Source organism: Gossypium raimondii, chromosome 6 (assembly GCF_025698545.1).
Source record: "Gossypium raimondii isolate GPD5lz chromosome 6, ASM2569854v1, whole genome shotgun sequence".
In the NCBI taxonomy this organism is placed as follows: domain Eukaryota; kingdom Viridiplantae; phylum Streptophyta; class Magnoliopsida; order Malvales; family Malvaceae; genus Gossypium; species Gossypium raimondii.
This window is the reverse complement of record NC_068570.1, coordinates 50,021,429-50,093,517: the sequence shown is the minus strand read 5'-3', so window position 1 is coordinate 50,093,517 and position 72,089 is coordinate 50,021,429. Positions and strand designations below refer to the sequence as shown.

General features: G+C 33.1%; 4 protein-coding genes across 6 annotated transcripts; 3 read left to right on the top strand and 1 right to left on the bottom strand.

The window, feature by feature from the left end:
* The first annotated feature begins 5,974 nt into the window (after positions 1 to 5,974).
* On the top strand, positions 5,975 to 10,171 carry LOC105773889 (flap endonuclease 1). 2 transcript variants are annotated; one of them, XM_012596077.2, is made up of 7 exons: positions 5,975 to 6,208; positions 7,342 to 7,395; positions 8,605 to 8,726; positions 9,283 to 9,341; positions 9,497 to 9,556; positions 9,667 to 9,720; positions 9,835 to 10,171. In XM_012596077.2, the coding sequence occupies exons 4-7, from the start codon at positions 9,298 to 9,300 to the stop codon at positions 9,983 to 9,985; spliced, it is 309 nt and encodes a 102-aa protein (XP_012451531.1). In that variant the 5' UTR covers positions 5,975 to 6,208; positions 7,342 to 7,395; positions 8,605 to 8,726; positions 9,283 to 9,297; the 3' UTR covers positions 9,986 to 10,171. The 2 variants fall into 2 exon arrangements, with proteins under 2 accessions (XP_012451531.1, XP_012451532.1); XM_012596078.2 differs by having other exon boundaries at positions 7,342 to 7,432.
* A 15,119-nt stretch (positions 10,172 to 25,290) lies between these two features.
* LOC105773887 (probable UDP-3-O-acylglucosamine N-acyltransferase 2, mitochondrial) lies at positions 25,291 to 28,319 on the bottom strand. 2 transcript variants are annotated; one of them, XM_012596073.2, is made up of 10 exons: positions 28,044 to 28,316; positions 27,718 to 27,928; positions 27,535 to 27,611; positions 27,303 to 27,352; positions 26,873 to 26,937; positions 26,717 to 26,768; positions 26,572 to 26,642; positions 26,360 to 26,426; positions 25,961 to 26,032; positions 25,291 to 25,819 (listed from the first exon to the last, which is right to left on the bottom strand). In XM_012596073.2, the coding sequence occupies exons 1-10, from the start codon at positions 28,192 to 28,194 to the stop codon at positions 25,751 to 25,753; spliced, it is 885 nt and encodes a 294-aa protein (XP_012451527.1). In that variant the 5' UTR covers positions 28,195 to 28,316; the 3' UTR covers positions 25,291 to 25,750. The 2 variants fall into 2 exon arrangements, with proteins under 2 accessions (XP_012451527.1, XP_012451528.1); XM_012596074.2 differs by lacking the exon at positions 26,873 to 26,937 and having other exon boundaries at positions 26,717 to 26,810; positions 27,530 to 27,611; positions 28,044 to 28,319.
* Positions 28,320 to 46,665: 18,346 nt separating this feature from the next.
* On the top strand, positions 46,666 to 49,432 carry LOC105773932 (cysteine-rich receptor-like protein kinase 10). Its single transcript, XM_012596152.2, has 6 exons — positions 46,666 to 47,707; positions 47,800 to 47,999; positions 48,084 to 48,294; positions 48,386 to 48,623; positions 48,750 to 48,900; positions 48,980 to 49,432. The coding sequence occupies exons 1-6, from the start codon at positions 46,792 to 46,794 to the stop codon at positions 49,274 to 49,276; spliced, it is 2,013 nt and encodes a 670-aa protein (XP_012451606.1). The 5' UTR covers positions 46,666 to 46,791; the 3' UTR covers positions 49,277 to 49,432.
* A 208-nt stretch (positions 49,433 to 49,640) lies between these two features.
* LOC105773933 (thiamine thiazole synthase 2, chloroplastic) lies at positions 49,641 to 51,087 on the top strand. The gene is made up of 2 exons (XM_012596153.1): positions 49,641 to 50,644; positions 50,735 to 51,087. The coding sequence occupies exons 1-2, from the start codon at positions 49,742 to 49,744 to the stop codon at positions 50,900 to 50,902; spliced, it is 1,071 nt and encodes a 356-aa protein (XP_012451607.1). The 5' UTR covers positions 49,641 to 49,741; the 3' UTR covers positions 50,903 to 51,087.
* Positions 51,088 to 72,089: the final 21,002 nt, after the last annotated feature.

Genomic DNA, 72,089 nt, shown 5'->3' with positions numbered 1-72,089 from the left:
CATTTCATTTCATGTTTATATATTGTTTTTTTTAATCTTGCTTATTTGTAAAAAAAATGATAATAATAATAATAATAATAATAATAATAATAATAATAATAGTTGTTGTAGTGATGATAATAATAAATTGGGTATTTGACAAGACAAAAAAGGGAAGAAGAAGGAAAAAAGAAAAGTAAAACAAAGGTCTCAAATCCAAAATTGGGTGGGCTTCGAATGGCCCAGAGAGAACAAAAATTTAAACGGGCCCCCAATCGGCCTTGGACAAAAACGGGTGTCTACAGTCTTGGGAATGCTATGGTAACCAAGAGCCAACTCCCTGCTTTACCTAGTATCAAAACCCCCACTAAGACCCTCTCTCAGTCTGAAATGGGTGATAGAAGGAAAAAAAAGACTCTGTTTTTGGAGTGCTTCGAAGTATACTCCAGGACACAACTGTGTCAAATCCCAATTATACCAATTGGTGATCGAGGCATCAAGTGAACCATCCATTGAGTTAATCAGTCCTTTTTCAGAGGATTTCCAAGACTGCCCTAAAAAATTGGTCACCTTAAAAGGTGAAGTTGACTCTACGGCACTAGTAGTATCCTTACATGCTCTTAACGGATCTCAGGGTCCTAACATTATGCGTTTGGCAGCTCATATTCGACAAATGGAAGTTATTATTCTTGTTGACTCGGGGAGCATGCACAATTTTATCGATTCTCGAATGGTCAAGAGGTTGCCTCTTCTAGTGGAACCTTCTTAAAAACTCAAAGTCATGGTTGCTAATGGGATCTATTTAGCAACTCAAGGTATCTGACGATCTGTGGTTTGGGAGGCACAAGGGTCTACATTTTTCACTGACTTCATAGTTTTACCTATTAGAGGGTGTGATTTAGTTCTTAGAATTCACTGGCTTTTATCTTGGGATCGATTGTATAGAATTTCTCGTCTCCAACAATGCAATTTGAGCATTCAAAATAGACATGTGTTCTTCAAGGAATTCTTCCTGGCCAGCTTCACTTGATATCGGGTGCTCAATTTTCCAAGTGTTTCAGTTTGCTAGGCCAAGGCCCTAGATGTTACTTGCTACTACTACTCAAGCTACATTGTCCTTACCATCTCAGTCTTTGCACCAGGACATTGTGTTGATTTTAGCTGAATTTGATAATGTTTTTCAAGTTCTTAAGGGACTTCCTCCTGTTTGAATTCAAGGCCACAGAATTCCCTTGCATGATGAGTCTTAGGTGATCAAGGTTAAACCTTATAGGTACCCTGTAATTAAAAAAAATGAGATTGAAAGACATTTCCAAAAAATGTTGCAAGCTGGAATCATGAGGGATAGCAACAGTCCATTTGCTTCACCTATTGTTATGGTAAAAAAATGAAAGTTGGCGTTTATGTGTGGATTACAGACAGTTTAATTTGCTAATTGTTAAGGACAAATTTCCAATTCCTATTATTGAGGAGTTACTTGATGAATTGGGGCAAGCTACATATTTTTCAAAATTGGATTTGCATTCGGGCAATCACCAAATTTGCATGTAGGAGGGTGACACTCATAAGAATATGTTTCACACTCACGAGGGTTACTATGAATTCTAGGTCATGCCATTTGGTTTTACCAACGCACCCTCTAGCTTTTAGTCCCTAATAAACAATGTTTTTAAGCCCTTATTGAGGAAGTTAATCTTAGTTTTTTTTATGAAATTTTGGTTTATTCAACCAATTGGACTGAGCATTTGTGGTATTTGAAGGAAGTTTTGAGCATCCTGAGGCAACAGCTGTTTGCTAAGAAAAGGAAATGTTCCTTTGGTGCTAATTGGGTGGAATACTTGGGACATATCATTTCTGCAGGAGCAATTTAAATGGGTCTTACAAAAATTGAAGGAGTTCTTCAATGGCCTTCTCCAACTTCAATCAAGGATCCACGAGGTTTTTTGGGTCTATCAGGAAATTATAGGAAATTTATAAGACATTATGGAGTCATAGCCAAACCGTTAACATCTTTGCTAAAGAAGGAGGTACCTTGGCAGTGGTCTGACAGTGCTCAAACATCTTTTGATTAGCTCAAGGCAGCAATCACCCAAGCACCGGTTTTGATCTTCCCAAATTTTGATGAAGAATTCTATGTTGAAACAGATGTCTGTGGTCAAGGGATAGGGGTTTTCTTACAACAAAAGAGTCATCCTATTGCCTATTTCAATAAAGGGTTAGGCATTAGGCAACAAGCCTTGTCTATTTATGACAATGAGGTGTTGGAAATCTTGCTAGCTTGCAAAAAGTGGCATCCTTATTTGATATGGAGGCATTTTCACATTAAAATCGATCACTAGAGCTTGAGGTTTCACTCGGACAGGCAGGTCATAACCCTTTATCAGCAAAAGTGGGTGGCCAAAATGCTTGACTATGGCTACACCATATCTTATAGACAAGAAGGATAGAACGTGGTAGCTGATGCACTTCCACGACGCGACCATTCCCATGAAGGTCAAATGTTCCAATGCATTGGAAGTGTTTCCTGGTCTGAGATTTGGGGTCAAATTTTGGATGCTTGTTTCACTAACACTCAGTTGCAACAAATTTGTTTAAACTTATAGTAGGCCCATCAACTCCAATTCAAACAGTCATGGGATGGGAAAATTTTGCGAAGGAAGCGCAAAGTAGTGGTAGGGAACAATTTGGAACTCAAAAAGAAGATATTTAATATGTTCCATAGTGAATTTGTTGGAGGACACTTTGGGGTCAATGCCACCAAACATAGAATTTCAAGTCTGTTATATTGGAAGGGCCTTTCAAATGATGTAAAGTAGTGGGTACGAAAATGTGGGGTTTGTCAGAGATATAAGTATGATTCCTTAGCATATCTAGGTTTGCTTCAGCCTCTCCCTATTCATGATCAAGCATGGGCTGCAGTCAATTTAGATTTTGTTGAAGGACTGCCTGTATCTAAGGGAAAAAATACTATCCTTGTTGTGATTGATAGACTCACCAAATATGGACATTTTCTAGCAACGTCTCACCCTTTTACTGCTATTATTGTGGCTCAATTATATTTAAACCAAGTATACAAGTTTCATGAAGTCCCTGAATCTCTCATATATGATCGTGATAAAATTTTTCATTAGCTCATTCTGGCAAGCCTTATTCAAACACCTAGGGGTTAAGCTACACATGTCCACTGCTTATCACCCCCAGACCAATATTCAAACTGAGGTGTTAAATCGGTACTTGGAAAGGTACTTGAGGCATATGTCAGGGGAATAACCCTCCGAATGGGTTTTATGGCTATCATTAGCAGAATTGTGGTATAATACTACTTTTTACACGACCATCCGACTCACCCCTTATGAGGCTTTTTATGGCCAGGAACCCCCCATCACATGTCTTATTTAGCTGGTTCTTCTTCGGTGATTACTGTTAATCAGGGGTTGCAACATCGTGAGGCAGCTAGACACATGATGTGGTTTCATTTGTAAGTCACCCACCTGAAACTCCCATTTTCTAATTGAATGTTGACCGTAAGTGCATCACCTTCCACTCTTACATCCCGAAAGCCTAGTTTCTGTAACACCCCTAACCCATATCCATTGCCGAATTAGGGTCACGAGGCATTACTAAACAAAAAAACACAGTTTCGAACATTCTTATATTCACACAAATCATAATCGTATATATAAAGCATATAGCTAATTAAATATTAAACACACATTATTAATCATATTGCAAACACGAATCGTACCTCAAGATTCAACCGAATTCATACCATCGTATAATCAAATTTTTCATACCAATAACATGCCACAAAGCCATAGAATATAAGCTTTATAAACATATAACATGAATCATATGCTCAACTCTCTAATGGTATTCGAATACCTAATAAGATTAAACATTTTACTTCATAATTCTATACATGCACATATTAAACTAAATAAATCGTATCACAAGGCTTTTTTGGCTATTAGCAAATGCGACATTAAGTAACTTACCACATGGTCAATTATGCTTTTAATACCATCTATATATATACACGCATAGTCACCATATCAAAATGAACCATTTTCGAACACCATTAATAAAAACATATCATACCTAGTTCATATGCTAAAATCATGTCTAGACCTCGTCTTTTCAAACATCCAATGAGCCATTAAGAAACTGAACCTAAACAACTAATTATTCAAGCATGAAACATGTGCATACTTATCAAATGGTCAAATATTAACATTTTGTTCATTACAAATTCATATGCATTTCTCTATAATATTATTAACCATATTCGGTCACAAATAGACAAATCATATTACACCCAATTCACATGCTCCAAACCAATCCAAATTTCATATACTTAACCATTCATCTCATCATCTATTCGGCTAGCAAATTCACTTATAAAATTGTTACCCGTTTCATCATAATAATATTTATAAATTAAACACAATTGACGATTCAAGCATACTTATCTCGTACGCAAATTATCATCTTTAAACCTCATATGCCAACCATTTAAACAACCACCTATTCGGTCATCCATACAACATCCAAAAATTTATACTATTTCCATATTTCAAATCTTAATCTTAACATACACTACACCAAAATAGGCTTTTAGCAGCACATTTAGTGGCGTTTGGACAAAAAACGCCGGTAAAAATTGAGCATTAGTGGCGCTTTACGGAAATCGCCGCTAAAGATCGAGCATTAGGAGCGTTTATTGGGAAAGCGCCGCTAATGCTCGGGGCTTTAGCGGCATTTTTGGAAAAGCGCTGTTAATGCTCGGGGATTTAGCGGCGTTTTTGGAAAAGCGCCACTAATGCTCGGGGCTTTAGCGTCGTTTTTGGAAAAGCGTTGCAAAAAATATTTTATCTTAATTGGTTTATTATTTATATTAATTAAATAAAATTCAATTTATTTCTAATTGAATATTTAAAATCTTCAGAAAAAATAATGATACGTAGTAATAATTTGAAATAAAACACATGGAAAAATTAAAATACTATTATTTAAAATAATTTTAAAGTTTTTTGGATACATGATTACCGATTGTTTTTAATTTATATATTAAAAACTTCTTATATAATCGTAAAATAGATGGTATTAATTTTAAAATATTGAATTAATTATCACTATAGTTTAGGATTTTTGGTTTAGGGTATATGATTAATAATTTAAGATTTAATGCCGGTTTAGGAGTTACTATTTTAAGGTTAATTTAGGGAGTATATATGGATTTAGGGATTATGATTTAAGGGCTGAGATTTAATGTTTAGGGGTTAGGGGTTAGATATTAGGGGTTAAGAGTTAGGGATTTAAGGTTTAGAGAATCAAAGGTCGGGTTAGGGTTTTGGGTTTAGATTAATTAGTTTTTTAATTTACATTTTAAATATATTCTTATATAATTTTAAAAGAGATAATAATAAATTTGTTTAGGGTTTTTGATTTAGGGTATATGATTAATTTAAGATTTAAAGCCAATTTAGGAGGCACTATTTTAAGGTTTAGGGGGTATAGATTTAGGTATTATGGATTAGGGATTATGGTTTAAGGGTTAGGATTTAAAGCTTAGGGGTTAGGGGTTAAACGTTATGGGTTAAGAGTTAAGGATTTAGGGTTTAAGATTTTAAGAGTCGAGTTAGGGTTTTGGGTTTAGATTAATTAGTTTTTTAATTTATATTTTAAATATGTTCTTATATAATTATAAAACAGATAATAATAAATTCGTTTTGACCAAAAAAGCCATAAAAATGTATTAAAAGATGTATTATGAGTTGTATAAACGGTGCCGTTTTGTGTTTTTTTTAGTGGCACAGTGATTAAATCGCGGCAAATATGGGTTAGGATTTCCTAAGGTACATTTTATTAGTGGCGTTTTAGCCATACACGCCACAAGTTTTAGTTATGTTGTTGGGAAACGGGTGCGTTTGGACTCATATTAGTGGCGCTTATTTATAAACGCCACAAATAGGTTCATATTCATACGGTAACTGCGTCGTTTTTTTTCACCACATTTGACCGAAACTTAAACCCCAAATATCGTGAGTTATCCCCAAACTCCCATTCTCCCCCAAATCCCTAAAATTCCCCATTTCCCCAAACTCGACCGGTCGGTCTCCTCTGCTGTATCACGTCTCCGTCGGTCTCCTCTGGCGTTGCTTCTTCTTCTTCCTGTCTTGTTCTGGTTGAGAAGCAGGTGTTCTCCTTGTTTGTCGTTTACGAATATAAGGTACGGCTGAGATTAAAATGAAACCGAACCATTTGTTTTTCATTTCCCATTCTTTGAGTTGGGTGCATGCCTTTATAATTGTTATATAAGTAATGGGTATTTAACAATTTTGATGAAATTAAGATAGTATTACTGCTGGACATTGGAAATTCCTCCCATTGATGTAAGCTTGATATATTCAATTCTGTTTGGCGTTTTTAATGATGGGTTTGCCGGTATCTTACATTCTTTTAGCTTCTTCTTTTTCGGATTGGAAACGCATGGGCCAAAAAATTGTTCTAGCAGGAAGATCTTTTGTTTTGGTGATTTACTGTTTTCTAACTCGGGAAATGTCGAGAAAGAGAGAGTTGAGAAGAAATCTATGACATGTCTGCAAGAAGAGCATTTAAGTTAGGTGTAATGTAATTGGTTCTGTCTTTCTCCTAGGACCAGACACCAATAAACACAAAACATCAAACTTAAAACATATCTATGCATGAATGAAGATTGGATGAATAACCATATAACAGAACCCAACTACAACCATTGACTAAACTCTAATGAACTTAAGCCAATCCCTTAGTTTAGGATCACTACAAACAATATTGAACTTAAGTATTACTATTCATATTTTTCTTATCTAAAAGAAAGGTTGATATTAAGATTCACATTTTAAGTTTATAATTTTTTTTTTAAAGATTTGTTAGATTTTGTACCTACAAATCAATTGAGTTACATTTTAATTTAAAATTTTTATGATGGATTAACAAGTCAACTCATCCCAATCTTGGCTGTTCCATTTATGATGTAAATATGGAGATTTTGGACGCTACAAGTGTGAAAATTACATTGTACTTATCATGAACAAATGCCCTGTTTTAAGATACCTAGTCTGTTGAGCTGGAAATATCTCTATTTTATGTTTTTCTGTTAAAAATGGTAGCTTTTGCTTAATATGCAGCTTAGGGTTTTAAGTCTAACATTACCTTGTTGAATATAAATTTTGCATGTACGACAGAAGGCTTAGTTATCAAAAGGTTTATGTTGGTACTGTTTTGAGGTTATCTAAAACCATTTTTGATTTGACAGTTTTTACTTCTGTGATTTTGTTGTAAGGACTCTTTGGAATCTTATTTTTCCACTCAATCTTATAGGTTCATTTGAAGATCAGACATCATCCATGTCGATGACTCTGTGGATCTTGTAAGGTATTTAGAGACTATTAGTGCAGAGTTAAGGTTAAAGGTGTGTTCTTGAATTCTTATGTTCTTGCAATAGGTATTTGGAACTCTGATTTCTATAATACAATTCAAATAGTCTGCTTTTTCATTTGGAGTTGGAAGATTAAGTAACACATTTAATAAGCTTGAAAATGAAATTTAAATCAAAAAGATTAATACATCTAGACATGTATGTTCGTGCACTTGTTGTCTGCACGTGGCTTTGTTTGGATTTTTTTGTATTCCTAATATTTATCATCTCCTTATTCATTATATTTATGGTGGTTTTAATATTTAAAGAAATTTAGCTATATACATATTTGAAATTTAAATTGTGGCACCATCTAAAAGATTTCACTTGGTATACTATTTTCAGCTTGTTACGCTTGTAATCCTGCTGTTGATTCATTATGAATTTCCTTTTCGCTTTGATAATATTTTTATTCTACTTTTTACTTCAACATTGAAGAACCTCTTTGTTTTTTATAGTTTAATATTTTTTATTCCTTATCTCTATCTCTTTGATTATCTTGAGACATGTTAAGGTTTTAATATTTTACTCTCTCTTTGTTTGTCTTGAAACATTTTAAGATTTTAAATAATTTACTATCTCTTTATCAGTCTTGAAACATTTTAAGGTTTTCTTGAAATATTTTGAGGTTTTTTATAATTTACTAAGTCTTTGTCTCTGTTTTAATAATTTACTATATCTTTGGTTGTCTTGAAATAATTTACTATCTCTTTGTTTGTTTTGAAATATTTTGAGGTTTTAAATAATTTACTATATCTTTGTCTGTCTTGAAACATTTTAAGGTTTTCTTGAAATATTTTGAGGTTTTAAATAATTTATTATCTCTTTATCTTTCTTGAAACATTTTTAGGTTTTATGGTCTTCGATATTGATATAAATTAAACACCTAAGACTGATTTAAAATCATTAGTTCAAATCCTGAAGACCATGACTTTGGTGATGGTCAAATGTCACTGTTAAAGACAAGCAGTCACCATATATAAGTGTCTATGTTTATCTAATTTATATTTTTTATTGTAATTTTTAAGGACTAGTTTAGCATAGTTAAGGATTCATTTAATCAGATTATCAGGTTTTTTCTTTATGAGCTTATGCTATTGAGCTAAATTTGTTTATGGGGTGGGCTATACAAATGCCAAAAAGTGATGTTGCTTGTTATATTACAGGTTAAGGCATGGCTTGCAGATGAAAAAGATGTTCGCCCCATGATTGCTAATGAATACGTCTCTAATTCCATCAACCTGTGTGTTCTCCCCGTTGTACTTTGGTTGTTATATCCCAATATAAGGTATAATCTCATGTAAGCCATTCTGCTCAGAGGATATAACCAGGCATTTCTATTTGCTACATGCAATTTGAATCATGTACCATCTGCTGTATGACATTGCAAACGTTTTTGAGTTGTTTGAGTTAAATAAATTGGACGATTTATGATTATGGATGGTACTGTTTCTCATCTTTTGCATGTTTCTAATTAATTGAAATTGATGTCGTACTTTCATGAATCATGATATCCTAGTTGAATTGTTTAGCAGTGGACTGAAATTGTCTGTCCAGTGGAATTATTAGACGATTGATATGTATAGGGTTAAGCTGTGAAATTCCCATCCCTCATTTTTGGTGCTTAAGGTTTTTAAACGTAATTTTAATATGTTAGCAAATTATTTATTTTGATTATTATGTGAGGTTAGGCAACAAGGTGAATAATTTCTGGGGTTCTCAAATCGTTCGTATATTGTTCCCTCGAAAAGAAAAAAAAAAGAAAGTTTTCTCTTTTATATCCATTTGAGAGCTAAGACTAACTAATAATGTTTTTTTTTTTTTAAATTTTGGGTTGACTGTAGATTGTGGTGGGTCGTATGGGGACTGAAATGCTCACCAATGAAGCCAGTGAAGTTACCAGGTTTTTAATATATTTTTCTCTTCATTCATTAATTCTTTTTTATCTTACAAAACTATCGTTAGCTGATTCTTATTTTATTTTTTTACCTTTTCAATTACATTTTCATTATTTGGTTCATAAAATGTTTACATGGGTTCTGCTGGCGTAATCCTTAGTCATTTGCAAGGCATGTTTACTCGGACAATTCGGCTTCTTGAAGCTGGGCTTAAACCTGTGTAATGTTTCATTTTCATTTTAACACAGATATTTTCTGCCTTACGCTGCCTATACGGTACCACATCCCAAAGGCCTTTTATTTGCTAATGCTTGTGGTATTTCCTTTCAGCTATGTTTTTGATGGGCAGCCTCCAGATTTGAAAAAACAAGAGCTTGCTAAGCGGTACTTTATTGCAAATTATTCAAATTGTTTTTTGCTGGTTTCCTTCAATATGACCGGAGCTTGATGAGTAGAATGTTGCTTTTTCATAATTTTTATACTAAATTTGTCATGTAGTTACTCAAAGAAGGCAGATGCTGCTGAGGATTTGCAAGAAGCCATGGAGGTATTTTTCTTTGGTCACACATGGAGTGATAAGATTTCTTTTGTTGTTTCACCACTACGGAAAATTAAGGTGCTGTTGTTTTTATTATTAGACTGGAAATAAGGACGACATTGAAAAATTAAATATGTAGCCAAAATTTTGTCACCTGTCAGTAGTAGATACTGCTAGAGTTCAATTAATTCAAAGCTACAAGAAAACGAAAGCGTATGTATAATAACCGTATTTGTAGTACTAATTTTTGTTATATAATAATGAAAAGAATATATGTTCTTTTCCTGTGTAATGAAATTTATTTATTTATTTTTGTTAGGAAATTTAACTGTTTATGTTAATATTATATGCTGTATACATTATTTTATATACTTATGATCTATAATTAATTAAATAATATAATCAATTTAAAATAAGATTAAATTGTAAATTTGTTGCCATATTATAGGTGAATGTTGAAATTTATTACTATAAATTATTTTACTTTTATTGTTAATGAAAAGTAATACATTCAGAATAAAATTTGGCCTTTCTATTTGTTATTATAAAAATTCATTTAATAAAAATATTTTTAATAGGATCATATCTTTTATTATAGTACAGGAAGGGTTGTATATGGATGGAAATTGAATCTGCCAAAGTTAATGGCGTTTTTTATAAATGCCACTAAAGAACGGTACTTTTAGTGGCGTTTATTATAAAAGCGCCGCTAAAGATCATGTTTTATAGTGGCATTTGTGATAAAAGCGCCGTTAAAAATCATGTTCTACAGAGACATTTGTGATAAAAGTGTCATTAAAGACTATGATCTTTAGCGGCGTTTGTGGGAGAAGCGCCGCTAAAGATCATGTTCTATAGCGGCGTTTGTGGGAAAAGCACTGCTAAAAGTCAGGATCTATAGCGGCGTTTGTGGGAGAAGCGCCGCTAAAGGTCATGACCTTTAGCGATGTTTATTTCTAAAAGCGCCGCAAAAGTTAGCGACGTTATAAATAGCGGCATTTTTTTGAGGCACTAGTGAAAGTGCTGCAAATACTTTTAGAGGCCCAAAAAAAAGCCTCTAAATGCCTGTTTTGGTGTAGTGATACTATCTCAAAATTATAATATCAAAACGACTGTCACTTATAGCTATTCAAATGACCATCTAACTTACTCAACATATAATCATTATTTTCCATCATGAACCGTACCTAAAAACCAACCATTCACTCATAATATATGTGTATATTTTACCATTACAAATCGAATCAACATAACCAATACACAATCAAATATATATATTCATCATCTTACCTTATTACCAAGCCAAATTATACCACATTTCATACTTCCAAAATGAGCTAACTATAAAGCCAATTATACTTCTTACTACCTTTCCTCATTGTCGAATCATATAACCAACGTTAGCATCATGATCAATCCACGACCAAAACACATCCATATATAAAGATTACCAAACACATATATCATGACCAAAATTACTTAAATATTTGAACCTTAGCTTTAAGAACAAGCCATTTTCGCATGGCTAAATATATACAAATTTCAAGACCAACCAAAACAAATGCTACCCTATACATGCCATATATTCAAAGTTTCAAGCTTTTAAAGTATCGAAATAGAGATCAATAGTGTGACAGACTTCCTAGACGATCCCCGAGCTCGTAACTAGCTTTTCAAAAATCTATAAAACAACGAACAAACACACACACAGTAAGCTTAATTTGCCTAGTAAGTCATAAGAAAATAAATTATCAAATTAATATTAATATAATTATCTCAATATGGCCGAACATGAACAATCTCATGTACATAATAATCACACCTTTAACATGTATAATTCATATCATCATCTCAAGTATTATACTTACCTATTTTCATGAACATTTAATTTCGCACGTACCCGAGCCATTTAAATCGATTTCACATTCGATCTAAACTTAACACTGCCCGCTAAACCATTCAGAATCAATAAGGATACTCGGATAACTCAAAAAGCTCGTACAATGCCTACGTCCCAGATGAGGTCTTACATGTAATCAAATATCGAGGCCACTGTCCCAAACAGGGTCTTACACGTAAATCCCAATTCGATGCCAACATCCCATACGTGGTCTTACACGAAATCACATATCGAAATCCTATGTCATGACATATGTATCCTAACTAGTCCTATTGTTCGTACGGGGCTTTCGGACGTCGTAATTCGATCGATTCAAGCTCGTAGCTATTTCTCCCGTACTTATATCAATTCGGCATACACATATAAAGTTACTAAAATTCAATTCGGCACAATTAAATACATTTTCATATGAATTTAACAATAATTATTTACTTATGAACTTACCTCGTACGGACACGAATGGATCGGAACAACTATTCGACAACCTTCGATTTTCCTCGATCCAAATCTGATTTCCTCTTTTCTTGATCTAAATAAATTCAAATTTGGCTATTTAATAACACATCTCATTTAATTCAATCCATAAACACCTAATTAGGGAATTTACACTTTAGCCCCCAAATTTTACATTTTTGACATTTTAGTCCTTAATACAAAAATACACCAAATACACAAAATTCATCAAAACCATGCCTTAGCCGAATCTTCCTATGGTCCCTAGCAGCCCATATATTTCATTTATTTCACATTTAAGCCCCTAAATTTTCAAATTCCACAAATAAATCCCTAATTTGGATTTTTATCAAAAATTACTTAATTAAACATGATAATCAAACATCAAACATTTATTTTTCATCATCAAACAACAAATTCATCACATTATCAACAATGGCAAATCTCAAATTCATCACCAGTTCTGAAAATTAAAGCATGAGCTAGGTAATATACAAAGCAACGATCTCAAAAACGTAAAAATTATCGAAAACCAAACAAAATCCATACCTGAATTTGAGCTTCAAAGTGCCGAATCTTTAAACTTTCAAATGGTTCTTTTTCTCTTCAATATTCGGCCAAAAGATGAACATGCATGGCCATTTCCTATTTTGTTTTATTTTAATTACATTTTATTATCCATTTACCAATATAACCTTAATGATTTAATAATAAAACCATATAATGCATGCCATTACCGTCCATTCATGTATTCAATGGCTAAATTTCATTTTAAGGACTCCATAATTAATTAATCAAAGTAATTAAGCACTTTAACAATTAGAATGTCACTTTTACAATTTACGCGATTAACTCCTTTTTATAAAATCGAGCATACAAACGATAAAATTTTCACACAAAATTTTCACACGTGTAAATTATCATGCTGTAGACACCAAAAATAATATTAAAAATATTTTTTTGACTCGGATTTGTAGCTCTGAAACCACTGTCCGACTAGGGTCTAAACCGAGCTATTACAGTTCCTCTGCAAAAACAACGACCTGAAGGCAGGCCCAAGCTTCAGCAGTGTTAAGATCCCAGACATTCTCCCATGGATAAGTACAAGCTCCTATTACTAACCCCTCAATATTGCTTATAATAATTCACCAAATGGCCTTTTTTAGTTGTTGCTGAAAAGATGCATCAAAATTGGCTTTGACTAGTTCGCCTTATAGGGGAACCCATTTCTCCTTTTCTTTCATGTGATTAAACTCTGTCATTTCTTCCATCTGCATTTTCTGTTAAATAAGCCTTGATGAATCCCACTATATTCTGTGTCGTGTCTTTTACCCCTTTGTGTACAAACTTGTTTCTGCTAAACCATACTACCCAGAATGTTATAGCAATGTTTATACAATCTTCAATTCTTTTGTAAGAAAATTCTGTTACTAACCAATATTTCCAAATTTGCTCTGTGTTTGTGCTCTAGAAAACCACCCGTCTCTTGAAGGACTTGTTTTGTCAGCTTGCAATCTCGAAAACGATGAACCACTATTTCTTCTTCTTCATTTCCGATTGGATAGACTGCTTTATCTCTTAGTCTTTTGTACTTTAGATTACTTAGGGTAGGTAAGAAATTGTTAGTTAATTTTCAGAGATTTATACGTATTTTGCTGGGTATCTTAAGGTTTCATATGGTTGTAAAGTAATTTTCGCATTTACATTCTAAATTATGTCACTATTGCCTAGAAAATTCTGTTCTTCTATAATTAGCCATTTATACCCACTTTTAACTGTATAAGTTCCCAAAATGTCACCTCTCCACACTACCTCGTCTGGCTGATTTATAGGCTTGTAAAACCATATTCTAATAGGAGTGAAACACCTTATTCTAATCAATATCAAATAGATGGAGTTTAATAAGATTTAAAAAACTTTATTCTAAAATAAAATAAAGGAAGTATAATTCTATAGGGATTTTACTTTTATTTTATTTTACCACATTATTTTATTTAAATAAGGATTCGGGTCACTTAATTCTAACAATCTCCACCTTGACACGAATTCTTAATGAACAAATTCTTCATTGCGAACTCTCAACGAACAAGTTCTCCACCTCTTCCATAAAACCCCTTAAGGGTTTATCTTCAACAATGAACACCAACCAAGTCTAAGCAATGCTCAAACTTGGTTATAAGAAGTGACTTAATCATCATATCTGCAGGATTTTCATGAGTACTTATTTTGTTCACAACAATATCACCACAAGCAATAATATCACGAACAAAATGATACCAAACATCCATGTATTTTGTTCTCTCATGAAACATTTGATCTTTTGTAAGGAAGATGACACTCTGACTGTCACAAAATATTGTATTGATTTGAAGGTCTTTATTGAGTTCACTAAAGAGTCCCTTCAACCAAATAGCTTCTTTACAAGCCTAGTAATCGTCATGTACTCAACTTCAGTGGTAGACAAAGCGACTGTAGTTTGCAAAGTGGCTTTCCAACTGATTGCACAACCTCCGATTGTAAAGACATAACCTGTAAGAGATCTTCTTCTATCGATGTCTCCAGCAAAATCAGCATCAACATACCCAATGATTCCATCTCTAGTTTTTTCAAACTGTAAGCAAACATCGGTAGTACCTCGTAAGTATCTTAAAACCCACTAAACTGCTTTTCAATGTTCTTTACTGAGATTTGCCATGTATCTGCTAACTGCACTAACTGCATATGATAAATTTGGACGTGAACAAACCATGGCATACATGAGAGATCCCACTACGCTAGAGTATGGAACATGTGACATGTACTCAATCTCATTATCTGATTGTGGAGACAAAGCCGATGAAAGTCTAAAATGGGCTGCTAAAGGAGTATTAACAGGCTTAGCATTCTGCATATTGAATCTGCAAAGAACTTTCTCAATGTACCCCTTCTAACTTAGGTACAATTTACTTGCTTTCTATCTCTGAAAATCTCCATACCAAGTATCTTCTTTGATGGTCTCAAATCTTTCATCTCAAATTCTTCACTTAGTTGGGCTTTGACCTTTCTTATCTCTCATTTATCTTTAGCTACTATCAATATGTCATCAACATAAAGGAGTAGATACACAAAAGAACCATTACTATTTTTCTTAAAGTAAACACAACTGTCAAAGCTACTTCTTTTAAAATCATGAGAAGTCATAAAGGAATCAAACCTCTTATACCACTGTCTTGGTGACTGTTTCAAATCGTAAAGGGACTTTTTCAGCAAGCAAACATAGTCCTCTTTTTTTAAGACTGTAAAACCCTCTGGCTGTTGTATGTAAATATCCTCCTCAAGTTTTTCATGCAAAAATACAGTTTTTACATCTAACTGCTCAAGCTCCAAATCATGTATGGCCACAATGCTAAGCAAAGCTCGAATCGAACTATACTTCACAATTGGAAAGAACACATCTGTGAAGTCCACTCCTGGAATTTGATTGTAACCCTTTGCAACAAGCCTTGCTTTATATCTGGGTTCTTTAACTCTTGGAGTCCCCTCTTTCTTCTTAAACACCCATTTACAACGAACAACTTTTTTACCTTTAGGAAGTTTTACAAGATCCCATGTTTTATTTTTGTATAGTGATTCCATTTCCTCTTGCATAACAAACATCCACTTTTCTGAGTCTTCACAACAAACTGCCTCAGAATAATTAGATGGCTCTTGGTTTGCATCTATATCTTCAGCCAGATTTAAAGCGTAAGCAACAGATCAGCCTCGGCATATTTCTTTAGAGGTTTAATTTCTCTTTAGTTCAGTTTTTGGCGATAGAGTATTGTGGTGAAGAAGCAACTCTATTTTGAATTTTTGTACTGGCTTCAGTAGTTGACTCTGTTGTAGATTCTGTATTAATCTGATGCTCTACTTGCTTTTGATTTTCTTTATTGGGAGAGTCTTTAAGAGATAACTTAGGTAGCATAACAGTTTCATCAAAAACCACATCTCTGGTAATCACAACTTTTCTATTTTCAGGACACCATAACTTATACCCTTTTACACCAGCTTTATAACCAAGAAAAACACATTTAATGGATCTCGGTTCCAATTTTCCATTATCACCATGAGCATACGTAGGACAACCAAAGATATTTAAATTAGAATAGTCAGCAGGATTACTAGACCATACCTCTTGTGGAGTTTTTTCTCAATGGCAATGGATGAAGATCGGTTGATCAAAAAAATGCAGTAGAGGCTGCTTCGGCCCAAAATGACTTTGGTAAGTTGGCATTTGAATACATACATCGAACCTTCTCCATGATCGTTCTATTCATTCGTTTTGCAACGTCGTTTTGCTATGGAGTATGACGAACTGTCAAGTGTCTCACGATCCTTTTTAACTTGCACAGTTCATTAAACTCATCAGAACAGAACTCTAAGCCATTGTCTGTGTGGAGATATTTTATTTGCTTTCTCGCCTATTTTTCAATCATGGTTTTCCAAGACTTAAATGCGAAAAACGCATCCCTTTTCTGCTTCAGGAAGAACGCCCACACTTTTTTGGAAAAATCATTAATAAAAGTTAGCATATAATTAGCTCCACCTCTCGAAGGCACTCTGGATGGCCCCCACAGATCAAAATGAATATACTCCAATGTTCCTTTCGTGTTATGGATGCCTCTGGTGAATCGAACTCTCTTTTGCTTCCTAAAAATGTAGTGCTCACAGAACTTCAGTTTGCAAATTCCTTACCCATCAAGAAGTCCTCTTTTGCTCAATTCTGCCATGCTATTCTCACTCATATACCCTAGGCGCATATGCCAAATTTTAGTAATATCATCATTTGAAAAGGAAGAGGATATGATAGCTACATCATCAGTAACAGTAAAACCCTACAAAACATATAACTTAGCAGTCTTTCTTTGCCCTTTCATCGCAACGAGGGAACCTTTGGAAATCTTCAAAACCCCACTTTCAGCTGTGTATTTGTACCCTTTTGAATCAAGAGTACTCAACGAAATTAAATTTCTCTTTAATTTTGGAACATGTCATACGTCACTAAGTGTTCTAACAACTCCATCAAACATCTTAACTTTAATTGTTCCAACACTTGTAATTTTACATGAAACATTATTTCCCATCAAAACAATACCTTTAGACACTGTTTCATAAGTTTTAAACCAATCCCGATTGGGACTCATGTAGAAGGTGCAGCCCGAATCAAGGATCAACTTCTCGCTCACTTTAAAATTGTTGACAAAAGCGACTAGAAGTTCACCATTGTTGTAGTCTTCTACAACATCAGCCTTACCAAAATTTTTTGGTTGTTTTCCATTTTGATTCGCAGCCTCCCTTTTGATCTTGTTCTGTAGCTTATAGCACTCAGATTTAATGTGTCATTTCTTCTTGTAAAAGTTACAAGTTTTACCTTTATTTGAAGACTTCTATCTACCCTTAGATTTATCGCGAGGATTCCATTCTTGTGTCCTTCCACGATCATCATCAGCATTCTGATCTTATCTCTCACGAACAATGAGACATTCTCCTTGAGAGTCGGTTTTAACCACAAGATGCTTCATCCTATCATATGAGGTTAAAGAATCATAAACCTCAGCAACTGTGAGAGATTCACGGCTATATAAAATTGTATCTTTAAAGGTTGAATAAGACGGGGGCAACGAAAAAAGTAGAATCAACCCTAGATCTTCCTTATCATACTAAACCTCCATGACCTCCAAATTTGAGAGAATTTCTTTAAACACTGTCAAGTGTTCGAGCATAGACGCACCTTCCTCCAAACGATGAGCATAAAGACGTTGCTTCATATGCAACTTACTAGTTAGAGTTTTTGACATACATATTTATTCCAACCTCTTCCATAATCCAGCGGCGGTCTTCTCCTTCATCACATCCTACAAAATTTTGTTAGACAAATGCAAATGTAATTGTGTTAACGCCTTTCGATCCTTATGCTTCTTATTTTCCTCTGTCAATGTTGAAGGCATCTTATCTACCCCTAGCAGGGCTTCCTCTAAATCTATCTGTGTAAGAATTGTCTGCATCTTTATCTGCCACAACGCGAATCTGGTGTTGCGATCTAACAGCGGAATTTCATACTTCAAAGACGCTATTACCGTGATTGAGATGAACAACCCGGATGCTCGGATACCAAGTTGTAAAAATAGAATATCGGTAATGACAATATATCACAAAGAAAATAGAAATAGAAATAAAAATAAAGAACAGACAGATTTTACATGGAAACCCTTTCGGGAAAAAACCATGGACAGAGGAGAAGAAAATTCACTATGTTGAATTTGAATTAATTACAAGAGGCGTAGACTATGTCTATTTATAGGCTTGTAGAACCATATTCTAATAAGAGTGACACACCTTATTCTAATCAATATCAAATAGATAGAGTTTAATAAGGTTTAAAAAACCTTATTCTAAAATAAAATAAAAGAAGCATAATTCTATAGGGATTTTACTTTTATTTTATTTTACCACAGTATTTTATTTAAATAAGGATTCGGGTGACTTAATTCTAACAAAGGATGTAGAGGTTGGTTCAAAAAGAAATGAGTATCGTCACAATGAAGGCGCTAATGTTAGATTTCCTTAGCCAACCTGATCAAGTCCCATTCATAAGAAGCTAACTTTAAATGACATTTTGACAAATTTTAGCTGAAAAAGACAACCAAGTGACTTTATTGTTAAAGGACAAGTCCAATTTCACCTCTCAAAACATCTCAATCTATCACAAGTTTCTCTTTAAAATTTGACATTTGTATCTTTAAAGCAACATTTAAAGCCTTTTTTGGAGCCTTAAATGTAACAACACCTTGTATTTGTCCATTAAAAAGCATTTTGTTTGATCATACTAGTCACTAGAGTTGCAACTTGGCCATAATTCATGATGAATTTTCAATAATACCTAACCAAATAAGAAAACCATGTAATGATGTAATTTACTAGGTTGGGGTCAGGTGGAAATAGCCAAAAATTTTGTAGGATCGATAGATGCAATGATAGTTAAAATGATATGGCCCAAATATGCAACTTGAGTTTCACTACAAGAGTGTTTAGATATTTTTTTTTAAAAAAATAATGCATTCATTGAAAATCAAACATAATTTTTAGGTGTAGCAAATGTTCCATATTTTTTTAGTACAAAGAGGATAAAAAAGAATTACAAATGAAGTTCACCTCTACCATAAGCATCAATTTATAGTAATGGGGTAATGCTTAACAGCGAAGAATCTAATAAGACTAGACCAACACTATTGTTCTGCACCATATTTACGAGATGATCTATACATTTGTTGCCTTCTTTAAAGGTATGTTTGACTTCGATAACCCAACCCTCGTTGATTAAGTTCCAACAATCCACGACCAAAGTGCTTAGTGGGTGAGCATTAAAAACAATGTGACATAAGTGCTGCTAAAATATCTCATTCATTAATGCTTGAAACGTAAAGGGCATTGGTAAGCCCAAACGACATGACTAGAAATTCAAAATGGTCATGTTGTATGCGAAGGGCAATCTTTTTAATCCATAAACTTTAGGAAAAATCTAGAACAAAGGTCCAATTTAATGAAAAATTAAGCTTCATAAAGTTCATCCAATGATTGTCTACCATGATCATAAAAAAATTGTATTTGCTGGTCAAACATCTAGAACAAAGGTCCAATTTAATGAAAAATTAAGCTTCATAAAATTCATCCAATGATTGTCTACCACGATAATAAAAAAAATTGTATTTGATGGTCCTCGCATTGAGATCTCTATAATCAAAACAAAATTGTCATATGCATCATACTTTTGGACCAATAAAACTAGAGACGAGAAAATGAGATTAGAATGAGTAAGCAATTCCTTATTGCAGCATATATTCAAATTAGCTTTCAATTTCATCCGTTTTGTAAATAAGGATACCAATAAGGTTACTATTCGTCTTGTTTTATGTTGTAAGCGTATGCAGTGATCACAACTTTGCAATAGTGTCAACCCTTCTGGTTTATGAAATAAATCAATGAATTTTCTCATTAATTAGTCTAATTCCTTCAATAAAGTGAAGGCCTAAAGCCAATGGCATCGTAATTGGTTAAATGAAAGCTACCCATAAAGCATTATGAAAGAGTTGTCCATGTTAAAATGTATAGCTTAGGTTTAAAATCTCATATGATTAGCCCCAACGTTTGTAGTCATTTGATACTTAAAACAATATAAAAACCATCGAATATAATCACAAAGAAGTCATCAAGAAATGGATGGTTAATAATGAAATTTTGCGTAACCAAACATGAGTTGACACTAAAAACTTTCTCTCTTTTAGCCATTGAAATCGATAGATTAGATTGAGGGATGGATGTTGAATCCCAATATGGTAGAAGTAATAGAGCTAATGAAATTGTGGTGCTTCCAAAATCAACCAAACTTAGTAAGGCATGATTATTATCATAGCCTACAATTTCATTGTATTAAACCCTTGTTTCCTTATTATTGTATGTAAAGAGGTGGTTGGTTCTATAAGTTTTCCTTGAATAGGTTGGTCTAGTTTGCATTCAATTTCTATTGAAAATAGCTTCTTACATTGATGCCTTTGAACAAATACTTCTTCATAATTATAGCATAATCTCTTGAATTGCGTTTTTGTCATTTCTACCCTTATTAATTTCATAATAAATGGAGAAGAAACACTCAAGAATTAGTTGAAACTGTGTTTCCTTAGTGACAAATTTTGGAGATGAAGTTGTTGAGTTATTAGATTCGATGACCATCCTGGATGCTGTTTTGAAATTGCAAAGTGAACTCGCAAGAATCTATTGCCTTTTTTTTCTCAAAATCCTTGGCCAAGCTTATGGCTTGCACAAGGTTTGTCAACAGCTACACCTCTACATCCAAATGAATGGAGTCAACTAGTCTAGTAGTGAATAAAATACTTGTTAGTCAATTCAAAAAAAAGTCATTAATACTCCTACGCATAACTTGTTTGCCTTAAATTAACAGGTCCTTAAAAATGTTACCTCATACTAGAAGGCCAAAATGTAATGTTTAAAACTAAGTAAATTTGTATAAATTGATATCTAACTTTTATTGCTTGATTTTATAATACCATAATTGGGCTTCCCCCAACAAGTGGAAAACTACTAGACTAACTTGATTTGTTATAAATGTTGTTGGTTGGTAAAATAATTTTAACATTGGAGAAAACATATCAAAGGTTCCTCAAACTTATCATAAATTGGGAAATCTAACTTGGTGAAGTGTGGTATTGTTCTTCCACTATTGTTGCCACTTCCAAGTTCATTATTTGTCATCAAGAATTTTTGTTTGCCTTCAACATGACTAGTTGACCAACACAATATTTATCAATTCCTGTCTTATTATTTGTTACACAATAAATTTGAAAGTTGAAAGAGAACTTTCAGTTGGTGTTAGTTGGTGCTTCCTAACTTCCATCCTGACTTCAGATTCCAAGATAGTTGTTTGGATTGAAGCCTCCAAATTCTCACATGTTCTTTTATCACCCATGGTGTTTGGATCTAACGTCAAATTATTAGATTCCCAAGAATAATGATCAAGTCATTAATGATGCACAATTATATCTTGATTGAATTAGGGATTAGCTCTTTATTCTTGTTTTTAGAGAAACTTAATAATAAAATTCAACTCATCAAAAGAAATTGATACCTTAGACCTTGTTAGAAGAGCTCCATTCTTACTTAATCTTATTAATAAGAAAATTACCTCTGTTAATTAGAGGTTTATAATGTTTCAATTAGAAAATCATGAAAATTGTAATTCATCCCAATATAAGGAGAAAATAAATTTGAAATTTTTATCCATCTATCTTTACATTATCACAAAGGAAAAAATAGAAGACTAAATAATATAAAAAAATATCTTGATCAAATAATATCTAATCAAATCCCTCACTCATGCATTTTAGCACTACATTTCAAGTTGAGGAAAAGATGTCTTCAATTCCCAACTTTGATATAAGCTCATGGAAACTTGAATTGTTCATCCCTTTCGTTAAGACATTTGCTAATTGAAATTTTGATTAAGCAAATAACATGCATATTATCCCATCATCTAATTTTTCTTTGAAGAAATGTTTATCAATTTCAATATGTTTTGTCCTATCATGTTGTATAGGATTATTTGCAATATTGATAGTTGGTTTATTGTCATTATAGAGCTTCATAAGACCTTTTAATTTGACTCCTGGATCATCTAGAATAATATGTAGCCATAGTAGTTTAAATGAGAATAACCCTAAATTTTGATTTCTCATATGACCTTAACACAATATTTTGTTTCTTGCTCCTTCATGTTACTAGATTACCTCCAAGAAAAGTATAATACCCTAAAATTTCTCTTTTATAGACTGGGGAACTCGTATAGTCAACACCGGTGTAACCTTCAAGATTAAGAGTATCACTTTTTTAGAACAAGATTCGTTTCCCCAAATCCCACTTCAAGTAATGCAACACTCTATAAGCAGCTTGACGATGAGGTTCTTTTGAATCATGCATGAATTGACTTATTACACTCATTGAGTAAGATACGTTTAGTCAAGCATGAGAAAGATATATAAGCTTACCAACTAACATTTGATACATCCTTTTATCAACAATTAATTATTCTTTAGCACCTCCCAACTTAAGATTTGGAACTATTAGGGGTAGAGATTGGATTACACCCAACAATTTCCCATGTTTTATTCTTTCTAAAGCACTTATCTCATCTCTCATAGCATCCATCCATTCTCTTTTTGACAATGGCTTAGAAACAATGAACATCTTGTAGGCTTGTGATAGGTGCTTAAAGGAGACATAATAAGATAAAGGATACAGTGGACGTTTAGTGCACTCTTTGCTACCTTTTCTAACAACAATAGGGAGGTTAAGGTCATCTGTTGGTTCAATAGATTTTTCAACAGTTTATGTGTGTAAAGGGGGAGGGGTTAAATCTTACCATGATTTCATCCCAGATCTTGAGTTGGATTCTTAAACTTGTGTCAGTTCTAAAATGATATTTCTCCTTAAATACACATAAGAATTGTGAAAGATTATGAGCAACGCTAGTTGGTAGGGAAGATGACACAAGTTTAGAGGCAAGATTAGTTGACTCCGAAGTGATAGGTTTAGAGGACTCAAGTTCACAACACGAGAATCAAGTGGCTCATAATTGGTAACTTTAGAGGACCTGGGTTCAAAAGCATGAGATTTAGGTGACTTGAAAATGATAGGTTTAGAGGACTCGGGTTTAACAACACAAGTTGAAGGAAGATCGAGGGTTTAAAATTATTCAAAAAACTCAAAAGTGCTATCTTCCATCAGTGAAATCTTCCCTCGAAGATAGGACTTAGAGGAAAAAAAAGGTTCATTTTCTACAAAGGTGACATCAACAAAGATGTAAACATTTTTTTATGAAGGATTATATCACTTGTATCTTTTTAAGGCGGGTGAGTAACCCAGGAAGATAGATTTGATAGCTTAAGGATCTAGTTTTTATCTATGTTGGTTTTGGAAATGAACAAAGGTAATACACCCAAATACTCAAAGTGAAAGACCATTTGAGGTTCAAAAGCAACTGAAAACTATTGAGTTCTACGGGACTTTTTTTAGGGGTTTAATACACATTAAACAAGTTTATTTATCATGTACGTGGCATTAAGAACAACTTACCCCCAAAAGGACTTGGGAACATTCACTTGAAAGGGTAAAATACGAGCAATGTTGTGTAATTTCTTCTTTCAGCTAACCCATCTTGTTGTGATATGATGACACAAGATAAATCATGTTTAATGTCCTATGATTGAAAGTATAGTGGAAAATTTTGGTTGAAGTAATCTTTAACATTGTCTGTACTAAAGCTTTTTATTCTAACCCCCAAATTTTTTTTGAACCATTGAGTGGTAATTAGGAATAATAATGCTGAAGTCAGATTTTTGTTTAAGGAAGAAGAGCCATGTACCTCGAGAATAATCACCAATTAAAAATACAAACCAACAAGACCCAAAAGCATTTGGTATGGTAGAAGGATCCCTTATGTCACTATGTATTAATGAAAAAGGCTAAGAACTTCTTGTGTTGCTAATAGGAAGATAGACACAAATGTGTTTTGCCAATTCACAAATATCACAATCAAACTCACCAATATCTAATCCTTGGAAAAAAAAGAGAGAGGAAATATGACCTTTAAAACCCTAAAAGATGGATGACCTAGGCGTAGGTGATACGGCCAAATGGTAACTTTATTTGAAGAACTAAGAAAGGATAGAGATAAGTTATTTCTAATTTTCTAAGATGATTCAAGGTGATAAAGACCACACCTCCCCTTAGCAAGCCCAATCGTCTTCCCCATGCCTAGGTCTTGAAAGGCACAATAAGAAGGGAAAAAACTAGCATGACTTTTGAGATCATAAGCTTTTGAATGAAGATAAGATTGGCCAACAATATTGGTGCATAGAAGACACTTTTAAGGACAAAAATAGGTGCGATATGTATGTCTTTGAATCCTGCAACAGTAGTTAAAAAGATATTGATAATTACAATTTTTTTTTGTTGCTCCCGCATGGGGTATAGGAATGGAAAAATTGAGATGTTGGGGACATATGGTATGTGGTTCCGAAGTCTATCATCCAAGAGTTACCATAAAGTTTTTCTGAGGCATTCATGGAAAAAGTAAATGAATGTTTACTTGAAAAGGATAAAGAACAAGATGTTCCAAAAGGTTTCTCAAGAGACCCTAACGAGCTTCTCAATTTCTTTATTATTTAACCTACTCATTATCGAGGTTTCCTCATATTTAGATTGCTCATGGGCGAATTGAATTCTTCAGATTTCAATTTTGTACCAATTAGTTGATGAAGTGAAGGAATGGAAAATGGAGAGAAGAAAAGGGAAAAATTACACAACAATGACAATGATGAAGGTTGAAATAGGTTGATAAGGGAATGGGAAAAATTATGCAAAAGTGGCAGGGATGAAGGCTAAAATAGTATTGTAATGGCAACAATGAAGGTTGCGCAAACAAGAACAATAAATTCCAAAAATAATTCCCTAAAGCTCTAATACCATATTAAAGGAGAAAATGATTCTGAAATTCTTATATCCACCTTCACAATACATGATATCATATAGGGGATTACTGAGGGGAAAATAGGAAACTAAATCATAATCAAACAAAATATCCTAATCAAATCCCTCAATTTAAGGGATTTCAAACTAATCTTCCTAACCTAGTTGCAGCTCATATATGCTTTAACAACTAAATCATAAGAATTTGTAAAGAAGAATCCTTATGTAACTAATATTCCATTTAGGTAAGTTCCAGCTAATTGCTTCACTAAGTCTTGCCAACAAAAGAGTCCATAACATAGGACTCATCTACTTATCGTTTAAGCCAAAAGTATAATATATTGACAGAATGAAAGTTAGCATACTATCCCCTCCCTCCAAATTAATTTCAAAAAAGTAAACGTAGTAAGTACTACTAGAAAGACAAGTATCATATGTAATTCTATGACCTAAGCTTTTAATAAACCTTAGGATTTCCCTTTTTTTGAACTCCGGCATTGAATAGCAATTTGTCTTCGCCAAACATGAATAGGAACCTGCAAAGCAGTAACACAAATATGTTTAGGGCCCTTTTTGTGTCAGCTTTGCAAGAAAAAGAATTTGGCAGATGAGTTTTTACTCGATAGTTCTACATTGATAACAGATCAAAGTTATTGAGAATGTAAATGTATCCTTACAGCAGGGAAGCCACCATAGTCCCCAGGCTCTCTGATGTCCTTAGTGACACAGCTATTAGCAGCTAGTCGCACCTACATGACTACCTTCATTTAGAAACATACCCTTCATGGAAGCATTTAAACCTTTAACTCCCTTAGCTATTACAATGGGATATAATCAAATCAATGACAAAGGAAAAACATACAGTAAGCAAGACAGCTTTGAGCAAGTATACAATCTGAAAAGTTTAGCAATAGGTCCTTTTTCTTGCCAGGCATTTGCTAATATATGTTAAATAACTAAACATGCAAATTGATTGTCATACTGATCTCTTAATTGTGTCACTAAATAAAATTTTAAAGGACCCTCAACAACTCAAAGCAAGAATTAACTTTTTCTTCTCAATATCAAGTAAATACCTTTGATATGATAGAGACATGATCACGCACTGCTACTCTTCCCCCTAGGACTACATAGTCTCCTATTCTGTGGCAGGACAGAAACCAAATATGATCACAACTCCCAGAAATTTTGAAAATTTTATCAAGTTCACATACTTGAGCACACTCAGAGACATAAGAAACTAGAAGGGAAAACTGGAGAAAAGAACTAAAGGATACTAATAACATACATCACTGAACCGGCTATGCCGACCTGTCCACAAAGCATGCAACTTTTCCCAATAACTACATTATGTCCAATCTGCATGGCCAGCATTTGGGTAAGGGCATTACCATAAAGTATGGCTATCAACAAGGTCAGACAGAAAACACCACCTGAACTAAGTTATCTATCTTTGTATGGTCTCCTATTACTGTGTCTCTCCAACTGCACAACCAAATAGGTGATATACTTTCATTCAACATTGGTCTGCTCAGGAATGCAGAAACAAGTTAGAAGTGGAAAACATTCAGAGTTAATAGATAACTAGCCTGCCCCGATCAATGCATGTATTAGCTCCAATATCCACGTGGTTCCCTATCCTAACATTTAAAATCTGAGGAAAAACATCACAGAAAAAAATAATAAATGAATTTACTTGTTCAACAAATCTGAAATACCCAAGCAGCAATTCTTTACCTTTTTTCTTTTTTAAATCAACAAGAATAAATTCAATGATAATAGAAATGTTAATCATAAAACAATTCCTAAGTTATGCCTTGTAGTGCTCGAAACACAAGCAAGTTTTAAAGAAGTTCCTATGTAGCATAAGAGACAATTTCAACTATTCTAACAGTTAATAGATTGTATATATATGTTTCAAGTTATGGCCAATCATTCAGGCTGTTAAGAAATATGATCATGTTAGGATATTTTTCTAGTTGTGAATGTTGTAATTCTTAAAATCCAATAAACACCAACTTGAGGCTTCTTGACCATGTTGCCATCCTCATCGACAAAAAATCCAAATCCTGCAATGAATAAAATTAGATAAACAAATTCAACTTCAGTACAAAATTACACTTCAATAGTCCAATAACACAGGTAAGGAAGTAAAGGAGACATATGTAGACATTTTGATAGCGGATTAACTACCAAATGAATAAATCCGATGTCTTTTATAACTTTCAAGCTCAGAAGAAGCTGACCTTACCATCTTGACCGATGCAAACTCCATTATGGATTACACATGAATCACCTACAGTGCAGTTACTAAGTGCAGCATTATACCTGAACAAAGTTTAATAAATCAATCAGGAAACAAAGAGGCCATAAACATAAAATTAAAGCAAAACATCAAAGTTCACAACATGGGATGTCATATTGAAAGATTTACCCAATCTTTGTGAACTGGCCGATTTTAACACAAGGGCCAATAGCAGTCCCTGAACCAACATGAACATTTGCACCCAAAACGGATTTCGGATGAACTATCGCACCAATCTCGATAACCACAGTTGGATCAATACAAGCTGACTTATGAAAATGGCCACCACCATTTTTCCATTTTAAAAACTCCTGGCCATCATCAACGTCAGCTCCAGTTTCTGTCTTGACAGAAAAAAGAATATGAAGAAAGAGCAAAGTTAACCGGTAAGTATTTGAGCAATACATATCCATTAAGACATTTTAGCAAACAGCTGAGATGCTATAGAAACTGACCGGAGTTAACCATGCTATTTGGGAATGCGGGTTGGTCAGTTGAGGACACAGAGAAATTATAGAGAGAGCCAAAACATGAAGGAGTAGAAAGAGGAAAGTTCCTGAAAATTAAAGGAGGAATTGAGGATAATCTTTTCAGAGTAACTGCCATAACGACAATGGGATCGTTTCAGTTACTGTGACGGTTCACTGAAGAGTTGGAGAAAGAGATGAAAATGGTAAAGTTTCTTTTCCGTTGGGTTTAAGGTTTGGGCAAAAGCATGAATGGATGGGCCTTAAACCATGTTTGGGCACAAATTTAGATTAATGTACCAAAACATAAATTTTAGGGTAAAATCTGAATTGGGTAAACTACACCCATTATCACTTTTGTTTACTTTAGGTTACGTTTTAGTCACTTATGTTTGAAATGTTACGTTTTAGTCATTTACGTTATCATGTTGTAACATTTTAGTCACTGAGCCATTTATCGTCGTTAATGTTGTAATGGTAAGCTGACGTGGCACGTTAAATCATAATTTCAAACAAAATTTTAGGTTAAATTATACAATTGATCCCCATATTTTTTTCGTTTTAAGTAATTTAATTTTTTTCTTTTATGTTCTTTAAACTTTCCTCTTTTTTCCATTTTTTTGTTTCTCCTCGATTTCATACCTTTCCCATTTCTTTTAACATATTAGGAAGTCGAATTGGCAATTAAAAAAGAAGTAGGAAGTCGACTGTCATCATTTGCCTATAACCAAAACCCATAAACCCATACCACGCTTCTTTCTTCACTACCAATTCGACTTTCTCGGTATGTTAAAAGAAATAAAGAAGGTAGAAAAAGAGGAGAAGCGAAGAGAATGGAAAAGGAAAAAAGAAAAAAAAGAAAGAAAGTTAAAAGAACATAAAAGAAATAATTTGCTCAAAACGAAAAATTATGGGGACCAATTGTATAATTTAACCTAAAGTTTTTGTTTGAAATGATGATTTAATGTGCCACGTCAGCTTACTATTACACCATTCACGACAATTAACGGCTCAGTGACTAAAATGTTACAACACGATAACATAAGTGACTAAAACGTAACATTTCAAACATAAGTGACTGAAATGTAACCTAAGGTAAACAAAAGTGACCATGGGTGTAGTTTACCCATCTGAATTTGGTAATTTTTTTTCATATTAGGATCTGAATTTTTTTTATCTAAGTTAATCCTTCAAATCTTAAAGTTTAAGGTTTAATATGGAAACAACTGTTAAATTCAAAAACTAATTTGGACAAAAAAAATTTAAGTCTCAATGTTGGAAGCCTAGTGTGAAAACAATTACCAAATTTAAATTCTAATTTATATAAAAGAAATTTAGGCCCTAATATAAAAAAATCCAAATCCAAATCCAAATCCATATTAATCTTAATCTTAATTTATTTATTTATTGTGGAATTCATGCCTCATTTAAGCCTAAATTTAGTTAATCTATTTATTGTGAACTTTGATACCATGACCTAGTATTTGACTTCATGAATACATTATACATCATTATTTAGTTTGGATAAAACTAAAACCAACTACTAGTGCTTGTATTTATTAGTTTATTTAATTAAATAGCCTTGGATAGATACGTTTTGCAAGAAATCAAAGCTAAGTTTTTACCAATTGACAATTTTATAATAGCAATGCAGTAAACTTATTTTTATGTTTATATATTTTATTTTTTAAAGAATTAAATCAAAATTTAATATTTTTAAACACTGTATTAAACAAGGAAAGATTAAATTATTGAACCATTAATTAACTCAGTCGTTATGAATGACATTTAACTAAAACAAAATGAAAAGGGATCATTAGGGAGTAATTGATTAGTCTTGAGTTATCTAAACTACTGAATTTCCTTCCAGCTTCAATACAATGGAAGTTTCGCTCTGATTTTCCTTAGTTTTAACGTCAAACCATATCTACATTTTGTGACCACAAGCAGCCATTAAACACTTTTCTAATTAACTCAACTTCCATATTTACAATTTTTAAGCTTACCAAAAACAAATGAATGTAACTGTTGCAAATAAAAATTGAGTTCAACGTCCAAAATTCCTTTCTTTTATTTTATTTTTTGCCAATCACTGTTGCTAAACCATATGCTAGTGTCACAAGTCATAGGCTTTGCAACAATAGTGTCCCATGGAGATCTACATATTAAATGGGGCTCATTTAACAAGTGACGAAGCCCATCCACGTACAGTCTTGGTGACCCAACGAAGCAATTATGAAAAATTAGGACTACCTTGGTAAATAGGGAAAGTAAGTTTAGAAGATTTGATTTTGTAATCTTGAAGACTGTGTAAATCATTTAATTCTAGATAGACTTCGATCTCGTTCGTTGATGTAACTCAATCTATACCGTCGATTTTGGGGAGCTCAACTATAAATAGAGAGTCTCCCCCTCATTTGTAATCGTCTATTGTATGCATTGTATTCTATTTTTTGCGTTAAAGAATATATTGAGAGCATTTACTCAAATATCTTGTGTGCATTGCTTTTTTGTGGCTATTATGCTATTTTGAGCTTCTTTTGGTGTCTTAGAGAAATTCTGCGAGAATCTTCATTTTGCGAAAGTTAGGCTGACTTAGGCGCATTTGAAGCAAAGGAATCTCCTAATGCCACACAGATTGTGAGACGAAAAGTCTAGCCCCATAACAGTTGGTGTCAGAACTAAGGTTACGAAGATACTATTCGAGATGTCGAAAGAAGTTGCCAATCATATAGAGCCAATAGAGACTCATAGGAGGGCTAGGAAAGCAAGCCGATCGAGGGACATGCTGTCGACTTTGAAAGGATAAGTGATCAATCTTGAGGAGCCCATGAGGGACATGAGGGAGACACTCGAGGTGGTCGAGAGATGCATCGATGAGTTGGACTCGGTGAAGGAGTAGCTTAAAGATTTTGTGTTGGAGTCTCTCAACTCCAATGTGGAAAAGATGCAAAGGGTGCTCAATTCCATTGTGGGTAGGCTCACGGAAAGAAACGGTGCTTTCAAGGCCATTGTGATGGCTTTAAGAGAGGAAAAAATAGCCACGACAAAGGCTTTGAACACGAGAATTGAGGAGCTCGAGAGAGAGTCTGTTATGTGTCGAGCCGCCGTGAGTAGAGGAGTGTTGGTGCAACACTCAATCGTGAGATAAATGTCTTGAAACCAAAAGAGTTTACGGGGACAAGGTTTGCAAGCGATGTGGGCAACTTCTTGTGGGGAATGAAGCAATATTTCTGTGCCAAAAGCATCATGGACAATGCTACTAAGGTAAACATTGTTGTTATGTATTTCACTGATGTTGTTTTGTTATGGTGGCATCATAGGTTCACAAATGAGAGATGTGGTGGAACCGTAATTGAGACTTGGATGGAGTTTCAAAAGAAATTCAAGGCATAGTTTTACCCGGAGTATGTTGAAGACGAGACTCAAGAAAAGTTACGTCGACTTACGCAATGAGGCACAATTAGGGAGTGTGTGCAGTAGTTTAGTGAACTCATACTCCAGATTTATGATTTAAGCAAGAAAGAGACGTTTTTCTCTTTTATGGATGGGTTGAAGCCATGGGCTAATATGAGTTGCAACCCTGTGGAGTCTAGGAACTTACAAAAGCCATGACGGTAGTGAAGTCCTTAATTGAACTTGGTCTGAGGAAAGGCAAGTTCGAGTCTTCCAAGTCCAATAGGAAAGGCAATAGTAGGGAAGATGAAGGACATGATGAGTATGACAACAGTAATAGTGGCAAAAATGACAATGGGAAACCATAAATGAGAAGTGGAAAACCAACAACAACCAAAATGAGAAAGGGAACAAAATAAAATTACTTCCTTTGCGACGATCTGTATATGTTAAGGAACTACCCGAAGAGATCTGTGTTTTCGGCTATCAAAGGGGATGATGAACCAAAAGAAGAGGACATGAGGCTTGGTTTAATAGTGAGGGTTGTCGAAGCCAAGAAAGCTAAGGAGAGTGAGAAGAAGCCAGTGAAGTGCTTCTTATGTTGTGGGCCGCATAGGTTGTAGGACTGTCTAGATCGATCTAAACTATCCACGACCAGTAAATGAGAGAAAACATAGTTTGAAGAGAGTAAAACTTCAAAACTTGGGTCAATGATACTTATTCCTACAAAGAAGAATAACAAGAAGGTAGGATTGATGTTTATGGACATTAATATCGTAGGCTAGAGAAAGAGTGCTCTTCTTGATACTGGAGTATTAGACTTATGCATATAGGAGAAAGTCGCGATCAAACTTGATCTCTCGATTAGAAAATCGAATAAGAAGATCAAGATGATAAATTTTAAAGAGGTCTCTACCATAGGAGTAGCACGAGGAGTCGAGCTACAAATTGACGAGTGGAAGGGCAATGAAGATTTTGAGGTAATCCACTTAGATGATTACGACTTTGTTCTTGGCTTGAACTTTTTGACCATATTATGACTTGTCTTTTTCCTTTTGCCAATTGTATTCATATCTTTGATGATTCGCAACCACGATGTGTTGTGCTGATAAATTAAGACATGAGGGTTGGGACCAAGGTATCGTCAACAATCTAACTAGTCGAAGATGTTTCGTATGGGAGGAATATTGACTCGGTAGATCGGACTACTAAGGAAGCCCCTTTGGAAATGCTGGTGGGGCATGAAACTGATATAAAGCCTGTTGAGTTATTAGTGGAGCTACCACCTATGAGAGATGTGGGTTGTGCATCAGACTTTAGTGATAAAGTGGTGATGCAAACTGGACAGTTGATACGAGTAAATGCTGCCAATAAGGTACATCTCAAACACTTTGGTAGTGTTTTTCATTCTAACTTGTTGGCTTGGCAAGGATACAAGAACCCTTTCAAAGTTCTTAAGCGAAGAAGCCAAGGTGCTTACAAACCAGATTTGGCGGGAAAACTCAAGGTTAACCCAATGTTTAACGTAAGTGTGTCAAAGCCTAGTTGTGCGGATCAAGGGGATCCCAATCAAGGCAAGTTACAATGTGGGAGAGTAAGAGCAGCGGGCTCTTGCAAACAAGATGTACCAACGAGTGAAATGGTTTGAGTTAGGGAATGATGGAAGTCGAGGCAAAGGTTTCGAGGGGCGAGACTACCTGATAGTGAGACTAGTCGAGAAAGTTCCGAGTCAAATCAAACTAGTACCATTCTGAGGACGCAATGAGGGCGTTGCAAGAAAGGGTGCAGGAGAATGTCGGGGGCCACAATTTAAGGCCCATAACAATTGCAACAAAAGTGTCCCATAGAGGTCTACATATTAAATGGGGCTCATCTGACCCACTTGAATTGGCCTGATTCGAAGAACAAGTGACGAAGCCAATCCACTTAAAGCCTTGGTGGCCCAGCGAAGCAATTATGTGAAATTAAAGCTACCGTAGTAAATAGGGAAAGTAATTTTAGAATATTTGTAATCTGATAAGATTTGATTTTATGATTTTAGAGATTGTGTAAATCTCTTAGTTGTAGATAAGCTTCGATCTCGTCCGTCAATGTAACTTAATTTATACCGTCAAGTTTAGGAAAGCTCAACTATAAATAGAGAGTCTCTCCCTCATTTGTAATTGTCCATTGTATCCATTGTATTCTATTCTTTGAGTTAAAAAATATATTAAGAGTATTTACTCAAACACATTGTGTGCATTGTTTTTCTGTGGCTATTCTGCTCTTTCGACCTTTTTTTGTCTTTGAGATTGTTTCCGCTATATTTTGGTACTTTAGAGGAATTCTGTGAGATCTCATTTTGCAAGAGTTAAGCTGACTTAGGCACATTTTAAACGAAGAAATTATTTAAGACTACACAAATTACGAGACGAAAGGTCTAACCCTGTAACATTAATGTCTTATTTTTAAGAAATAAGTTAATTTTTTTAATTCATATATATTTATTTGATCATGATAAAAGCAATTGTTTTATTATTATTCGTCATGGTTCTTTTTTCAATAATTATTAGTCATGGTTAATTTAGTAGTACTGGTAGATTTAAGTTTTCATGTTGTTGGTTATGATTAATTTAAAGGAAATTGATGCTAGTTTTAACTTTTTTTCGATTTCTTCCTGAGCTTCATCTCCACCCCAAGGGAGATAAGGGGTGGCAATGGAAGCACCAAGCGAACAAGTGAATGATTTCAGATTTTCCGTTTATTAATTTGATGGAAGTGTATAAAATGATTTAAATTACAATTTATTTTATTTGGAGTGTTTAAAATAAAAATGTTTAATTAATTGGGTGATCACCTGTATAGTTTATTCTAATATCATACTTAAATCTAATTCAAACCTGACCAAACTCATGAGCATTTCTACCACAAAACAATAATTAATTACTCAAAAACATAATTTATTCAGATTTTCAAATAACAAAACTATACAAAATTTCACAAACTGAATATTCATTAATTTTCCGCACCATACTAAAGTCACCCTAACTCTAGTGACAAATGTAAAAAATCACTAGTCGAAAACTATAATTACCTCTACTGATAACGAGTCAAAATCATTTAAATCTAGTATATCATAATTTCGAGAATTTTGTAGCTTAAATATGATTTCGATTTGGGACATGAAAACTTTACTGCAAGATTGAACATCGATTGAAAGCAAGGACAATTTGGAATCTGCAGCTCTTAATGCTAACTTCTAGTTTTAATGTATCCTTTCAATTTATTTTCATCCTTGTTCTTGTTATTTTTTAGCTGTTGCAGTACTCGTGTTCATAAAAAGCCACAACAACACAAACCAAACGTGACATGTTATAAAATATTAGATTCTTCTTCCATTATCACTTAAAGTTTTGGCTTGATCTTCAAGTCTCCACAGTCCACATTCATTTCAGGGGTTTTTTTATACAAATAGTATAGAAAAAAAATACTGAAATAGGATGTCAGAAAAAAAATTTATCAAAATAGGTTACTTTTTCATTGGAGCCTATTAGGTAGGCGCCAATGAATAAAAAAATAATAAACTTTTTTTTGAATAAAATATTTTTTTATATTTTTTAATAATTTTTTAAAAAAAATACGAGTCAAAATACGGTCAACGGGTCGGGTCGGGTCGGGTGGCGCCTATCAGGTATGCGCCAATGAAGGTGTCTCACAGAGAGGCGCCAATGAAGGTGCCTCATAGAGAGGCACCAATGAATATTGTAATTTTGTATTAATATTGTAATTATTTTATAATTAAATTTGTATTTATATTTTTGGATTAGTATTTTGTATGAATATTGTAATTTTTTATATGAATATTGTAATTTTGTGTTTGTAATTTTGTAATCAAAAAAATGAATTCAGTTAATTTGTTTCAAAAATCAATAAATACTGTTAAATAAATACAAAATCAAATAAAATTTAATTATATAAAAGTTACATTATATAAAAATTAAATTAGTTAACAACAACTACATGATTAAAAAGTCATTATAATTAAACTTTTAATAAAATGATTTTTAATTTTTTATAATTAAACTTTTAATAAGATGATTTTAATTTTTTATAAACTTTATATGTAAACTCACCAAATATTAAACTAAACACAACAACTTATAGCTTAATCCTAAATTACTAATAAATTAAATTTTAAATAATTACAAACACAAAAATTTATAACATAATCCTAAATTACTAACAAATTATTTATAAAATAATTACAATATTCATACAAAAATTACAATATTACAATATATCCCGACGTTACAATATTCATACAAAATTACAATATTACAATTGTCGAAACCGTTTTTTGAAAAACAAAAATTTTAGGTTGTCGACTTAAAAAAGGAAAATTGGGAGTCGCCACCAATCTTTTAGTAATGTGTGACTGGATCACCTAAAACGGCTTTGGTCAACGAATTCTTTTTTAAAAAAAACGGGTCCGGAAGTCGGTTACGTATGAGGAAGGATTAGCACCCCCATTACGCCCAAAAATTGGTACCTAGTTAATTAATTAATGTCTTAAGGTCGAAAATTTTAAAATAATCTTTTAAAAAACTAAAACGTTGCATATTAATACCCTTTTCAATTCAGAGAAGCAAAAATGCCACACCCAATACGTTAGGGCACAACATTCTAATTTTCCCCAAAATGAATTAGGTCAGAATAAAAGAACATCCACTCATCCAAGATTTAAGAAATCACACCCAACACGTTAGGGCACGATCCCTTTAGAATCCCAAACTCAGAATATTTCCTTTACTATTTTTAAAAAATCTTCATTTCGAGAAACCAATGTGTCACATCCAATACGTTAGGACACAACGTGTTGAATTCCCAATAATGAGTTATTATTTTTGATTAAAGAAAAATGCTCGATCGTTGGATTTAACGAAGAAAATCGGAACCCAATACGTTAGGGCTCAATTTCCTTGAAAATCCTTAATACGAGTATTATCTCAATCTTAGAAATTTTCTAATTTTAAATTTGAGTAAAAGATGATGTAACGCTATATTATACATACAAATGCTATAATAATAAATACAACGATAATAAATACATTAATGGCATAAAATAATATAAACAAATAAATAAACGAAATAAAAAATAATAATTCATGACATGCAAAACATTAAATATAAACACAATTATACCTCGAATGAGGAAAGCAAACAAAATAAATAAAAATCGAAGACATATAATACACACATGGAAATTATGAAGATATAGACTATAAGATTCATACAAAATATAATGCATTTATAAAAGAAATATATAAATATATATTATAAAATTTGTGTAAAAAAATAAATAAGTAGTTAAACATTTTAAAAATAAATAAATAAAAATAGATATATACGTATATATATAAATATAAAAGAACATTCATTAGAAAAAATAATAAGTATACATGTACATATAAAATATCTATAGATTAAAAATAATTAAATAATATCTACATTATCAAAATTGAATAAAATAAATAAATATGTGTATATATATAAATATGAGAAAATATTAATTGAAAAAAATATAATATGTACATATATATATAAAATAATTATATACATATATAGATTATAAAAACGATAATTACATATATACAAAAAATGATAATAATTAAATTAATTAATTTAAAAATATTAAAAACTATGAAGAAAACATGTACAAGTATACGTGTACATATTTACAAAAGTAAAAACAAGTTTTGAAATTAAAAATATAAAAGTATATATATTATAAAAATGTTTGTATGTACATAAAATAATAATTAAATAATAATAATAGTAATAATGATGAGGAAGATGAGAAAATAAAATTAAAAAACGAATTGCAAAAAAAATAGTTAAAAAAACTAAAATAACAAGAAATAAATGAAATTTAAGCAAAATAATGGGCGAAATCGCAACACGCGAATTACATGGAGGGCCAAATCGGAAATAATCCGCCTCCCCAAAGCGGTGTCGTTTCGCTAGCATGATTTAAAACAGTTTTTTTGAAAAAACATTGTTTGCAGAGATAGAAAAAAAAGAAAACAAAAAAAAAAAACAAAGGCTCTCTACTAGGGTTTTAACCCCACTGACGCCACCGTTCACTCTTGCCGATGCTCTGATTGCAACGGAGACGGTACAAATCCGGCGATTCCAACTTGAGGAGTAAGCCCTTTCCTCCTTTCTTTATATTTTAAGCAAAAATAAATAAAGAGATAAAGAAACTAAAATATATATACATCTATGTATAAATGAAAAATAAAAGAACGATAATCCTCAAGGTAATATAGAGAAAAAAACCTTTGTATTCAAAAAGAAAATTTTCCTTCTCTCTTTTTCAGTCTCCTCCTTTTACAATGTTTCAATGGCTTTATATAGCCATAATAATAAAGAATATAGAAATAAAATCTTGTTTACATTGATTTTATTCTCAATCTTTTGATTTCTTTCCATTACATTGATTTGATTCTCAATCCTTTGATTCCTTTCCATTATTGTTTTGCTTCCTTTTTTTGTGCTGATTTGCTATGCAGGTGAAGATTCAGCTGAAATTCGGAGGGCAAGGCTAGGTGGCTGCGGCGCAAGACTCATCCCAGAAACCCTAGGGTTTCTGATATTGTGTTGGGCCATTGCTTTGGGCCTCTGCTTATTTCGGGTTTTGGGCTACATAGGCCCATTGTAATTTGGGCCCTTTAGACCCGGGCCAAAAATAGGGTATTACAGCTGCCCCTCTTTGCCCGTTATCATGTAACGAGAACGGAGCAAAGACTTTAAAAATACCCAATTTTGCCCGGTCTTGCTGGAACATGAAACTCTTCTTCTTCAAGTAGCCTCATTCCTTCCTACTGCATCTTCAGAAGTATAGGGGCTAGTGCTTCAATCTATTCTACTGCAACTTCAGGGAGATAAGATTTATAGCTTACTTCAACCTATTCCACTGCTGACCAGGGAAGTAGAATTACTGGCTTCAATCTACTCCACTATAACCACAGGGAGGTAAAATCCGCCATCTTCGATCTGCTCCACTATTGCTTAGGGAGATAAGATCTGAAATCTTCAATCTATTCCACTGTTGTCCAGGGAAGTAGAATTACTAGCTTCAATGTACTCCACTATAACCACGGGGAGGTAAAATCCGCCATCTTCGATCTGCTCCATTACTGCTTAGGGAGATAAGATCTGAAATCTTCAATCTATTCCACTGTTGTCCAGGGAAGTAGAATTACTGGCTTCAATGTACTCCACTGTAACCACAGGGAGGTAAAATCTGCCATCTTCAATCTGCTCCACTACTGCTTAGGGAGATAATATCTGAAATCTTCAATCTATTCCACTGTTGCCCAGGGAAGTAGAATTACTAGCTTCAATGTACTCCACTATAACCACAGGGAAGTAAAATCTGCCATCTTCGATCTGCTTCGTTGTCAATGCAGGAAGGCAAGATTTGCTATCTTTAACTTGCTCCACTACAACCGAGGAAGGCAATACTTTATTTTCGATCTGCTTCACCGTCAATGCAGGAAGGCAAGATCTACTCTTTCACTGATCTGTTCTCTGTGGAACATGACCTGTATAATGAACCTAGTTATGCCTAATGATTAGGATGGCATGATCAAAATGCATCAAATGCTCCTAACTAGACATGTGTGAATGGTGTTTGCATGAATGCAAAATTTATTTTTTCGAGAATGATCCCACTTAGGTTGTCATCACTCGAAGTTTATTAAGGCTTTGTGACTGACGTGATACAACGCCTTCTTGCTTGACTGGCTTTTCTGAAGAATCATTTAGCCAGGCTGCCCCCCACTGTGAACCTCCAAGTTTAATCCATTGGGGTGCAAAAATTCATACCATTGTTCTCCCACTGTAACCCAAGAGTATATGGCTTTTCTTCAATCCTCTCCTATCACAATTTCAAGGATACAGGATCTAAATCTTTCTAGTCTCTTATACCATTCCCAGGGTGTCGTACCAAAAGCTCATACACAAATGAAGGCTCTCTTCCCCGAGGTAACCTCTTTCTATTGCCTGGTGATCATTACTTGCTTGTTGATTTAGGCTTTGTCATCAACACAACATCCAATGTTTTTGACAACAAAATCCAAAGAGAAAGTCCTAGTTTAGACTCTTCCTTTTCAGATTTCCAACTTTTAAAAACTTGGTGCGTTCTAAACAATAGTCCTGTTTCAGGCTCCTGTATTTATTTAGAAACTTCTAGAGTAATATGCAAAACTTCCTTCGTGAAAGTTTTATTAGTCCATTAATCATTATTCTAATGCAACATGCTTGCAAAAAGGGCATAACAATGGATGAGAGTACAATTGGTTCTGAGCATAGCTCGAAAGGAATAGATTATCAAAAATAGTAAACAAGGATAGCAAAGAAATTGATTGGGAACATGTATCTTGGAAAAGAATGAAGTATTCCAAGAATAAAAAATTCAGTATGAATATTGGGTGCCCCAGATATTGCAGCTTGAACTTCTTTGTACAAACTTTTTAAAGATCCTTTTGAGTTTGACATGTGTTTAGGAGATCCACAGTACTCTGCCAATGCCCCAAGATGTTGCCTACCTTTTCCTGATAATTCAGGTATAACAAGATCACCACATGCCCCAATCTGGTTAAACTTTAAGTTGCTCTAATCACTTCGTGCCCCATTCTGATCAATATTTGAGCCGCCCTTTTCGGGTTTTCAACTCAAATCCCCTTTGGTCTCAAAGTGCCCTTTGCGGGTTTTCACTTTGGCCTCTCCATTTTTCCTTTTTTTTTTGTTTTTTGTTTTGTTTTTTTGTTTTGTTTTTTGTTTTGTTTTTTTGTTTTTGTTTTTTTTTGAATCTGAACTCATAGGATTAGACAAGTCTTCGTTATCCCTTTCGATCAAAACCAATGCAAGATCTTCTTTGTGATCAAATTTCTTTCATAGAGTTTTTTTTTTGGGGGCAAAATTTAACTATGACGAAAACTTTGGATCTTCCTCTTCAATTAGGATGAAATCCAACAACAGAGAAATGGCAACTTGACTTCGACGGGCTAAACCCTGATGAGCCAAAGAAGAAGGCATTGCCCCGGTAAAGAATTTTAAATGCATCGTTCATGATGTTAATCTTGAACATACTGTAAATTCTTGATATCGTATTGTTGTTCCGATTACAATATCGGTGCTTACTCAAGCATATCCTGATATGAACCTATGAAGACATCTTTAAACTCTTTGAAGTAACTCAACAAGGTCATGCTTCATTTCTTCGGTTATGCATGCTATCTTAAGGTCACAATCTTCATTGTCCCCTCATGAAGTAAGATTTCATTCCTGTTCTACCATCCTCAACAAGTCTGAAAATAGGCTACAATCTATGTCATCTTTAAAGTTATGAGATCCCTCTAAACACAGATCTCACTCAAAAGAAACTTCTGAGTCCGTATCAGCATCACTCATGTCATTGATATCTGGGGACCCATAGTAGGTACCAAAGAATATACAAAAGAATGTATAAATAATCATTTGTAAAATTATGAATGAATAGAATAATATGGAAGAAGATCCGAAAGAATGAAAGTATAATTATTCGAAAAAGAATGAAAGAATATTGGCTTTAAAAAATGACTGCAAAGATGTATTTTATTAGAATAACAACGTTCAGACATGAGCCTATTTCATAAAGAAATTCTTATTGCCTCTAGGCTGAAGGCAACAAGTGTGTTTTAAACATTACTCTGAGTAATCTCTAAATACTACAGGGGCTTCTTCTGCAGTCTAATTATTTAAAACACTCCCAAGTCTATAAGGGCAAAAATCTGACAAGGTCTCTTCTTCAGTTGTTTCATCGTGAACACTTCTCAACACCCCTTCATATTCAATCATGACTGGGTACTAGATGAACCATCTATCTTGACAATACCCATGTTGATGAATTTTTCAACTAGCTTTTTGAAGGTAATGCAATTTTCTATAGAATGCCCCGTAATGCCTGCATGATAATCACATTGTGCACTTGCATCATACCATTTGGGATACGGGGGCTGTGGAGGCTTCACATGTAAAGGAGCAACAACATGCGCATTGAATAAGCTTTAATACAGCTCATTGTACGACATTGGAATTGGTGTGAACTGGAGCTTTTCAGTACCTGGCTTCACACCTAATTCTTGTCTTAATGAACCATGTTGATTAGCAATCGATTTACCGTACGTATTCACGCTGTGCACCTAATTTCCCTTTTCTTTTGAGGCTTGCCTTCTGCTATTTCCTCCAGCATCAATCTTTCCGCTCCTTATGGCGCTTTCAATCATTTCACCATTCATGATTATGTCAGAAAAGCTTTTTGTTGCACTCCCTAACATATGTGTGATGAATGGTGCCTTCAATGTGTTGATGAAAAACATCGTCATCTCTCTTTCTAGCAGAGATGGCTAAACTTGGACAGCAACCTCCCTCCATCTCTGTGCGTACTGCCTGAAACTTTCACTAGGCTTCTTCTCCATGTTTTGCATAGTAATTCTATCAGGTACCATGTCACCACATGATCTGATCTTTTTTTAAACGCTCGTGCCAAATCTCTCCATGAGTTAATATGGGTGCAGTTCAATCGATTGTACCACTTGGATGTCGCCCTCATGAGGCTATCCTGGAAGCAATGAATCAAGAGTTGGTCATTATTGACATAACCGGTCATTCGTCTGCAGAACATGGTAATATGAGCTTCGGGGCTACTGGTTCCATTATATTTCTCAAACTCTGGCATTTTGAATTTGTAAGGGAGCACTAAATCCGGAACCAAGCTCAATTCTTTAGCGTCAATTCCATGGTAGCCCTCAGTACTTTCCATCGCTCTAAGTTTTTCCTCCAGCCACTTGTACTTTTCCTCTAGCTGTTTTGGCAATTCATCATTCATTTTCTCTTTTTCGGCCGTCTCATCGAAATCAGGGATAGCAGGATTAACAAAGTTGGCTTCGGGGTTAGAGCCTGATCCCGCCTGGAAATTCATTTGCGTTGCAACGTCACTTGGAGGATTAATGGTAACAGAGGACCTACGCGGGTATATCTCAACTTGTTGGGGTGTAAAGTCTGGAGGATAGACAAGTCCCTCATTGTCACCTTCTTCATTGTTGAGCACCAATCCCTTTCCTTTGTCAACTCCTCCAGCCAATAACTGAGTCAGCTTAGCCATCATACTCCCTTGAGATTCCATTATCTTTTCCACCATCTTTTGTTGAATCTTTTCTAATTGCTCATTCATTTGCTCTTGCATTTCTTTCTGGAACTGTTCTAGCCTTTGGTCCATGTCTCTAGTTTTGGATCGAGTTCCGTAGCAGTGTTTGATAGCTTGATTGGTTTCCAGATTAACTGATGAGTAATTTAGATTAATTAGAATCCCTTAATATATTTATTAATGCATATGAAACAATGCAATGCATGAAATGAAATGCCATGTCATGCAAATAAAACACCAAAAGTCAGTATAACATAGAAGCACAAGATATAATCAAGAAATAGTAAAGATCCCTAATTGGATATCTACTAAGGTTTAGTATAATTCTACCTAGTGTGGATTCCTAAGGTTCATTATATGAAGTTTGGCTTCTAGAGTAAAGGTACCCGAACCAGCGGATTCCTCAATCCTCACCCATTATAGGCTCATATGGACCAAGTTCAGTTCAGGGTATACATTTCCCTATGGCTGCACGGAGATGAAAAATCTCACGAAGACATAGGTACGGATGTATCCCGAAAGCAATCCACTACCCTACGCGGAGGTAAAAACCTTACGAAGGCATAGTTTCTCACTCCCACTTAAAAGGGTAATGCAAAAGGATGTCATGAGTTTTTTAAAAAAAATATTTTCTCGACCATAAGATAAAAATTAATCAACTTTGTGGCTCGACTCTCTTTTTAAAAAAAAATTGTCCCCAGCGGAGTCGCCAAGCTGTCGAAACCGTTTTTTGAAAAACAAAAATTTTAGGTTGTCGACTTAAAAAAGGAAAATTGGGAGTCGCCACCAATCTTTTAGTAAGGTGTGATTGGATCACCTAAAACGGCTTTGTCTACAAATTCTTTTTAAAAAAAAAAACGGGTCCTGAAGTCGGTTACGTATGAGGAAGGATTAGCACCCCCATTACGCCCAAAAATTGGTACCTAGTTAATTAATTAATGTCTTAAGGTCGAAAATTTTAAAATAATCTTTTAAAAAACTAAAACGTTGCATATTAATACCCTTTTCAATTCAGAGAAGCAAAAATGCCACACCCAATACGTTAGGGCACAACATTCTAATTTTCCCCAAAATGAATTAGGTCAGAATAAAAGAACATCCACTCATCCAAGATTTAAGAAATCACACCCAATACATTAGGGCACGATCCCTTTAGAATCCCAAACTCGGAATATTTCCTTTACTATTTTAAAAAATCTTCATTTCGAGAAACCAATGCGTCACATCCAATACGTTAGGACACAACGTGTTGAATTCCCAATAATGAGTTATTATTTTTGATTAAAGAAAAATGCTCGATCGTTGGATTTAACGAAGAAAATCGGAACCCAATACGTTAGGGCTCAATTTCCTTGAAAATCCTTAATACGAGCATTATCTCAATCTTAGAAATTTTCTAATTTTAAATTTGAGTAAAAGATGATGTAACGCTATATTATACATACAAATGCTATAATAATAAATACAACAATAATAAATACATTAATGGCATAAAATAATATAAAAATAAATAAACGAAATAAAAAAATAATCCATGACATGCAAAACATTAAATGTAAACACAATTATACCTCGAATGAGGAAAGCAAACAAAATAAATAAAAATCAAAGACATATAATACACACATGGAAATTATGAAGATATAGACTATAAGATTCATACAAAATATAATGCATTTATTAAAAGAAATATATAAATATATATTATAAAATTTGTGTAAAAAAATAAATAAGTAGTTAAACATTTTCAAAATAAATAAATAAAAATAGATATATACGTGTATATATATAAATATAAAAGAACATTCATTAGAAAAAATAATAAGTATACATGTACATATAAAATATCTATAGATTAAAAATAATTAAATAATATCTACATTATCAAAATTGAATAAAATAAATAAATATGTGTATATATATAAATATGAGAAAATATTAATTGAAAAAATATAATATGTACATATATATAAAAAATAATTATATACATATATAGATTATAAAACGATAATTACATATATACAAAAAATGATAATAATTAAATTAATTAATTTAAAAATATTAAAAAACTATGAAGAAAACATGTACAAGTATCGTGTACATATTTACAAAAGTAAAACAAGTTTTGAAATTAAAAATATAAAAGTATATATATTATAAAAATGTTTGTATGTACATAAAATAATAATTAAATAATAATAATAGTAATAATGATGAGGAAGATGAGAAAATAAAATTAAAAAAACGAATTGCAAAAAAACAAATAGTTAAAAAAACTAAAATAACAAGAAATAAATGAAATTTAAGCAAAATAATGGGCGAAATCGGCGACACGCGAATTACATGGAGGGCTAAATCGGAAATAATCCGCCTCCCCAAAGCGGTGTCGTTTCGCTAGCATGATTTAAAACAGTTTTTTTTTTGAAAAAAAACAAAGGCTCTCTACTAGGGTTTTTAACCCCAGCCCCCTGACGCCACTGTTTACTCTTGCCGATGTCTCAGATTGCATTTTGAGACGGCACAAATCCAGCGATTCCAACTTGAGGAGTAAGCCTTTTCCTCCTTTCTTTATATTTTAAGCAAAAATAAATAAAGAGATAAAGAAACTAAAATATATATACATCTATGTATAAATGAAAAATAAAAGAACGATAATCCTCAAGGTAATATAGAGAAAAAAACCTTTGTATTCAAAAAGAAAATTTTCCTTCTCTCTTTTTCAGTCTCCTCCTTTTTACAATGTTTCAATGGCTTTATATAGCCATAATAATAAAGAATATAGAAATAAAATCTTGTTTACATTGATTTTATTCTCAATCTTTTGATTTCTTTCCATTACATTGATTTGATTCTCAATCCTTTGATTCCTTTCCATTATTGTTTTGCTTCCTTTTTTTGTGCTGATTTGCTATGCAGGTGAAGATTCAGCTGAAATTCGGAGGGCAAGGCTAGGTGGTCTGCAAGAAGACTCATCCCAGAAACCCTAGGGTTTCTGATATTGTGTTGGGCCATTGCTTTGGGCCTCTGCTTATTTCGGGTTTTGGGCTACATAGGCCCGTTGTAATTTGGGCCCTTTAGACCCGGGCCAAAAATAGGGTATTACAACAATATTCATACAAAATTAGAATATTCATACAAAATTACAATATTCATATAAAAAATTACAATATTCATTGGCGTCTCTCTATGAGGCACCTTCATTGGCGCCTCTCTGTGAGGCACCTTCATTGGCGCCTCTCTGTGAGGCACCTTCATTGGCGCCTACCTGATAGGCGCCACCCGACCCAACCCGACCCGTTGACCGTATTTTGACTCGTATTTTTTTTAAAAAAAATTATTAGAAAATATAAAAAAATATTTTATTTAAAAAAAAATATTATTTTTTTATTCATTGGCGCCTACCTAATAGGCTCCAATGAAAAAGTAACTTATTTTGGTAAATTTTTTTCCGACATCCTATTTCAGTATTTTTTTTTCTATACCATTTGTGTAAAAAACCCTTCATTTCAGTCTCACAATCTATGCATTCAAGACATAGATTGTTTACAGACAAGTTGACAACAAGGGGTAGCTGTCGACATGAAATTGAGACTTGAGACAAGATACGGCTTGAGATGTAGCGGTTGTTGATATCCGTTAAACGCTCGGCCCGCTGATTGATTCAGCTTAAAATGCAGAAAGGCTCAAAAGTCTGAAAACCCACCAATTGAATATCAACTTTACCACCCTTTTGCCAAAAACTTCTACCTATGTTCAGTGGTTGGTTCTTCCCTTTTTGTTTTTTCCTATGAATTTTCCATTGGCTTTGTTAGCAAATTAACAACCGCGTCTTGAGTTGACTTCTGCATCAAAATGTCACAGTCATAATATCACTCCGATATACCATTTTTAATTATTTTCCATCTTTGTCAATACATTGGATTTCAAGTTTCAACTTATTTTACCCGTAATCTCAAATTAAGAAATTATATAGTGGAGTAGATTATTTTCGCTTGAAAGTTCTTCCCTGAAACTGCTTAGTAATAGCTCCCTGTCAGTGTTTCTAACTCAGTAATATTTAAGGTTTGCTTGTAGGGTCTCAAAGCTGCAGTAGAGCCATTAAGACAAGATATGGAACATTCAACTAATTTCAGACAAACCCTTCATTTGCTTTTGCTTTGTTATTTTCTGTTCGGTCGTAATGATCTTGCTCTTGCTGATCCTCCCTATTCGGTTTGTTCAAACAATACCAATAATAATTCATTGAATACTTCATTTCAAACTAGTCTGCAAAATCTCCTCGGTTCACTGGCCTCAAACGCTTCAGTCTCCAGATACTACAATATCTCTTATGGAAATGAAACCGATAAAGTTTACGGCCAGTTCATGTGCCTCGACTATGTTTCATACGACGATTGCCATGGCTGCATCTTAGGGGCAACACAGGCTATAATGAATCTTTGTCCCAACAAAACAGAAGCAGTCGTTTGGGAGGAAGTTTGTCAATTGCGTTACTCAAATGTTAGCTTCCTCGGTCAATTGAATGTCAAAGACAACATCGGCAAAGATAACGTAATTAATATCTCAGAACCAGTAAAATTTCAAGCTCTTGTGGAGAACAAGCTGCGAAATCTTACCAAACAGGCAGCCTTTAACTCTTCGGCAAATAAGTATGCTACTGGTGATGAACCGTATACGATAGATGACACTTTGTATGCTCTGGTGCAGTGTACCTTAGACTTATCCCCTGATGAATGTAACAAATGCCTTGAAGCTGCCATAAAAGATGTTGCATCCCAGTGCTATGGTTCTCGTGGAGCAAGGTTACTTAGTCGCAGTTGCTATCTTAGGTATGAGTTATATGCCTTTTATGAAGGTGCCAATGAAACCTCTGCTTCCCCGAAAACTCAACCCACAACAAGAAGTGGTGGAAGTGGAAGGAAAATATGGGTGATTATAGTTCTTACAATTGGATCAGCATTTTTGGTGGTAGTGCTAATGGCTTCCTTTGTATACTCTGGTGCAATGAAGAAAGGAACTCGAAAAGGTAACTATAACAATAAGATTAAGAAGTATTCTTACAAATCTTCATGTGCCTTTTAGAGGCTAAATTTGATCCTTTTTGTTTTGATGTCCCAGGGAAGGACGAAATCCTGAGAAATCATGTTCAACTACACAATAGTGGGGACTCTGAGAACCCAGATTTCCAGGATTTTGAAGGCTTAGATGAGTTAAAAGCAAATGATTCTTATATTGATTTGGTAACCATACACTCAGCTACTAATAACTTCTCTGATTCAAACATGCTGGGACAAGGTGGTTTTGGACCTGTTTACAAGGTAATACAAATTTCTATAAGATAATTGAGATACCCAAATCAACAATTCTGCTATATATTGAAAGAAAATGGTTTTTCTCATTAGGGGGTACTTCCTGATGGAAAGCAAGTGGCTGTCAAACGGCTTTCAAGGTTCTCTGAGCAAGGTGCCTTGGAGTTCACAAATGAAGTCCTACTGATATTGAAACTTCAACATAAAAACCTTGTCAGGCTTCTGGGTTTCTGTGTGGATCAGCAAGAACAGTTGCTTGTTTATGAATTTATGCCCAACAGCAGCCTTGATGTTGTCCTCTTTGGTATTGTTCTTGAACTCTTTATTTGTTTTGAGCTCTTTAAGTAACTGGAAATTACTCGAAGTGTTTGCTTGATACTTGTCTCTTGCATTAGATCCAAAGAAACGTGCACAACTCAATTGGAGCAAACGTTTAAACATTATTAATGGAATTGCAAGGGGAATTCTTTATCTACACGAGGATTCACGACTTAGGATCATACATAGGGACCTGAAGGCTAGTAACGTGTTGCTAGATTTTGACATGAACCCGAAAATCTCAGATTTTGGAATGGCAAGAATCTTTGCTGGAGCGGACGGTGAAGCTAATACGGCACGTATAGTCGGAACATAGTAAGGCACCGCTCTTCTAGTTTCAGTTCATTTCCTCAAAATTTAACTATTGCTCAAAGCACATAGTGTGATCTGCTAAATAATTCTTTCTCAAGCATAATAAAATCTAGTTCTTCTTTGCATTAGTGGATATATGGCTCCGGAGTATGCCATGGAGGGATTGTATTCGATCAAGTCCGATGTTTTCAGCTTTGGAGTACTTTTGCTTGAGATAATTACAGGCAGAAGGAATGCAGGGTTCAATCAAACGAAACATGCCCAAACCCTTGTTGCATATGTAACTTTTTAATCCACAGCTTGAATTACTTGCTTTTCAATTTACTAGACACTGTTAATGACATTGAATCATGATGCAGGCATGGCATCTATGGAATGAAGGGAATGCTCTGGAATTGATGGATGCATTACTAACTGATGGATTGATGGACGAATTTTTAAGATTCATTCATATCGGACTGTTGTGTGTCCAAGAAGATGCATTTGACAGGCCTACCATGTCATCTGTTGTGGTAATGTTAAAAGGTGAAACTGTGACACTAAGCCAACCACAACAACCTGCCTTCTCCATGGGAAGATTTACTGAGCACCATCAAACATTCACTAGAAGTTGCTCCACCAATGGTTTATCAATTTCAAGTGTTGCACCTAGATGATTGACCCCGAAACTCCAGTGATGCCAGAGATTCAATCTTTTCTTTACCTGAAGGTTTCTACATGTGATGATAACTTCATTTCACATAAATTTAGTACATACTAGTGTTATCTTCTTTAAGATATTTTGTATGTCATAATAAGTTTGTGACCTTGAATCACAATTGTTTCTAAATTCCAACTAACAAAGGCTGCTCTTGCAGTAGCCAAAGATACTATTGGGCTACTAATATCCCAAGTAGATAGCAAAAACCAAGCCATCAATTATGAACCATTCAAATTCAATCATCATCAATCCTTCCCCTTTTCAGATATTTTTATACGAGATATTTTCATCAAGCTTTGACACAACATTCAGATATTTTCAACTCTCTTCATTTTAGAAAAAAGCTTAAATACCCAAGTTTGGATTCATCACTCTCCACTAGATCCCTTTCATCTACCACACAAACTTAGCTGAAAGATCAATGGCAGCCATGGCAACAGCTCTCACCTCACTGTCTTCAAGCCCCAAACCATCTTTCCTAGACCACAACAAGTCATCCTTCAGCGGCACTCAAATTCCTTCTCGCTTCACTCCCATCAAGTCCTCTTCACACAACTCTGCCATTTCCATGTCCTTAACCCCTCCTTATGACTTACAATCCTTTGAATTCCAACCCATCAAAGAATCCTATGTTTCTCGTGAAATGACACGCCGTTACATGATGGACATGATTACCTATGCTGACACTGATGTTATCATCGTCGGCGCCGGTTCCGCTGGCCTCTCTTGTGCTTACGAGATTAGCAAAAACCCCAACATCCGTGTTGCCATAATCGAACAATCTGTTAGCCCTGGTGGAGGTGCATGGCTTGGTGGCCAACTATTTTCAGCCATGGTTGTTCGCAAACCAGCTCACAGGTTCCTCGACGAGCTCGGCATCCAATATGACGAACAAGAAGACTACGTTGTCATCAAGCATGCAGCTTTGTTCACATCAACAATCATGAGCAAGCTTTTAGCAAGGCCTAACGTGAAGTTGTTCAATGCTGTGGCTGCTGAGGATCTGATAGTCAAAGGAAACAGGGTTGCCGGTGTGGTAACGAACTGGGCTTTGGTGTCAATGAACCACGACACACAATCCTGCATGGACCCGAACGTGATGGAGTCTAAGGTTGTGGTCAGTTCTTGTGGACATGATGGACCTTTTGGAGCTACTGGGGTCAAGAGATTGAAGAGCATTGGGATGATTGACAGCGTCCCTGGAATGAAGGCACTGGATATGAACACGGCAGAGGATGCAATCGTTAGGCTTACAAGGGAAATTGTGCCTGGCATGATTGTAACAGGAATGGAAGTTGCAGAGATTGATGGTGCCCCAAGAATGGTAACTATTAACACTCCCTTTTTACTTTTTAATTGTGATTTGAGTTATTGATGTGTTATAATGATGAAATTGTGGATTTGGTTTTTTCAGGGTCCAACATTTGGAGCAATGATGATATCAGGGCAGAAAGCAGCACACTTAGCCTTGAAGGCATTGGGGCAGCCCAACGCCGTAGATGGGACCTTCAGCGAAGCTGAAAGGGTACAGCCTGAGTTTGTTCTAGCTGCTGCTGAAACAGAGGAGACTGTGGATGCTTGAAAAAATATTTGATAATTTTCTGGAAATGGAATAAATAAAGAAACATGTGGATGAAATTAGATCTTTTTGGAATGAATTGATGGATTGAATGTGAACAAAAGGTGAGCTTTGGTTTTGATTATTGTCCATATAATGTTGGAAAATGAAGAAAATAATATCTAGATTGAGATTTTATTGGGCTGCAACTAGTTTGATTCATTTTTAAGCTCACCCATCTTTTTTTTTTTAATTAAAACCCATTCAACTTCAACAAATATAGTTAAGAACAAAAGAATGTAATTCCGCTGGTAATCGAAAACGAATGTGAGCTCATACACTCTAAGCTTAAATGATTAAGTTTGTCTGTTAATGTATCACCTGAACAGGCTACGTATTGAAAAATAGGACCGTCGAATAGAAAGATAAAAATCTGAGCCTCATTTAACAATTGGCCCAATAAAAGTAAGTCCATACTATGAATGAATTAAGTTTAGAGACTACCAAAATACAATTACTCTCCAAAATTACATGTGTAAAGCTTATAGCTTGTGCATAACATAACACAACAATTATGGCATGGGCCTCCGCCTATGTTGGGTCAATAACCCCTCCAAGTTGCCGCCTAAAACCTTTATAGACCAACCCATCTCCATCTTACAATACTGCACAAAGCCCCACACGGACTCACGCCTCAGAAAAAGAAGCATCCACGTTTAGCTTCAAAGCCAAGCCTTAAGGAGGCCTCCATGGAACAACTTGTAGCACTTTCGGAATCAAGGGCCTATGAATGAGATTATGGACCTTGAACTCGCTTTGGAGTTTGTGCGCATATCACAAAGCAACATGTGCTAGAGTTTGTTTTCTTTTCAAGACCCCATCATTGCTCACATTCCATAGGGGTCAAATCAGGGCCAACATGCTTGTTAATGCCTCCTTATCAAGCAACCTCATCGTATGTTCAAGCCAGTTAATACAGCTCATTACATCAACAAACAATAAAGAATTACCAATCCTAGCTAGAATATAAGTATCACGAGATACTTGTCAATTTTGTAAGGCATGAAGGATGGTCTATTTCCTACATCTAGTATTGTTAGATGTAGGAGTAGTGGCTATCTTGGCCGCTGTTAGAACGATCTCAAGGCCTATGCACCATGCAGACAATTTGACTTTTGGCAGGGTATTAAGCTTCCAAATAACTCTCTACTAGAAACCACGTGGATCAAAGCTCATAGGCTTCATAAGTAACCAATAATAACATGTAACACCTCTTACTCATCCATATGATTAGTATATGAGATATTACTAAGACAAATGCAAGACACTTATAACTTATAATCTCAAGACATCATTCTTTAACTCAATTAAAAAATTCAATAAATCAAGATTAATATATTTGGAGGCTTTGAAAACATTTTAAAATCATTTAAAAACAATTCACAAGTTCCTAGAGGTGTTTAGAACCAAAAGGAGCTCTCGGAGGTTTAAAATGACAAAAATATAAAAGTTTTTAGTGTAGTGGAGTAAATCTCAAGACTTGGCTCAAAAGTATTGAGACTTTGCCCTTTTTACTGTAGCTTTTTAGCTACTGGCTTGCAAGTATCGATACTTGGCCCAAAGGTAACGAAACTAGGGTCCTTAGAGTAAAACTAAGCCAACTAACTTGTTAGTCTCGAGACTTAAGTGAGATGTCTTGAGGCATGAAGTATTGGATCAAAATTTCAAGTTTAAAGCACCTAGAAATCACCTTAAAAGATTAAATAAGATGGTCTAATTCAATCTAATCTTTAAAATATATTCTGCCAAGTGATATGATCTTCATTGATGGGTTAGATATCATCCATATAATAAGCACAACCAATAAATATTGTTTCATAAATTGCCCACATCTTAAATATGAAAATTGTTTAAAACAGCTCCTGTGGTAAATGAGTGGGCACTCCCTCGGTACTCAATTACTAGTTCCATATTTTCCAACAGATATCATATGATGATGTTTGGGGATGATTTGAGATATTTTCGAACTAATTTTTAGGTCTATTACACCCAGGTATTGATACCTAATCTTCAGGTACTGGCACTTGCAAGTCAGTATCTAAAAAGCTATAGTAGGAGGCTTAACTCTAGATACTTACATGCTAATTCTAGAGACTTATGGGCCAAGTCTTGAGACTTGCTACCAAAGTCTCAAGACTTATTGTATTGCACCTATACAACTTGTATTTTTGGTCGTTCTAAATCCCCAAAACCCTGTTTATGTTTTGGACATGTCCAAACACCTAGGAATTGTTTCAAAGAGATTTTAAAAATATGCTCATAGTTTTTTTTTAAATGTTTAAATTGGTTTATCGAATTTCACCAAGTGTTTAAATGATTATTTTAATGAAAAAAATTGTATAAGTTATGAAAGTATCAGTGTGACATTGCTTATTTGTGTTGATCGTTGGACCAAGTAAGGGATGTTACATCTCAAGTGGTCAACTTTTACTAGTCTTATTCTCTAAGATACCAAATTGAATTAAAACTCTAAAATAATAGTACTCTCTCTAAACTGACCACGGCACAAACTAATGTATATAACTTTTACTTGTCATAAAAATTCACTTGAGAGAGGGTCTTCCATATAGTAACGTCAAGTGATTGGTTTTCATGAAGGTGTTTGACACAAATTCTTGCAAGTATATAGTTGATTTAACTTTGATTTGTTTAGTCTTGGGTCTTGTAATTAGTCATTGTGGGAAAATTAAGCTTGTATTTGCATCTTGATTGTGTGCACATGCATAATTAAAGATATATGCTATTATAGTTCATGATGCTATTGGTGAAGAAATTGGTGATAGAAAGTTTTGCATTATTGTGGATGAGACAATAGATGAGTCAAGAAAGAAGAAAATGACAATTTTTTTAAGATTTGTCGTTAAGAAAGGATTGGTTAAAAATGATTTTTTTATATAGTCCATGTTAAAAATGCTGTAACACTAACTCTGAAGAATGGAATTTTTAGGTGAAGGCTATAATGGAGCAAGAAATATGTGTGGTGAATTCAATGGCTTGCAAGCTTAAATTTTGAATCAATTTTAATATACTTATTATGTTCATTGTTTATCTTCTCATCTTCAATTAGCATTAGTTCCAATAGCTAGAGAAGTAATTGAAGTGCATCAAATTTTCAGAGTCTAGTCCAATATTATTATGGCTTCTGCTTCTCGAAACGTCATGATGAATCAATTTGGCACTTTACAATGTCCTAGTGAGACTTGATAGAGTTCTTTTTTTAATACAATTATCGGCGTATTGTCTATATATCATGCAAGTAGCACAATTCTTCAAAATCTAGAAAACATTGCTCATAACTATTCTCCATGAGTATATGCTTATAGTGCAGATATAATAGATTGAGAGTTTTTTAGTTTATTTTTGTTTTGCATATGATAAAGTTATGATGATTGTTGATAATATTTATCAAGATATGTAACGCTGTTCTTAAGATATTGTAACAACCCAAAAGTTAGTGGTGTTGAAAATGGTAGTTTTGGAACCCTGTTCTCTGATGATCAAGTCCGTAAATGTTGTTAATTAATATTTGCAAGTTAATTATAGTATTATATTGAATTTTGGTTTGACAAATTTGTTAATTGAATAGTTAGCTAAAGTACAAGTGTTTCGACCTTAAAGTCTATGATGTTGAAAAATGAGGTATTGTGACCTCATTTTCGTAAATCAAGCCCGTAAATATATTTATTAAATAATTAAAGAGTTATTATATAGGTGAATTAAATTTTGGATAGGTAATTTTGTCGAATTGACGACTAATTAATGTATAAAGACTAAATTGTAAAAGTTGTAAAATTTAATCACTATTGATTTTTATTTGTTAAAAGTGTTGAATAATATTAAACTAAGGTTCAAAGTGACAATTAGGTCATTTTTATAATGGTGGACGGTTAGGTGCTTAGATTTGAGGAATGTACATGTTAAAATTTTAATTAAATTATATTAAATGCTAAAATAATAAAACAAATAAAAGAAAAAGGGAGCCATCATCTTTCCATTTCATTTTTTTCTCATGATCGGACGTTAGAACACCATAGGAGAAACCATTTTTGAAGCTTCAACAATCGACCTATGCATGATCGGAAAATGAATTAATTGGATGATAATCTCAAAAAAAAGAAAAATTACATATTAGTCCCTGACACCTTGTTTGTTATTGTTTTTGTCAAATAAGTTCATATGGAACTTACTACGTTGTTTATGTTATGTTTAATCTATATTATAATGTCTTTTAGTAGTGTGAAATATAATTTGATGATTTTGACATCTATGGAATAAATCGTAAAGTATTAGAAATATAATTATTATGAATGAATATGGAATGTTGATATATTTGAATGATAAGTGTTTGACTACATTATAGTTAAATAAATGAATTGTATATGATAAAAGTGCCTAAGTGAACGTATTAAAGGATATGATACGATTGGGGATACATGTGATGGTACGGAGATATTATGGAGTAAACCAAAATGTAAAATTTTTCGCAGATTACTAAGTTATACTGGTGTGGTGGGGGGATGTATAGTTACTGATTATATGATGCCTATGAGCTTTACACTTTGGTGCCTTGGTGTGTTATAGTTTGAGCTCTTATGAGCAATTTAGTGTGGTGTAGTCACCCGTGTATCCGAATCTATTTATTATAGTTCATCGAGCTACTAGATTAATGGAAAAGATAAATGACAGTGAAATGATACGAGTCTTACGCTCAAATGGTAACATGATGAATAAATGGTACAAATTGTATTTTATTATGGAATTTATGTGTATGGTAATATATTGAATAGTATATTACATGTCATAATACTATATTACTCTGTATTACATTGAACTTTATTATTGTAAAATTCTATGTCGACTAAATTGAATCAAGTTATTAGATTGCCATGTTTACTAAATGAGAAAAGTTGAATAACATGATATAAAATGGCATGGTTGTGCTTGTATATGAATTGAGTACTAAGATATTCTTGTATTAATGGACTCACCTATTGGTGGTTTTTTGAAGTTGTATATGTATGCATAGAATGCCAAAGGAATGTCGTGTTTTGTACAATTATGTTTTAATTTCTTAAACTAGTTAAAATGTCAAGGTATGTTCAGTTATTTTCATATGGACTTGTTAAGCATTTGATATGCTTACCCTATTACTTTTCCTAATTTCTCTGTAGATTTGATTTGTGGAACTCGCTAGTCGGTTTAGCTCAAAGATCACACTATCCAACATTTGATTCGGTAGCCTTTGAACATTTTATGTCCAGTTATGTAGCATGTACATAGGGTTAATATATGTGTTTGTTTTGGATGTGGTTTTAATTTTAACCTTAATAAATGTTGGATTTTGGTTGATAATGGTAATATAAACATGTGAATATGATGGTAGATATATTTGATACATGATACAAGTGTTACTTGAATGACAAATTTGGTAGTCATATGGTATGACAAAGTTGTTGGTATGAAATCCTTTGTTTGATTATGCAAATGGAAATGTTGTGTTTAGATGCATTGCTTGAATGAATGCTTGGTTTATGTATGAAATTGACATATTTATGTGAATGTGAAATGGTGCCAAATATGGCATATTGGTTTTGCTGATGTTAGAGTTGTATATTGGATTGTGGTATATGTTTTGAAATGAAATTATTGCAGGTCCTTGGTGTGCTTAAGGCTCCATTTTAAGTATAGACTTGGTTAGGCATGAAATGGGCACAAAATGGATGTTTTTAACATTTTGTCATTGAAGTATTGGTACCTTTGGCAAAGGTATCGATACTTAGCATTCTCAAATGATTTTTCAATCAAACAAAATGTCAATTTGGTATCGATACCCTACATCTGGATACCAATACTTTACAAGGGTATCGATACATATGACTTTGGTTCGGTTTTACAAAATAATTAGATTCACAAATTAGTATCGACACTTATAATAAGTATCATTACTTATAAGGATGTATCGGTACCTTATAATAGCTATCAGTACTTGTGATTTAAAGATGAATTTTTCCAAACATCGAAGCTTAGATTGGTATCGATACTTATAAGGGGTATTGTTATCTGATCTAGAAATTTCGAAAAACTTTACACTTTGATCCTAACTTATGCTCGGGTCTACCAAAGAGCTTTCGTAAGTTCAATTAAGGCTTAGATTTAATTGTGTATCATAATATCTAGGTACTTATGCCAAGATTGAATATTTGAATGATTTATTTATGGTGTACTTGATCTGAAATTTTATAAATGTTACAAAAGGTCCCTATTTGATATCAAGTGGACTTTAAAGCATTTGTATGCTTGTATAAGACCCGTAAAAGAATGTTCATGATATTCAATGTTGTATAATTGTTGATTGCATGATTGATGAGTTGAAATGATGATTTTACTATGATTTTGTTAGTAATTGCTCCGACAACGACTGTAGTATCCTGTAGCTCAAACCCAGTGGTTGGATCGGACAAGGGGTGTTCAGATATGTTAAATGCAATGAGTCTTGTCTCAACAAAAAAAATTTAGTTCAAAAATTGAAAGGCAATGGATGGAATGAATTGTTGAACAATATAATATCATTTTTGTGAAACTTGAGAGTTGATTATTCTAGATATGAGTGTTCAATACATGGTGGGTCATAGTTGTAAAAAGAAGGAAGATGTTATAGTAGAGCATCATTTTCGAGTGGATATATACATTTTGCTACAAGTAGATATATATATTGCTACAATAGATAATTAGTTGAAAGAATTGAATGGCATATTTAATGAACCTGTGTTGAGCTACTTACTCTTATCATAACTTTAGATCCAAAGAGTTCTTCAAATTATTTGATATTGAAAAAGGATTCCCATTTATTCATAGAGTTCTTCTATGATAAATCTAAATTTATGAGCTTTTATAATATTTACCGATTGCTGATATTGTAGTACCAAGTTTGCAAAAAAAAAAAAAATTTAAAATAAGTACAAAATGAATCTAGACAAATGTACCCATTTATTAGATTTATCATAGAAGTATAAAAGAATATTATAAAAATTTTAAAATTTATAAAAATATTAGAAATTAATTAAAAAATAAAAATTATAACAATTAATTAAAAAACATAAAATGTTACATAATTAAAATTTATGAGCTTTATGGTTAGGGGTGATCAAAACTTGATTCGATTAGAAAAAATCGAAAAAAAATTTGAATTTCAAGTTAAAGGAATCGAGTTATTCGAGTCAACTCAAATTTTTTTTTGAATTTCGAGTTCGAATCAAGTTTCATTTTCGAACTCGAATAATCCGAATAAACCAAATATCAAACTATAATATTTTACATTATTTACCCCAAACCTCCAAACCTTTTTACTTTTCCCAAATACTTTTTACTCCCACCCGCTTTCCCCCTAAAACTTTTACTCCCCAATTTTTTTTGAATATTTTCCCCCCAATTGCTTTCCCCTAAAATTTTACTCCCCCAACCCTCAAAACTTTTTATTTCCCCCCTAAACTTTTACTTTTCACCCTTTACCCTCAAATAAAAATTTCTATTAAAATTGAATTATTGATGATACCATAAAATATTTGTGTTAAATTTTTCTCATGGTATCAATTTTACATTTTATCTTTAAGGTAACTTTTATTAAAAATCACATTTTTATATTTAATATATTTTAATTTCAAAATACATAATGACAAAAAAGAAGATAATTGAAGCAATTGACAAAAAGCAAAGAATCTAACACGTATATAAAAGATTAATAAAATGTTAATAACAAATTTTATTATAGTGGGTGATGAGGTAAAATTAAAATAAAAATATACATTTAAATTATGTTAAAGTTCATTAATATTATGATATTTCAATAAAAATATAAGAAAATATTACTATTAATATTTTTATATATGATAAATTTTAAATATTTTAAGCAATTGATATAAATCGTTCGTAAAATTTAATTTGAATATATAAAATATATTTTAAATATTAGAAAAATAATTATTAGAAATTCTTATATATTTTGAAATAAATTTTAATATTAACATAAATGTATATCCAATATAGATATTACATAAGATACATTAGCAGTGGCATATTTAGGGGGCTAGCAGGGGCCCGACCCCCCTAAAATGAAAATTTTTTTATTTAGTCCCTTTAAAAATTTAAAAAATTTTAAATTAGTAAAGGTAAAATTGCACTTTACCCCCTAAAAATGATAAAATTTTGATTTAATCCTTTAAATATTATAAAGATTTAGGCTACTAAAAATTACAATTTAATTTCGGCCCCCTATAAAATTTTTCTAGCTTCTCCCCTGTACATTAAATTATAAATGAGGGTTAAAAATACCATTTGACTTTAAAAGTGTTTTTTTTTTCAAATGAGAAAGCTAGAATTTCTAGATTTTGTTTTTTTAGTTCAAAAGCACTTGAAAAATACTTTTGACTTCAAAAGTATATCATTCTTTATTATTTATGGTACCAAAAGTGCTTTTGGCTCAAAAAGCACATTTCCAACACAATGAATAACCCACATTTAGTGCTATAATCACTTAATTTGGATGGACGGTGCGTTTACCTTAGGTGAGGTTAAAAATAATGGTGGCAGTGAGATAAATTATTTTTGCAGTGAAATTAGAAACAATGATGGGTGTGTGTTTAGATTCAAACGCAGTTGTAACAATGAGGTGAGAATTGAAAATGAATATTAAGGACATTAGATTAAAAAACTTTTATAAATAATTTATATATTCAAGATAATTAAAAATTAATATATAATAATATAACTGTATTAAATAATTATATTATTAACTTTTTAAGAAATTACATTATTAAATATTTTCTATCAATAAATAACTTCAATGTTTTTATAAAACATACCAGAATAAAGAAAAGTAATTATTCAAAAATATCTTAATAAAAATAAATGAATTTAAAATTTAAACGTTAATAAAATAGAAAACTAAAATATTGTCTATTATTTTAAATAAATAAATTAACAATAAATTTTATAATTAAATTATTAAGATAAATAAATTTAAAATTATTATTGGTAAAAAATGACAAGTAAAATAGACAAATAAAAGATAAAATAAATTTTGGGCATAAAAGGTAAAATAAAAAGGTTAATGATTATAAAAACTAAGTTATAATAGGTATAAAAAGGTAAAATAAAAAGGTTAATGATTATAAAAACTAGGTTATAATAGGTAAAAGAAAAATTCACTGGCCTTGTGAGTTTTCACTGGATGAAAATGATCCAGTAAAAAATGAGAAGTGTGAGTTCAATGCATTGCACTGTTGTTTATCCATACAGTAGCCCAACACTTTTGGCACCAATTAAGCTTTTAACTACACATCACTGAAGGTAAAAACCAATCCAAAGGTAATTACCAATGTTGTGTGAATTTCTTATTATAATTTGTAAAACAATATTTCTCTAAAATAGGTTTCTTTCAAACGTATATTTTAGAATTCTTTTTTTACAACTCACACCATTAGCAGGGGAAAATTATTATTACCACCCCCTCCACAAAGTAAGAAATTCTTGCGACTCGAACCCATGACATGGTTGTAAAATGAATGCCACTAACTAGTGGGCCAATTGCGAAGGTTTAGAATACATTTCTTTTTATTGTTGAGGTCCTGTAATATAAATTTTCCATAGAATTTGCATCATTGATTGTCAAAAGAAGTATCAATGAAGTACAATCTTGGGACCTCCACATCCATGGACGTCGAGGTCCATTGTATTATTTTTAAATTTTTTAAATTAATTTTAATTCATTTCATTTATGCTTAACAAGTTTATTGAATAAATATATCAAACATTGGAGAAAAACATGAATAACAAAATTTTTACTAACATCACATTTTACATTATCCTAAACAACAAGTTCACAAAATTAGTTAAAATGGTATAATTTACATCACGTTACATGCTAAAAATAACTAATTGTATAATAACATAACATTAGACACAAATTATAACCTAATGCATTTCTTTGAACCTTAGAATTGTAAAATTTCAAAGGAGTATATTGCTAAAGTTTTGACCTCCAATTCCATTTGCAAAATCATATTTTCTTGATTCTTCCTCTTCCACAAATATGTCATTTCGAGCAACAACTATAAGCACCAATATCGTTTTTTCTACACTTAAATAATCATTGCCACTAAGATATTTACTACCAAAAAGATTGTCCATCCCACTAGTTTGTTGGCTTGCCTCATCCCTGGTAGCTTTCATTAATTCTCGCACCAAACACAAACAAGAAATTCTTGTCAGTGTTACAGACAAAACTTACCCGTTTCCCTAGTCTCTAACATTTTACTACTTAATGACTTATGATGATCCATGCACATGAAGAAACCCACCAAAAGCTATAACCTATTACCATATTCCTTAAATCTTTTGGTTCATGCATTGAGTAAGCTTGTAGAACCTTCCACCATTTACTTGTTAACATCATTGCTATCCCGAAGCATCAACAACACTAAATTCATTTCCTTAATCCCTAACATTTGACTATTTGAAGACCTTGTTTGGCCTTCCTAGTCGAACAAACCCACCAAAACATTTTCCTATATCATTATAAAGCCCTAACCCTCCCTAAACTCAAAATCTACAAGGTCATGTGTTGAGTAACAGAACATACATTGAATGAAACGTAGACCCTCAAGAGATTTCTTTTTGACACTATTGCTTTCTCAAAGTAGGGAGAACCTTTACCTTATTTCCATAAATGCTAAATAATTACCTTGAACTCTTAATCCTAAAACATTTAATAAATGCCCATAAAATTATTTTGATCCACCATATTTTAGCTTTAATCCCTTGTTAAGACAAGGATTTTGATTGAATTCTAACTTTAATTGAAAGCCGACATTAATTTACCTAATTCAGTTGCCATTCATGATAATGGAATTTTGTAAATTTTGAGGGTTTAGGGCTTATTTAAAGGTCAAATTGATATAGATCGTTACACTCAATGTATTATCATTTTAAATAAGAGATATAGACATGAAACAAATTCCATAAGGAATTAACGAAAAAAAACTTCCCTCGACACCCTAACCCAAAAAATTAAACCCCTACAACCTAAAGTTGAAATCAATTTTTATCTAGTTTAGGGTTTAAGGTTTGGCAACTAGTAGGTTTTGAGGTTAGTTAGTTTTTCACCACTACATTTGAACCCTTATTCATATAGTTTATTAAACATTACTCAATTAGTTTTTTAAGAATGGAGTTTCAAGAAAATAACATGACCTTTGAATTACATTACTAAAAGTTATAATTGAAATATCAATTCTACAAGATTTTAACATTTTTGAAATGCAGTTGAAAACTTTCTTGTCAAATCCTATGTCCAACTTAACAACCTATAAACATCTCAAATTTCGAGATGTTCGGATTTGGGCCAAACTTTTTAAAGATTGGTCGTAGATGATATATGACTAATTATATGTTCGTTTTGATTGATGTGTTGTGTTTCAATATGAAAAATTAAGCTCTTTAAGTTAAAGAGCTTATTTTCGAGTAATTGGTTGAGTCTTTTATTATTTTTTCATTCTTAGGTTGGATTTTGTTTTCAATTGCAATTTTTTATCTTATTTGATGTTTCTTTCAATAAAAGTGTCAATTACATGTCTCAATGAAATTCGATAAGTGTTAAAAGTAACAAATTTTTACCTAATTCTTAATGTATTTTTGGCTGATTATTAGATGTTAATTGTTAATTTTATACTCCTAATCCTTTAAATTCATGTTTTGATTCTTAATACAATAGTTGGGAGCAAAAGGAACAAAAACTGAAAAATCAGAGCAAGCTACAGGAGCCACAATGGCATGTGGTAGACCGTGTCATTTTCACGTGATTTCACACCCAACTTTGAAAAATCACAATTTTTAGGTTTTTTGAGCATTCTAAAATGTATATATGAAAAAAATAAGATAGGAGAGAGGCGTCATAAAATATTCAAGAAAACAACTCGAAAAACACCATTGAAACCGATTCTAAAGCAGATTTCCGTCAAGATTGAAGATTCCCAGTTGATTTCTTAGGAGATTATCATGAGTTTCTTTATTTATGTCAGTTATATTGTATCTTGGATGTTTTATTTTCAAGCATGAACTAATTTTCTAAATACTTAGGGAGATGAACCCTATGATGGATTTTATCGTTTGATATTTATTTTACGCAATAAATTCTTAGTTTATTGTTCTCCATTATCTGTGCTTAATTCTTGGTTTGATATTTCTAGATTATTAATCTATGTTTGATGTGCTTAAATCAGAGGTTGAATAGACCCTGTTTAAGATAGATCTTGCATAATTGAGTGGAGTTGCATGCAATCCTAGAAATATGATGACATAGATCTTCCAGATCAGAGTCAAATCTAATAGGGGAATCCATAGCACAAGTTAATGTGATAATAGGGGTTTTAATTAGAAATATATTTTAATTAATCAATCTAGAGTCAGTTGCTCTTATGCTCAAAAGAGATATTTGCATAATTTAGAGAATTCTACGGATCAAAGATACTAAGTAAAGAAATTACGTAATTTAGATTGATAGTGACATGAAATCTAGGTGAATTCTTTCTTGGGTATTGTTTTACTTCTTGGTTATTAATCCGTTATTTTCCTATTTTATTCTTTGTTGTGTTCATTAGTTAATTAATTTAGTTAATTTCAGTTTTTAATCAATCATTCAAATTATTCGGTTAAATAATAGAAAGACAGTAATTACTAGTACTTTTAGTCTTTGTGGGAACGATATCTTTACTCATCGTAGCTATACTATTAATTGATAGGTGCACTTGTCTTATTCAAATTTTTAGTTATGTTCGTGAATATCAAACTTAATTAAGGTTAAGACATTTTCTGGGGCTTAGTTTAGGAGAATGAGAAATCAAGTGAGCAAACAGTTTCAATGTTGCAAACTTGGGAGAATGATGCTGCAACCTGGAGTTCTTTGACCCTAAGGTTGCAACATCACCTATGAATGTCGTGACATTGCTCATTTTCTATCAATCAATGAGACAACCTTTAAAGTTGCATCATTCAACCTTCGATGTCGTAACACTGAGCTTCCAATGTCAAGGTCGCGACGTAGGTCTTGTAATGTCACGAAATCAACCTTGGACCTGGTGTGAAGAAACCAAGAATGGTCGCAACCTCAGTCTATCAATGTTACAGCCTAGAGCCCTTCGATGTTAATGTTGAAACATTGGTCTTGCAATGTCACGGCATCGAGTCTAACGTAGCCAAAATCAAGAGGGCAACATGTAGAATTTCTAGGTCAAACTTGCCTTGTTTGAATTTAATGAGAGGGACATAGTTGTAATTGATGATTTAATATTATTTTTCTTATAAATACCACATTATATAAGCTATTTGGTGGTGGCTAAGTAGAAATTAGAGAATTTAGATTAGGGCAACATACATTTTCTTTTACTTTTTATTTTCTTAGTCTTAGGTTTTTATTTTATTTTCTCTTTTCTTGTAGAAAAGAGTTCATTTTTTGTTGTTATAATTTCTTATATTTTATGAAGATTGTAACACCGCTCACTCAGTCCAGTCGCCAAACCTGAGTTATAGGATGCTACAACAATTAACGAGCAAACTACATACAGTTCCAGCATTAAACATTTAATTAAATAATGAAAATAGTTCATAATCCATGCATAATTTGATTTAAAAACAAATTCAAGTCTCAAATGAGCTTAAGAAAGATGTTAAGTTGACCCGAGTACAAATAAAGACTAAATTGAAAACTTTTCAATAAGTAGGAAAAAATTCAAAATAGGGTTAAACAGCCATTTGCCTAGGCTGTGTTAAAAATGGTGACCATGTAGAATTGAAGTCACACAGCCGTGTAACTCATAGAAGCCGTGTGGATCTAGATGCAAAAATTCATCAATAGTCACAAGGCTGTGTGACTAGGCCGTGTAACAAATTGAGATCTTGTGAAAAGCTAAATGACCAAATGTGATACATTCACCTTGTATATGTGAAATATATAAACTAACTAGTTATTTGTTACACTGGTAATAATGTATATGGCTGTGTGGCTAGGTCATGTAATAAATTGGGTCTTCAATTGAAATCGCATGAGAAAAATTACCCGACTCATGGTTTAGAACTTGCAGCTATTGTGTTTGCATTAAAAATCTGGCGACACTCTTTGTATGAAGAAAAATGTCACATTTTCACGGATCACAAACGTCTGAAGTATTTGACGAAAAAAATTAAATTTGAGACAACAAAGATGGTTGGAGCTACTAAAATATTATGATTTGATCATCGATTATCATGCAAGAAAAGCTAATGTTGTTGCTGGTGCTTTAAGTAGAAAAAAATTATTTACTTTGCAAGCTTTGAATACTCGTTTGATGTTGATTGATGATGGTTCCATTTTAACTGAATTAAATGCTAAATCAATATATCTGTAACAGATTTGTGAAGCTCAGAAAAGTGATTCTAAGTTGATTACTAAACGAGAACATATTGAAAAGACATATGATTTAGAACTTCATGTTAGTTTTGATTGTAGTTTATATTTCCAAAATAAAATTTTTGTTCTGAGAAATTCTGATATTATACAGAGGATTTTACAGGAAGTTCAGAATAGTAAGTATTCGATACACCTTAGTAGTAACAAAATGTATGGTGATTTAAAACAAATGTACTGGTGGCCAAGTATGAAATGTGATATTTTAGAATTCGTATCTAGATGTTTGATTTTTCAGCAAGTTAAAGCCGAGCATCTAGTACCTTTTGGATTGCTACAGCCTATGATAATTCTAGAATGAAAATGGGAACGTGTTACGATGGATTTTGTATCAGGGTTACCCTTGTCTTCGTGGAAGATAGATGCTATTTGGGTTATTTTTTACCGTTTGACTAAATTCGCATATTTCATTCCAGTACATATGGATTATTCACTTGAGAAGCTGACAAAATTATATGCTTCTGAGATTGTTGGACTGCATGGTGTAACAGTGTCATTATTTTTTGTATAGATCCGCTGTTTACTTCTAGATTTTAGAGTAAATTGCACGAAGCTTTTGGTAATCGACTAATTTTTAGTACATCATTCCATCCACAGACCGAGGACATGTTCCGTTGTTGCATTTTAGAGTTTAAGGGAAGCTGGGAAAAATTTCTTCTGTTGGTTAAGTTTGCATATAATAATACTTATCAGGCGGGTATTAAAATGGCGCTATATGAAGCTTTGTATGGTCAAAAATGTAGAACTCCATTATACTCGACTGAATTGAGTAAGAAAAAGCTTTTTGGTGTCGATTTGATCTGAGAAACAGAAGAAAAAGTCAAATTTATTCGTAATTGTTTGAAAGCTGCTTCTGATCGTCAGCAATCATATGTAGATTTAAAAATAAAATATATTAAATTTTAAATTGGCAACAGAGTGTTCTTAAAAGTATCGCCGTGGGGAAAAATTCTCCGTTTTGGTTGAAAAGGGAAGCTTAATCCACGATTTAACGGGTCGTATAAGATTATCGAGAGAATTGGGCCAGCAGCTTATTGTTTAGCTTTACCATTTGAATTATAAAAAATACACAACGTGTTTCACGTATCGATGTTACGGAGGTATCGATCTGACCCTTCACGCGTGATTTCGCCTGTTGATGTAGAAATTCAACTAGACATGTCATACAGTGAGGAACCAACTAGAATTCTAGCTCGGGAAGTAAAAGAATTAAGGAATAAATGTATAGCTATGGTTAAAGTTGTCTGGCAACGTTATGGGGTCGAGGAAGCTCTCTGGGAATCAGGAACCTATTTTCTGGTAAGATTTTCAGGGACGAAAATTCTTTTAGGGGGAGAGTTATAACAACCCATTTCTAGTGGTGTTGGAAATAGTGGTTTCGAGATCACGATTCTGACGATATAGTAAATATTTTAATATTTACTCAATGTTTAGAGGGTAACTTAAGGTAGTACTAAATTTTGTTAAGAAATTTTGAAGTTTAAATGGTTAATAAGGTAAAAAAAAGACTAAATTGAAAAATGTACAAAAGTTGAGTTCTATTAGTTAAGTGGGTTAAATAGGTTTAACAAGGTAATTAAATGGACTTAGTGGGTGAATATACCATATAATATGTTAGTGGATAGTTATGGACAAAGTTTAATTGAAATTTTTAATTAATAATAAGTGTAAGATGGTAAATTAGTAAATAAACATAAAATTAATTAAGTTAAAATCATCATCATCTTCATTTGGATGTTTCAAAACTGATTCTCTGTTGCTATCCATCTAAAGCTTTGGCCAAAGCTTAGTTCTTGTGCATGGTATGTATTTGATGCTTGTTTTTTATTGATTTTTATGTTTTTGAGCTAGTATTAGCTTAATCTATCTAGCCCGAGGGTCAATTTGTAAAATTGTTAAAGGTTAAGGGATATCCTATGAATGAAATTGATGAATTTGTGATGTTAATATATAGATTATTGAACTTGGTTGTTGAATAAACTTGTTTTGTTAAGTGATTTTTGATAAACTTAGGGTTAAGAATTAATTTGCTAAAAGTGTAAAATTCTTTGAAATTTATGCTTAATATTGGGTAAATATGGGCTAATTAGGTCCCCTAGAATAACCGATTAGCACATGTTGTCTAAGAAAAAATAGTGAATTTGCATGTTATGATTATAAGGACTAAGTTGTGAAAAAGTTAAAATAGGAGGGGTAATTTTGTAATTTCATGATTATATGAATTATAGATTGAATTGAATATTTGAGGTTATTTGAAGTACTTAATTGAATGAAATTATCTATTTAGATCAAGATAAACCATAACCGGACTTAAATCGAGGAAAGGAAAAAGCTTTAGATTAGTCTCCAACTCTACTTTTGCGACTATCGTTATCGAGGTAAGTTCGTATGAATTATAATCATATTAATGATAGTTTCATTGATTATCTGTTATATTATATTATTTATAAACTGACTTGAATATATAAATAAATCAATGTTTTGAGTAATTGACGAATAAATAATCCCGTTTGAACCTTAACAATTCTTAGGATACGAATAACATGTCATTAGGGATTTCTTGTTTCAGGTGCTGGTCTTGAATGTCCTACCGATGGATGAGGCCCTACATTTGTTGTGGATTCTCCATAGCTCATCTGAGTAGCATCGTGTAGCTAACATTCCGACCCATAGCTCGTGTGAGCAGGCCCATTTCATAACTCGTGTGAGCACTATTGAAAACGAAAGGTTACGGTTATATAGAAAGACACACTATGTGTAAGCAGTCCCGAGTATCCAATGTAATTCTAGATGGTTCAACAGGTAAGAAAAGGTAAAAGGCAAGGCATATGTTCAAATGGATAATTATTCATAACCTTATGAAAGGTAAGTTTGATGAATGCAAATAAATTGAAGGGAACTAAATGATTATGTGATGAATGATAAGTTCATGAATATTCATTTGTGAAATGGTTGATTTTCCATATGTATTATACATGAGCTTACTAATTTGTGAGGTTGGAGGTGCTTATAGGATTGTATTAAGCTTATAGGTAAGGTAAAGATATTATACATATTTCATAAAAATGAATTTAAGAAAGGTGAGTTTATGTTTGAATTTATACAAGCTTACTACACATTATTTGCTTACGTAGTTTTTTTTCCTTTGTTTTGTAGATATTGGAAGCTCAATCAGTTGGAAGCTTGTCGGAGTTCTATCACACTATCCAACAATCACTTTGGTAGTTTTTGAGTTATTTTGGCCCAGGATATAAATGGCATGTATAGGACCTTATATAATTGTAGTTCTTGAATGTGTTAATAATTAATTTGGTATGAATATGCCTTTGGAGTATATATTTTGTTTGATGGACTTATAGTGCCTTGGCAAATTGATAAATGATAAAGCTAACAAATTTTAATCCTGATCTTAATGCATTTTTGGATGTTTATTTATGCATATTGATGAATTTAATGCTCTTAATCCTTTTAATTCATGTTCTTATACTTAGGTGAGCATTTGAGAGCAAAAGGAGTGAAAAACGGGTGAGAATAAAAAAACAGAAGAAGAGATATGAGGGCCATCAGAGAAGATTGAAGAAAACAACTCGAAGAACACCATTGGAGCTAACTCTGAAGTAGTTCCCATCAAGATCAAAGACCTACTTTTAATTTCTTTTGAAGTTTTTATGAGTTTATTTGTTTCTTGTGGTTTTTCTGACTTTGAGATGTTTTCATACAGAATTATGAACTAATTCCCTAGATACCTAGGGAAGATGAAACTTATGATGAATTCTATTATTTAATTTCTGTTTTATGTGATAAATACTTGATTCTTGTTCTCAATTATGTGTGCTTATTTCTTATTTTAATATTTCTGGGATATTAATTCATGTTTAATGTGCTTAATTCAGTTGAGGAAAAGTCCTTGTTTAAGAGTAGATCTAGCATAATTGAGTGGAGTTGCATGCAATCCTAGAAATAGGATGACATAAATCTACTAAATTAGAGTCAAATCTAATAAGGGATTTCAATTAGAAAGATAGGGGTTTTAATTAGAAAGAGATTTCAATTAATCAACCTAGAGTCAGTTGCTCTTACTCTCGAAAGAGATATTAGTATAATTTAGGGATTTCTATAGATCAAGTCACCAAGTGAATAAATCGTTTAACTTAGATTTATAATAATAGATGAAGTTTACATGGATTCTTTCCTAGGTATTGTCTCTTTCATTGGTTATCATTCGGTTATTTTCCTAATTTTTTTTCTGTTGAGTTCTTAGTTAGATTAGTTTAGTAATTTTAGCTTAAAATCAATCACTCCAATTTTTCGGCTAAATAATAGGAAAACGGTAATTAGTAATACTTTTAGTCTTTGTGGATACGATATCTCTACTCACCATAGCTTTACTATTTATCGATAGGTGCTCTTACCGTAGTCGTATTTTTAGTTAGTCATGTGAGACACATCAAGTTTTTGGCGCCGTTGTCGGGGACTAAATTATTAGGAAACACTTTATTTTTTTTATTAATTTAGCCATTTTTATTTTATTTTTATATTTTTGTTTTAGTTTAATTTTTACATTCTAATTTTTTCTTTTGTTTGCTTCTGGTAGGTTCTTTTGGTTTATGACTAGAAGAAACTCGTCAGGACCATTACTTTTTGATAGCAAAATTGAAAGTACAGCTCACAGAAATTGTAAAGAAGCAAGACAGAGTCGACAGAATTTAGTAGACGAACAAGAGGATAACATTATTACTAAAGAGATGGGTGATAATCAAAATATTCAGCTACCTTCTACAGGTGCTGCAGCTCCTATTCCTAGTACTATGTAAAATTATGCTAAACCTACTCTAACTGGGGCTGAATTGAGTATTGTGCAACCCACCGTAGCTGCAAATAATTTTGAATTGAAGCTGAACACTATTTAGATGGCACAACAATATGTTCAGTTTGATGGCTTGCAAGACGAAGATCAAAATAGTCATTTGGCGAATTTCCTGGAAATCTGCGACACCTTCAATATTAATGGCATCACTGTTGATGCTATTTGCTTACGGTTGTTCCCATTCTCGTTGAGGAACAAGGCAAAACAGTGGTTAAACTCTTTACCATGAGGTTCCATCACTACATGGGCTTAAATGATTGAGATATTTCAGCAGAAGTAATTCCCGCCGACTAAAACAGCCAAGTTGAGGAATGATATCTTTTCCTTTGTTCTGATCGATGTAGACACTTTATAGGATGCATGGGAGAGATACAAGGACTTATTGAGAAGGTGAGCTTACCATGGGTTACCTTTATGGTTACAAATTCAAACCTTCTATAATGGTTTGAATCCATCAATTAGGTTGTTAATCGACATAGCATCCGGTGGAACTCTAAACAATAAAACACCCGAAGCGGCTTATAAATTTATTAAGGAGATGACACTGAATAATTATCAGTGGTAAGTCATGAGGACAAAATTGATGAAAGCAACCTGTGTCTTTAATTTAGATGCAGTCACCATGTTATTAAACTAGTAGAATATTAAATAAAAATTGATGGTTTATATATTTCTACCCAGGTAAATCAGGTGATGCAATGCGATGCAAATGGAGGTGGAATAAATAATCCAAAATATTTACCCTTTAGTCCTAGCACAGAGAATGAGCAAATCAATTATATAGGTACTAATTCTAGACCTCAAATTAACCCTTATAGTAATAATTATAATGCAGGTTGGAGGAACCACCCAAATTTCTTATGGGATGGTCAAGGAAACCAAAGATCACAACCCCTTCGGGCTTTAAACAACCTTATCACCAAGAGAATAAGCCGAACCTTGAAGAGATGATGGCAAAATTTAGTTCAGTGTCAGAGACTCATTTTAAATACACCAAGACAACTTTGAAAAGTCAGCAAGCATTAATTCATGGGCTCGATAATCAGATTGGGCAGCTTGCTAAATTGGTTTCAAAAAGGCAGCAAGGTAGTCTACCTAATAACACAAAACCTAACTAAAAAGAGCATGTGAAGGCAGTTAGATTGAGGAATGGGAAAGTGTTGGCTGAGCCCAAAAAGAAGTTGCAACAGGAAACTGATAAGGCAAATGATGAGGGGGTAAAACCCGAAGAAATTCAGACACCAGTGCTTAAAGAATATAAACTACCAATCCCATATCCGAAAAAGTTGAAGAAATACCATATGGATGGATAATTTGGTAAATTTCTTGAACTTTTTAAACAATTACATATTAACTTACCTTTTGTTGAAGTTATTTCGTAGATGCCCACATATGCAAAATGTTTAAATGAGCTATTAACAAATAAAAGGAAGTTTGAAGAGCTATCCATTATGGAACTCAATGAGGAATGTTCAGCTATTTTCCAAAATAAACTGCCAACTAAGTTGAGAGATCCATGAAGTTTTACTATTCCCTATTTTATTGGTAGTTTGAACATTGAGAAAGCATTAGTTGATTTGGGTGCTAGCATTAATTTGATACCTTATAAAATGTTCAAGAAACTTGGTCTTGGGGAACCAAAACACTAGGATGAGTATTCAATTGGTTGATAGATCTGTTAAATATCCTAGGGGTATTATTGAAGATGTACTTGTAAAAGTAGATAAATTCATGTTCCCTATTGATTTTGTTGTACTTGACATGGATAAGGTGGTTGAGGTGCCTTTAAT

What these genes read in the sequence shown, in the direction of transcription:
- LOC105773889 (XM_012596077.2), top strand. Translation starts at nt 9,298, where the DNA reads ATGGGGACTGAAATGCTCACCAATGAAGCCAGTGAAGTTACCAG. An exon ending in GAAGCCAGTGAAGTTACCAG is followed by an intron (nt 9,342 to 9,496) that starts GTTTTTAATATA and finishes CGTAATCCTTAG; the next exon opens with TCATTTGCAAGGCATGTTTA. An exon ending in AAACAAGAGCTTGCTAAGCG is followed by an intron (nt 9,721 to 9,834) that starts GTACTTTATTGC and finishes TTTGTCATGTAG; the next exon opens with TTACTCAAAGAAGGCAGATG.
- LOC105773887 (XM_012596073.2), bottom strand. Translation starts at nt 28,194, where the DNA reads ATGGCAGTTACTCTGAAAAGATTATCCTCAATTCCTCCTTTAATTTTC. An exon ending in GGCCAGTTCACAAAGATTGG is followed by an intron (nt 27,612 to 27,717) that starts GTAAATCTTTCA and finishes AACTTTGTTCAG; the next exon opens with GTATAATGCTGCACTTAGTA. An exon ending in AGATAGATAACTTAGTTCAG is followed by an intron (nt 26,643 to 26,716) that starts GTGGTGTTTTCT and finishes CTGGCCATGCAG; the next exon opens with ATTGGACATAATGTAGTTAT.
- LOC105773932 (XM_012596152.2), top strand. Translation starts at nt 46,792, where the DNA reads ATGGAACATTCAACTAATTTCAGACAAACCCTTCATTTGCTTTTGCTT. An exon ending in GAAGAAAGGAACTCGAAAAG is followed by an intron (nt 47,708 to 47,799) that starts GTAACTATAACA and finishes TTGATGTCCCAG; the next exon opens with GGAAGGACGAAATCCTGAGA. An exon ending in GCACGTATAGTCGGAACATA is followed by an intron (nt 48,624 to 48,749) that starts GTAAGGCACCGC and finishes TCTTTGCATTAG; the next exon opens with TGGATATATGGCTCCGGAGT.
- LOC105773933 (XM_012596153.1), top strand. Translation starts at nt 49,742, where the DNA reads ATGGCAGCCATGGCAACAGCTCTCACCTCACTGTCTTCAAGCCCCAAA. An exon ending in TTGATGGTGCCCCAAGAATG is followed by an intron (nt 50,645 to 50,734) that starts GTAACTATTAAC and finishes TGGTTTTTTCAG; the next exon opens with GGTCCAACATTTGGAGCAAT.